Source organism: Lupinus angustifolius, chromosome LG14 (genome assembly GCF_001865875.1).
Source record: "Lupinus angustifolius cultivar Tanjil chromosome LG14, LupAngTanjil_v1.0, whole genome shotgun sequence".
NCBI lineage: Eukaryota > Viridiplantae > Streptophyta > Magnoliopsida > Fabales > Fabaceae > Lupinus > Lupinus angustifolius.
In genome coordinates, this window is record NC_032022.1 from 9,808,398 (window position 1) to 9,879,538 (window position 71,141).

Genomic DNA, 71,141 nt, shown 5'->3' on the forward strand with positions numbered 1-71,141 from the left:
GCTGCACTTTTTTCAGAACATTATGCAGTAATGACAGCTAACTCAGGGTCGGCAGCCTGTGCTTTTCTCAAAGCCTCTAGGAAGTGTGGTTCTGTAGTTGACCAAGCCATAAAAAATGATCTGGATAGTGCATCAGCAGGAATATTTTCCTTTCCTGGCTTGTATTCAATAGTGAAATCATATCCAAGGAGCTTGGGTAACCAAGATTGTTGTTCAGGAGTTTGCAATATTTGTTCACTGAGTGTCTTTAAGCTCTTTTGGTCAGTTCTAATGATGAACTTATGGCCAAGTAAATAATGCCTGAACTTTGAAATAGCCTCAGTGATAGCAAAAGATTCTCTGGAGTAAGCAGATTGTTTCTGCATTCTTGGTGACAATTTCTTAGAGAAGAAAGCAATGGGATGGCCTTCTTGACTTAGGACAGCTCCAATGCCATTTCCTGATGCATCAGTTTCCAAACTAAATGGTTTTGAAAAATTAGGCAGAGCTAACACAGGAGCCTTAGTAATTGCTTGTTTTAATGCTTCAAAAGCCAAAGTAGCAGATGATTCCCATTTAAAACTATCTTTTTTAAGCAGATTTGTCATTGCAGAGGCTATTGATGCATATCCCTTGATAAATCTCCTGTAATAGCCTGTAAGACCCAAGAAGCCTCTTAATTGTTTCAGATTATGAGGAACTGGCCAATCAATTACAGCTTGGACTTTGTCTTTATCCATTGCCACACCTTCACCAGAAACTGTATGGCCTAGATATTCCACTTGAGTTAAACCAAATGCACATTTGGACAACTTTGCAAATAATTGATTGTATTGTAGAACCTGTAAAACTGACTGAAGATGTTGAAGATGAGACTTCCAAGTAGGGCTGTAAACAAGTATGTCATCAAAGAATACAAGAACATATTTTCTTAACAACCCTTTGAACACGTCATTCATCAAGCTCTGGAAGGTTGCAGGAGCATTGGTGAGCCCTTTGGGCATCACAAGCCACTCATAATGACCTTGATGGGTCCTAAATGCAGTTTTGTATCTGTCCTCCTCATTCACTAGAATCTGGTGATAACCAGACCTAAGATCCAACTTGGAGAAAAATCTAGCTCCATACAAATCATCTATCAATTCATCTATAGTAGGTATAGGAAAACTGTCTTTGATGGTGATAGCATTTAAAACCCTATAATCAGTGCAAAACCTCCATGTCCCATCTTTCTTTTTCACCAAAAGAATACGAGAAGAAAAAGGGCTTGTGCTAGGAGAAATAATACCTTCATTGAGCATATCTTGAACCATTTTTTCAATCTTTTCCTTTTGACTATGGGGGTACCTGTATGGTTTTACTTTGACAGGATGTGACCCTTGCATCAAAGGAATATAGTGGTTTTGGGCTCTAGGAGGTGGTAACCCCACAGGAACAGCAAAGACCTCTTTATAAGTATGTAGCAAATTGACAAGTTCAGGTTCCATATTTGTTGGGAGATCTAGTAAGTGATCTTGAGGTTTAGAGTGTTTTGTAAAACACAGAGAGTATAGTTCTGCAATGGCATCTGTATGTTGTAATATCTTCAACTGATGGCATTGGGCTAAACTAGGCAACTGTATTTGATCTCCTTGTAATGTGATGAATTGATTGTTACTGAAGAATTTTAGAGTCAATTTACTATAATCTGATATGTGTGGACCCAATGTAGATAGCCATGAGGCACCCAAAACCACATCTGCCCCAGCTATTGGCAATAAGTAAGCAGGGAAAATCATTGAATGGTTCTGAATTTTTACCTCCAACTTGCTGATAAGTCCTTCCACAGTGAGAGCATGTCCATTTCCTACCAGAACCTTGAACTCAGGAATAGGTTCAATTGGTAATTTCAGGCAGTGAGCAATCCTGGGTTGCAAAAAATTGTCTGAACTTCCACTGTCAAGCAAAACCTGCACTTTCATGCCATTAATCAATCCTGTAAATCTCATTGTGCCCAATCCCGAAGATCCTTTTAAAGCATTGTAGGACAAGTGAGGTGCATTTTGTAATGACAACTCAAGAGTAGCCTCCTCCAATTTCTCTGTGAGATTCTCGGTATCAACTTCCTCATCTTCCACTTGCAATAAGAGATATTGCTTGTTAGGACATTTGTGAGCAGGAGTAAATTTGTCATTACAAGTGAAACAAAGTCCTTTCTCACGTCTGAGTTGCATTTCCGCAGCTGTCATTTTTTTTATGTGGCTAGAAGATGGGGGGTTAGTGAGTAAGGGTGGTAGACTTGAAGATTTCAATGATTGAGAAACTGTTTGGCTTGTGTATGGGTTTAGTATTTGGTTTGTGGTTGGGATAGCATATTGGCCATAGTTAGAATTGGTCTGATAGTTCTTGTATTTATAAGAGTATTTTTCTTCATATAATTTTGCTAATGACACACACCTTAACAAGGTAACAGGATTTTGAGCAATAACATCTCTTCTAATATCATTTTTTAGTCCACCCACAAAGCAATCCAGCAATGCTTCCATTGTCACACCTTGAACTCTATTAGCCAATGCTGTAAATTTTACATAATAATCCTGCACTGTGGTTTCCTGATGCAACTTGAATAAATCAGATCTAGCACATTCATAAGGTGAAGGACCATATTCTAACTCTAGTGCTCTAGTGAATGCAATCCAAGAAGGAAAAGCATTAGCACGAAATTACATTTGAAACCAAGGAACAACGTCCTTATCAAGGTGAATAGCCGCAATAATTAATCGTTGATCATCCGGAGTATGATAGTAACTAAAAAATTGCTCAGCTTTGAATATCCATTGTAAAACATCAGATCCATCAAAGCGAGGAAAATCTAGTTTTACGTTTCGAACTTGAAATGGATGATTTGGAGTTCCAGTGAGCTTTGCTGAATTGTTTCTCAACAAGGAAGTAACATGTGATTCAATTGTCTCAAATCTAGTGTTCTGATCCTTTTCCTGAATGGTGAAGTGTTCCAGTAATGTTTTTAATTCTCTATCACGTGATTCCATCATTTCTGCCAATTTCTTGAGGTCTGCCGGCAGATCCTTCAGGCGAGCTACCTCCGTCGTGAGTTCCTTCAGGCGTGTGTTCTCCGCCATGAAAAGATGAAAGCACCAATGTAATGTTACCAATGAAAAACAACAGCAACCCAATTAAGCAATGCAACAGGGAATGAAATATTTCTTTTATAAGGATAACTAAAGGAGAATTTTAAACTTCATAGAGTTGCAGAATTCTGTTACATAAAAGGAGACAAATGACAGTGAAATGATGGCAGCAGAGAATGAACCATAAGAGAGAGAAAGTTCTAATTCAATACATCCATAATGCAATGATTTTCATGCTTAGCTAATATACTAGTCTCACACCCAATATCCTGCCATACGTGTGTTTTTCATTTTTTTGCGGGCCCCCCTTCCCAATTCTGTAACTAATTCACCCTGGTCCACCTGCTGATTTTCCTCTTTAGCCCTTTTCTCTTTCTCCTTGCTATCAGTATTCATTACAAATTCTTAATCAAAAGTCCATCTTGATGCGATCACCTCTTATGACGATCATTTTTAGCTTATTGGTTATCCTTGACCATAGTGCCATTCTTTTCAACATTTTCATAGCTTATTGCTTCTTTTTTCACATAAGAAAGGATTAGTTTGATTAAAAATTACTTTCAGCATTTGCATATTTGTTTGGTCTGACTTTACAAAGAAGCAAATGATTCAAGAATGCTGAATTAGGGCTGTTTGTGAATGATTCAAAGAAAAACGATTCTCCATATTTGTGAGAACCTCAATTTCAATTTTTTCGCTCCAAATAAACAGATTTTAGCAAAGCCTAACCAAACAAGCTTACAAGTGACTTAAATTACAATAACCATTTTTTCAAGAAAAATTGCGAAACAAGGAAATTCTAGTTACATAACTCAGCTTCTACACACAAAAAACAATTATGTAAATTAAAAATTTTAAGCCTCAATAAACAAGCTCTTATTTATATAATTCAGCTTATGAAAAAAAATACTTTTTGCAAATCATTTATAAGAGCATCCTTCACCTTTTTAGGTAAGGAAGTAATAATCCATTTCGAGATTTGGTGATGTCCCTCTCAACAATATTGCTCTCAGGAATCAAATTTTGACCTTTTAATTATCTCATAGGTCTAATAGAGTTTTACATCACTAGATCAAATACATTATTGATGCTAAATCACTTATTTAAAATAACTTTTCAAGACTCAGCAAAAGGACCCTAAGGGTTAGTTTGGGAGTTGGTTTTTGGAGGGGAAGGAAGGGAAAGGAAAGGCTTGGGAGTCACATCACAAGTGTATTTCATGGCTCTCAAGTCTTCCCTTTTCCTTCTTTCCCCTCCAAAAGTCAACTCTCAAACTAACCCTAAAACTAAACATGGGTTAAACCTAACAACAAAACACAGATTGGAAAATTGGATTCTACTATCTATCTAAGAATGCATTGGGCTAACATTATTACAATATTAGACATCTTACTTCTTTGCCACTTGGATTTTTAGAGGACAAAATTGTCAAACAAAATTTTTTCACTTCAAAAAAATTCAAAAACTAGAAGTCATTCCATCTTTTTTGTCAAACAATAAATAAAGGCACTTTGAATCTACTATTTGTTGTTCTTTTTAAAAGTCCTTCTGCCTTTTCACTTCTCGACTATCATCATTAAGAAAAATTGTATCATTCTAATAAGCCATCATTATTTTATTAAATGTACTTTATCTTTTCTCTCTCCATTTGTATTTTATTAAATGTTCTTATGTGTTTCATATTTGTTTCTCTCCTATGTTACAAACATATCTATTTCTTCTTCTTCCTTAGACATCATATATCTCAAACCCAGCAGCTAAGGTAAATGTTAGATCCGAACTTCTTTTGTATTCTTTGTTTCATATTTGTTTCTCTCTTCTCCCGTTAGAAACATATTTTCCATATCCGAACTACTATTACACGGTTTATTTTTTCAAATCGGGTTTACTTTCACATTTATCCTCTTTGGCTTTTGTGGATGTCTCTTTCATATTTTGTGTTAAAAATTTCATCTTTATTATTTTTTGTGTTAAAAATTTCATCTTTATTATTTTTTGTGTTAAAAATTTCATCTTTATTATTTTTTGTGTTAAAAATTTCATCTTTATTATTTTTCCAAATCCGACTAACTTTGACATAGTCTACTTTTTTAGATCTGACTGTTACTTTTACATGCATTTGTGTTTTGAATGTGATTTTGAGTACATGTTTGTTACGTGCATTTATCATTTTTGGCTTTTTTATGTTTCTTTCATATTTTTTGTATTAAATTTTTTATCTTTATGATTTTTCCAGATCCAATCTACTTTGTCACGGTCTACTTTTTCAGATTCTGTTGTTACTTTTACATGAATTTGTGTTTTGAAGTTCTTGATGCATACTATAACTAATTACGTACTATATTCTTGAAGTTCTTTATACCATAACTACTTACATACTTATTAGTGATATTCTTGATATTCCAGTTTGATATTCTTGATGCATATTCTTGAAGTTGTTTCATATGTTTATACTATTATTCATGTTTATACTATAATATGTTGTTACAGAATATTAGTAATATATAATATAATATTTTATATATTAGTGATATTCTCGATTATTTGTTTAATGTTTATCCATGAGAATCATGTACATTTAAAATAATATTTTATTGAATTTGAGTATTTTTTTTCCAGATCTTATGGACTAAGAAATGTCCCTGGGGCAAAATCGTTCATGCAAATTTATCCTCTTTGCCAAATATATTTATTTGTGCAGACTTCTTCTAACATCAAGTTTGAAGAAAACTGTCATTTTGGTTATACCATAAGTCATACTTCTTCTATTCAAATTTTTTGCCTTAAAAATTTGAACTTTATTATTTTTTGTTCTTGAATATATATTTGTTAGATAGTAAATATTCTGTAACACACCTTTAAATCTCAATTTCATATTATTTTTGAAACTTCAACACGTTTCACAAATTTATAATTACATACTTATTAGAAATGTTTATACTATAATTAATGTTGTTTCCTATGTTTATATTCTTGAAGTTCTTTATACTATAACTAATTACATACTTATTAGTGATATTCTTGATATTCCAGTTTGATATTCTTGTTTGATATTCTTGAAGTTGTTTCCTCTTTTTATACTATTGTTGTTTAATTCTAAGGTAACAAATATGAAATATGTATAATTCATAACATGTTATGATTAACATATTATAATTCCCCTATTACATAAATGCATACCACACGTTATGATTAACATGTTATAATTTTTCTTAATCAATATACATAGTATATATTTGCAGAGTTCACGATTATAATGCAGCCATGATATTAAAAAAATTAAAGTGCAACCATTATATTATATAATATTAAAGTGCAGTCATTATATTATAATTATATTAATGTCATTATATTATAATTATATTAATTAAGAAAGGTAATGTTATGTGTAACATTATTTTCTATTTCTTACTTTTACACAATGTTCATTATAAATATAAATTTATAACTATTTATTGATTAATTCTAAAAAAAGGAATAAAAAATATGTATAACTCATAACAAATATGTTTTCTTTAACTTTAGATAATGCTCATTATGAATATATTTTGTTTAAAGTTTAGATTTGATTCTAAAATTGCAATGTTACTATTGCAGTATTAAAATAGTAACAATAAGAAATATAACATATTTTTTTAATAATAATTCTCTATTAATAATATTTGTTAGTAATTATTAAGAATAGTAACAATAGTAACTATTTTTGGATTTTATTTGTTTGCCATTATTTTAGAGTCAAATATTAATAATGTGTATTTTGAAATTAATCTTATTTTAGAATCAAATAGTAATGAGTTATAAATTTATTGATGATTTTTTAATTAATATTATAATGATGTGTTCCTCAATAATCAATACTTTATAAAGTTTCATGTCGTTCATCTTCAAATAGAACAATACAAAATATAATAGGGTCTTTTTCTATATCTATCCTACAAGTAAAACAATCACCAAAATTAGAATATTAACCTTAGAAAAATGGCTAATTATTAATACAATTTCGATCAATGTTATTTCTGATTCCTTAATATTAGACAATACTCATTATAGATATAAATTTATAACCATTTATTGTTTAATTTTAAAATAACTTATAATAAATATGTATAGCTCATAACAAGTATGTATTGTAAATAATAGAAATAAAACTTCAAAATTAATGATAACATTCTTCCAAATTATAGAAATTAAACTTCAATTTTTTTAACCTAATTTTTAGGTTGTAGTAAAGTCTCTAAAAAAGTCACAATGTAACATTGACCCTTATAAGAAAAAATATATTTTTAGATTAAGAAAAAAATTATATCTTTGATTTGATTTAATTGTGATAATGCAATTGCTTATTTTACATTTATTCTACTAAAATCAATCATAAGATATACAAAATTGTATGCATTGTAATACATATTTGATTTATATTTTGTTTGAATTATTTCTGATTCCTTAATTTAGACTATGTTCATTATGGATATATTTTTTAGAGTTTAGATTTGATTCTAATATTGCAAGAGTTTAAAATCTGTGCACTGACAGTATAAAGTTTTTTACACTGTCAGCACATCATCCACCATTGATTTGTATTACTTTTGTTTGAGAGTCAATGGTGGTTAATAAATCAATGGTGGATGATTGACTGACAGTGTAAAAAACATTTACACTGTCAGTGTATACATATTAACTCCATATTGCAATGTTATTATTGCAAAATAGTAACAATAGGAAACATATTTTGTTAGTAGTTGTTAAGAATAATAATCGTTTTCTAATTTTATTTGTTTTCAGTTATTTTAGAGTCAAATAATAATAACGTGAATTTTGAAATTAATCTTATTTTAGAATCAAATAATAATGAGTTATAATTTTATTATGATTTTATAATTAATATCATAATGATATATTCCTCAACACTTTATAAAGTCTTATGCCCTTCTTCATCAAATATAACGAGATCTTTTCCTATCCCTATCCTATAGGTAAAATCAATAACCAAAAATAGAATAGTAACTTTAGGAAAATGACAAATTCAAATATTAATACAATTTCAATCAAGGTTATCTTCGATTCCTTAATTTTAGGCAATATTAAAATAATATTAATAAATAGAATATTAATAATGATGTGTTATAAATTTATTGATGATTTTTTAAATAGAGCAATACAAAGTATAATGAGGTATTTTTCTATCTCTATCATACTGAAAAATATGTACAATTATTTTTTATAATATATAGTAAAATATCACATTTGTAGGTGGTTATAAAATTAATAGAAATATCACAATGTTAAATGGTGTATAAAAGAATGTATTTTTCAAATAATAGAAATGGAACTTCAATTTATGAATAATTTTCGAACAATGATTATTAGGCAAACACACAATCAAATAAAATAACATTTACTTATATTGTACATGAATTTAAAAATACATTCAAATATTTATACACAATAGGCAACAATCTAAAATAAAACATAATCATTAAAGAGATATGCTAAAAAAATCCCTATAACTTCATATGGTACTTATAAACGTAATCCCACACAAATATAGTGCATAAAGAAGTCATTATATTTATATAGAGAATATAATTGCGATATATTATCATATACAATTTGAATTTTATTTGTTACGAGTTATTTTAGAGAAGATTTGTGTTGTCTATTAATTGCAAATGGTCAATTAATAATAAACAAAACAATTCATGGAAAGATAGTAATTGCAAATATTAGATTTATGTTGATGTTTAGTTTAACACTCATGCGAGATTCAAGTTATTAATGAGTAAGATATTATCGATAAAGTTGGATTGTAGCTGTCAATGTATTAGGAGATGTAGGACTTGAATGTTTTTTATATCACAAAATAAATTAATTTTTGTTATTGGCTTTGGACACAATGTTGAAAATAACATACGAATAATGCATGAATGATTAATAAAGTAAATGAATGTGTACTTACTAACTAATTTAGAAAGTGTTGGAATAATAAGTTTTAACAGTGTGATATTAAAATTGATGTTAAACTTCATAAAAAGTCAATGTAATATTAATGATGGCAAGTATGTCTTCAAGTTATAAGTGCTTATATTTTAAACAAAATATGTTTGATAGGGATTTTAATGGATATTCTTGGGGTATAAGTGTATTATTTTAAAAATAAAACTTCAAAAATTATGCATTTTGTACAAGACATCACTACAATGACGAAAAAATTGTGCAATCTAGAGTCATACTTGCATCAACAAGTGACATTGTTGACAAATCAGTAAATATGTTTCGAGTAAAATTTGATGTGATTTTTTTAGATGTTTTAAAATTTTCATTATGTTTAACATAATATATTTATTAAGCTTATACTAATAAATATTATACCTATAACTATAGGTGAGGAAAAAGAATATATGAGTTCAGATATGTCTCGTGTTAATGAAAGTAAATCATTCAACAAACTAACTCTTGAGTACAACCTTTATTCTTTCCAATCATAAAACCAAGTTGAGGAATTTAGACTAGCATGAAGGATTATGTAATGGTACAAGATTGATTGTCATTAAAATAACAAATCATGTCCTTGAAGCAAAGATCACGCCAAGAAAAAATATTGAAAATACCATATATATTTCTGGGATGTCTTATTCTATAACTTATTCTACATTGTGTTTCAATTTTTTTTCATAATAATTATTTAACATAACATATAACACATTTTCATTTGTTAACAATTCTACTTCAACAATAAAATACATAAATCATCTTTTATGAGATAACCCCTTAACATTTTTATTAACAAATTATTCCGACACATTTTAATTAAATTTATACAAAATATATTACTACCCGTGCGAATGCACGGGTATCCTACTAGTTTATATGCAAAGAAATTAAAAACAATATTAATAAACTCGTGGGTTTATGCGAAAAATCCCAATAAATAACGAAGCTGATTACTTGAACGATATAAAATCAAATTATATAGCTAAAGAACAATGTGTGCTGCTTTAACAACGAATAAATAAATAGAAGCCGAAGTTAGAAGATAGTAAGAAAGAAATGAGAGTGAAAAAAGTTTGAAGATGGTTACATGTAGAGATTAGATTGAAGTTGAAGGAGAGAAGAGAGGGATTTGAAGCAATGACTATGAAGATTCCTCATGTGCTTAAGTCCTAACAGAATCACAGTTTCAAGCTACAGAAGAAGAAGAGCTTTAGGTTTTTGTTTTGAAGAGTGAAGTGAGACAACATTGCAAAGTTTGAAGCTTTTCACAGTGAAACACAATTTTGAGCACCTTTGTATAGATTAACTGAAGATTATAGAATGGGTAGACATGGGGTGTTGAAAAAAGTGATAAGTGACCTTTCATTTCTTGATTCATCACCTTTTGCCAAGCTCTTAGACTCTTGTGTTCGGTCAAGGTCTGTTCTTGAAGCGCGTCACAGTCATGCTCGAATCATTAAGACCCAGTTTAACTCTGAAATCTTCATTCAGAACAGGCTCATTGATGCTTATGGAAAATGTGGTTGTTTGGATGATGCACGCAAAGTGTTTGATCATATGCCCCATAAGAACACTTTTAGTTATAATGCGATTTTAAGCTCATTGGCAAAGGCTGGTGATATTGATGAGGCTTTGAATGTGTTCAATTCGATGCCAGAACCTGACCAGTGCTCATGGAATGCTATGGTTTCCGGTTTTGAACAACATGATTATTTTGAAGAAGCTTTGAGATTTTTTGCTGATATGCACCGTGAGGATTTTGTACTTAATGAGTACTCTTTTGGAAGTGGCCTTAGTGCTTGTTCAGGTTTGAATGATTTGAATATGGGTGTTCAAATTCATGGTTTGATTTCGAAGTCGCGTTATTCGATAGATGTTTACATGGGTTCTGCTCTTGTTGACATGTACTCTAAGTGTGGTCTGGTGGGATATGCTCAAAGATCCTTTGATGACATGTGTGTGAGGAATATAGTTTCTTGGAACAGTTTGATTACGTGCTACGAGCAAAATGGTCCCGCTGAGAAAGCTCTAGAGGTGTTTGTAAGGATGAAGAATAATGGGATTGAATCTGATGAGGTTACTTTAGCCAGTGTGGTCAGTGCTTGTGCAAGCTTGTCTGCAATTAGGGAAGGATTGCAAATTCATGCTCGTGTGATGAAATCGGATAAATTCCGGCATGACCTTGTGTTAGGCAATGCATTGGTTGATATGTATGCAAAGTGCAGTAGAGTAAACGAAGCTAGGTTGGTTTTTGATAGTATGCCACATAGAGATGTGGTGTCTGAAACCTCCATGGTTAGTGGATATGCAAGGGCAGCTAGTGTGAAAGCTGCGAGAGTGATGTTTACAAACATGATGGAGAGAAATGTGGTGTCTTGGAATGCACTCATTGCAGGTTATACACAAAATGGGGAGAATGAAGAGGCGGTTAGTCTTTTCCTCCTCCTCAAGAGGGAATCCATTTGGCCAACACATTACACCTTTGGGAATCTACTTAATGCATGTGCAAATCTTGCTGATCTGAAGCTTGGTAGACAGGCACATACTCACATTTTGAAGCATGGGTTAAGGTTTCAGTCTGGAGAAGAATCTGATATTTTTGTGGGGAATTCCCTCATTGACATGTACATGAAATGTGGACTGGTCCAAGATGGATGCCTTGTTTTTGAAAAGATGGTAGGGAGGGATAATGTCTCATGGAATGCCATGATAGTGGGATATGCACAAAATGGTTATGGTACAGAGGCCCTTGAAATTTTCAGGAAAATGATGCTATCTGGAGAAAAACCAGATCATGTTACTATGATAGGAGTTCTATCTGCATGTAGCCATGCAGGACTTGTTGAAGAAGGACGCCATTACTTCCAATCAATGTCTGAACATGATTTAGCACCATTGAAGGACCATTATTCATGCATGGTTGATTTACTCGGTCGGGCTGGTTGCCTTGATGAAGCAAAAAATTTGATAGAGACAATGCCGATGCAACCTGACGCTGTTGTTTGGGGATCTTTACTTGCTGCTTGTAAAGTTAATCGAAACATTACATTAGGGAAGTATGTTGCAGAAAAGCTCTTGGAGATTGATCCCTTCAACTCTGGACCTTATGTTCTTCTTTCAAATATGTATGCTGAGCTTGGTAGATGGAAAGATGTGACGAGAGTCAGGAAATTGATGAAGCATCGAGGAGTAATTAAGCAACCCGGTTGCAGTTGGATTGAAATAGAAAGTCGTGTGCATGTTTTCATGGTGAAAGATAAAAGGCACCCTCGTAAGAGGGATATCTATTCATTTTTGAAAATTCTCACACAACAGATGAAGCGAGCTGGCTATGTTCCAGAAGTTGAAGATGATGAGATTTATGAGGAGGAAAGTGACTCTGAACAAATCTTACATTATGAAATGGAAATGGCTGTAGACGCTGCCGTTGGATAAAATACTTCAACCTTTTCGCTAAGCATTACTTTTAGTGGTGAGATTTGTTGAAATTTGAAACTCTTGTTGCTAGATACTACGTTTGATGGTACAATGATGGTTGGTTTTACTTGGCTCACACATTAATCTGTGTAGTGTGTAGTGAATTTGCTATCTTACTAGATTCACCTTAATGAAGGTCTTCTGAGAGTGATAATCCTGTGTTCGTATCTATATTGTGCTCCGGGTGACTATGGTTATTAGGTTGTGTTGGTTGGAAGTTAGAACTTGGGCTCTGTTTAGTTGAGTAGGTAGGAAGTGGGAAGGTAAGAAATAAAATATACTCATTTTCACTTTGGGCTGTACACCTTTTGTAGTTTGTTTGAAAATAAATTTTCTGTCTCACTTTCCATATGGCAGAGCTTGGAGTTTTTGTAGAGGAGGCAAAAGGAACAATACTGTTTAGGGGGGCCATGATAAAAAACTTACATCTCACCCCCAAAAAAGTTGCATGTTAAAAACTTTACTTTTGAGGTAGCCATAGCCACTGTATGGCAACACAATCCTCCTCCCCGGCACTTTTCCACTAAGCCAACCAGACCCCTTGGCTTGATAATTGATCATGTATCAATCTGCATGAGACATTGTGTAGTGCTAGTCTTCGACAGTTTGACACTCTGGCTACATTAATTTCGTTGTTTGCCTTTTGTATTTATTGCTTCTATTGTATTTTTCTAAAAGATGGTGATTCAAATAAAAAACTTCTTCTGAATAGGTGATTCGTTTCTTGTTGCTGGTACGGATGGTGTGGGAACGAAAGTAATGCTGGCCTTTGAAACGGGAATTCATGATACTATCGGGATTGATCTGGTAAACTTTTGGCTACTGATTTTAACTACATTCATGTTTCTCTCATACCCTGGTTGGCTTTTGACTATTGCCTTTACTTCCTTAGGTCGCAATGAGTGTCAATGATGTTGTTACTTCAGGAGCAAAGCCTTTATTTTTCCTAGATTACTTTGCAACTGGTCACCTTGATGTTGACATTGCTGAAAAGGTAATAATATATACATTAACTGGTTTGGTTGTGTATAATATAACATGATTCATGTACGATAAACAAGTCAAGTAAAGTTTTTTTTTTGGGTTGGCATCTGGCAAAAGAAATATTCAAATTTCTCACATAATATCCTCTTCTTCAGGTTATAAAAGGCATTGTTGATGGCTGTCAGCAATCTGATTGTGTTCTTTTGGGAGGAGAGGTACTGTAATTCTTTATGGGTTTATTTTATTTTAAATCACTGTGTGTAGTGGATGCCTAATAATTTTCTGAAGTCATAATCTGATTGGTAAGACATCATGAAATAACTGGAGAATTTGTTGTTAATATATATATATATATATATATATATATATATATATATATATATATATATATATATATATATATATATATATATATATATATATATATATATATATATATATATATATATATATATATATATATATATATATATATATATATATATATATAGGCTTGCTGCAAGTTTTCAATATGTCTAGAGATCTAACAATTTTTTTCTCCAGGTCTAAATATAATATGGATTCTTGAATTTAGACTCATTGTTGTAGAAAAGTTTAAACCTATTTCTACAAATATATCATCTTCAAATTCTTTACTACGATAAATAAAAGCTCTTTCTTACTCAGACACTTGCACTTTTAACGTGGACAGAGAGATTGTCATTTTTATTTCGCATGTAGCATGTTTCTCCTCTTACACTTAGTTAATTTTATATACTTTTCAGACTGCAGAGATGTCTGGTCTTTATAAAGATGGTGAGTATGATCTTAGTGGTTGCGCAGTTGGCATTGTGAAGAAAGATTCTCTAATCAACGGGAAGAACATAGTTGCTGGTGATGTTCTTATTGCTCTTCCATCTAGTGGTGTTCACTCTAATGATTTCTCACTTGCAAGAAGGTTGGTTGAGTGCAAATCCCATCAGGTTTTGTAAATTGTAGTTACTGAGGATGTGTCATATATCTTTACAGAGTGCTTGCTCAAAGTGGTCTCTCATTGAGAGATGAAAGGAATGCTCTTTAGTTAATTCTATATGATAACTTCTCATATAGGGTGGGAATATCGAGGACGCAGAGATGAGGCAGACTTTTAATATGTGCATAGGGATGGTGCTGGTTGTGAGTCCAGAGACTTCAGATAGAATACTTGAGGATAAAGATAATACAGAGAAATTCTACGGTGTTGGTGAAGTTACAAGCAACAAAAGAATGCTCTGTAGTTAATTTTGGTATTGAGTTTAATCATTTTGTACCTTCCTAATAATACTTTCATGACAAGTTTGCTATGAGAGTTGGAATTTTGGGGTCCTATTTGGTTTCCTGACATAAATATTAGGAGTAAAATGCACTTTAGCACCATGATGTTTAGGTCATGTGTAGTTCTTAATGTTTAAAAATGTGTATATCAGTCCTTATACTTTTAAAGTGTGCACAACAACCCGCTGTTATGTGTCTAGACGCTGCAGATGGAAATGGCTGTAGACGTTACATATTTGTTCTAGGATTCCTGAATAAATGACTTAACCCTGAAGCATGTTTGTTCTTGAGGAAGATTTAGCCTTGACTTTGCACTAAGCATGATGATTTCTTCAACTGTAAGGCAAAAGGGTACCCTTTTTGTGTAACACCCTGAGATTTTTCTGAACTGAGCTTTATTGAAAGGTTTCTTGTTCATCAAGATTCCCCATGGCCTGACCTTGCAATTCACATCCTTGAGGACATGCTTAACTCTGCTGAATGATCTTTGTTCAGCTTTTGCTTCCTCTTCATTTTCTTAGTCATTAAGTTGTGGAAGTTTGGTGAAGATTTTAAAGGTTGCTTTGTTATCTGAATATCTTGTAGTTGATGCCCATTTACTCTTTCTGCATTGAATATGTTTTCGTCTCTTTTCTTCCTCTCTTTGTTTGGATGTGTCTCTTTTTCTCTTCTCTGCACACTTATTAAATGTGATGGAAAGTCTTAACATTAAGATAATGGGAGTCTTTACATAATCACATCTTCCTATGCATTTCCTCACAATACTTCATTGGAAATTTCTACAATATTAATTCGGATCACAATTTAAAACCTTGCAATTTCACACTATCAAATAAAAGTGCATTGCCTCTATTTGTTTCTTTGCAAACCATGGAAAAAATCCCATACATTTTTTGGCTAATACATAGCCGTTTCTTATTCCGGTCTATGATTGGACGGTCCGGTCCAATCCAAATAACATTGACTGATATGGTGTAAGTGCCACTGCCACACAAATAACCTTTGTTTCTTTCCCTTTTCTGGGTGAAGAATAATGTGTTTGGATGAACTTAGTGGCGGCTTAAAGTGACCTCCCAACTACTTCATGATAAGGGTACCCATCAACTTTATCTTTTTAATTAGTGAAGTGTTAATGATGGCTTATGGAGCAAACATTAAGCCATAAAGTTATCAAATATTATTTGTTTGTTGTTCACGTAATACAGCCAAAATTCCCACGTCGGCTGATTAATACTAAACTAACTTTATTCTATTTTATATTACTATTACTTCTTTTGTTGAATTGTTCACATAATTAATTTTGGATTGGGAAGAGCAGTTAGGTGATGGGGTTGGAGATTGTACCACATAATTAATTTTGTTTTGATGCATGATATGAAGTTTGTTGTAGCTTAAGGATAGGACTAAGGATCACAAAATTAGGATATAAGTGACTAGAAAAACTTATTTGGAGACGTAAACTACATAATGTCTGCTTTAACTTTTTTAGAATTATGATTATGATATGAAGCAGGAAAATAAAGAAAGATAGATGTAGATGAGCTACTTAACCATGCTGGTAGAGACTTAATTCATGTAATCAGTATAGAAAATGGTTTGCTTGCATATTGTACCCACTTTTGGTGATTTTTATATTAAAAATGTTGATGTAGCGAAAACGATCTTTACATAGAGTTGACTACAGACAATCAAATAAAGTGCATAAAATAAATAGAATATAAGAAAATAAAGGAATTTGTTAATGGAGTTCGGCAAATTATGTTTACGTTACTGAGAACACTAAGCAACTCTTTATTATAAGCTCTAGCACACTCATGGATCCAAGTGCCCATGAAGTGTTTCTATTTGGTGTGTTTCATTATAACAATGAATTTGAGTCCAATATATAAATAACATTAATTACTCTACTTCATTCTAACACTAGACAATGTTAGATTATACAATAATGTATTTCAAGCATTTTTTCAATAGAAAATAAATAGTCTTTGACTATTAATTAGAGAATATATTTTGGTGTAGAACAAAAGGGTTTTCAATTATGTTTTCATGATTGTCGTTACCAGATTTTTGGCTGCACGATTTTCTTAGACTCACCATTACATTTTTATCGTAAAAATGTAAAAAAAATCGTTTAGCCCCAAATTCAATGGGCTTTTGATTTTTGATATCGATGTTCGGGAGTCGGTTACAGAATATGGAATGTACTAGTACCCTATTCACCCGTTTTAAATGGTACCCCTCACTAAATTGTATAACTTATATTATACTTTAGAGATATTTGTTTATTTGATCAATTATATTATCTTTTTTGTCCCTACACTAGATAGGGAATCAATGCTACGTAGTTCTTAGAAAATTATTTGTGGGTTGAGTATTTTAATTGGGAGCATAAGCGGCATAACGTAATCATCCAAAGGATGGATTGAGGAAAAGAAGCCCTAAGGGGCGACCCTCCCTTCACCCTTAATGTGGTTAGCCATTTTTATTTCTGTGTAAAGTATAGATTTTGATAATTATTTATTAGTAAAAAGTGATTTATAATTACTATTATTGAAAATTATTAATCTAATTAAACGTGTTTTTATTGTTGATTTTAGGAATTAATCAAATGAATATAACCGTTCTAATGTGACCATTCGAAAATGATTTGAGAATGAGAAGTATTATCGCGACCTTCCTCCATCTTTGATTAGTCCTCAATATATATTATTATAATAAAAACTACCATGTAAAAATATATTTTTCAAAGTACTAATTTTTACTATTGACATTTTTAATGATATAAAGAAACTTTCATTATTTTTATTTTTATTGTTTATTATAAGAGCTTTTGGCGACAAATCAAAACTAAAGAAAGTATTAGTAGGAGAAACTAACCATATTTAGTGCAAATATTGAGACTATGGAATGTGATTTTGTCGGGCTGAAGATAGCCTATCAAACTGCAACTAGTCGCTGACAATCAAGGAAATTGGATAGTGTTGCACTAATTCATGGACAGCTCTGTGATAGAAGATTGCTAAACACATCATATGGAAAAGAGGGTTTTGCAAGTTATTTTGCTACTTTTTTTTGTGAACAATTTTAGTGTTGTTTGAGATTTGTTTTGTGTTTGTGATAATTTAAGGGTGTGGAAGAATTGTTACGTGTTTGCTTTTTTTGCTAGTTTTGAATTGAGAGGTACAACTACCAAAATAATTTTGCTATTTTTTAGAGAGTTGAGTGAGTATTTTTTCGATTTTTTTTGGAATGGTATTTTTGGAGAGATTTCTTTGCACACCTATCCTTCTTATTTAAAGTGATGGAATTTGCACATATAAAATAAATTTGAATCTCCCTATTAAATTATTGAAGACATTTTAACACAAGTTTTAAAATATAACAAAATGCAACTCAATATTTACATAATTCATATTCCAAAACATTAACCTAATATTCGAATTTGAAATAATCATATATTCAAATATTCAAATTGTGTAGTTTTAAGTTCCAGGACATCTAAAAATATATTTTTGCTCTAAAAGTAGTCCAATAAATTTTATAAAGTCAAAAAAATGTTATAATATCTAAAAGTAAGCTCCACATAATTATTTGACCTTTTAAAATAGTTGTAACCGGAAATATTTTTTTGGATAGAAAATTAAGTAGTGATTCTATGAAATCTCAAAATTATCATATTATCTATAAATAGGTAAAAATCAATCATTTGACTTTTATAAAATCACAAGAGAGGTGTTTTGAGTGCATTTTTATTTTACAATTAAATAGAAAACAAAATTACAATAATTTTGTGATATCATTTATTTTAGAAATTGACATCCTTCTGACTATTAAATCACATAAAATATTTTTAAAATAAAAACCGAAAATGAGATAATATTTGACCATTATAAAACTATTAATTATTCATTAAACTATTTTAGCATATTTTTTATTTTTTATTTCAAAAATTTATTTGCTTATTATTTTTCGAGAAATCAATTATTTTTAACAAAATGTTTCTGAATTTTTTATGGGTCGTACAAAAAAATGGGTATTACAATCATCAAACGTTTTTAATTGATCCCTTAAAAAGCAAGTTTTATTAGGAGTGCATGTTATAAGTTCAATTTGGAATCCGATCCACATATCATTGGCTTGGTCACAAAATTGGCTTGACCATTACCCAATAATATCAAGGACGGGTCAAGGCAATTCAATATGTATGTTGATATGCATAATATAAAAAATTGAACATAGTGCATATAATATAATAGAATTAGAGAAGGAAAATTTTAAGCTAAAGTATAAGTTGGATTATAATAAACAAATTCAATATAAATATATTATCTAAAGTTTTGATTTAAATCAATAAGTTTTAGCACCTAGTTAAAAGAAAATTATTTATTGTAAAATAATTTGTGACAAATGGGTGAGTGGAGATAACTTAAAATATAATTAATCATAAAGAGAAATATTAAATCTAGTTTATAAAATGTCACACTCCTCCAAATTAGTTTCACATTTAGATGATTTAATAGGATGAGGCGAGTTTTATCTATATTTTGTATAAAAAATAAGTATAAAAGTAAATTACACCGACACTCCCTGAGTTTTAGTGAAATTATACAAACTACCCCTCACTTTTCTACACATACATAGACCCCCTAATTTTTATACTTTTATTACACTGAACACCCCTACATGAGACATAAGTGTAATTTTTTAAACAAAAAATGTGATAAATGCAATTAAGTTAAACAAAACATGGTATATTGTGGAGACAAGTCCAAACAATATATGAGTCGATACATCTTTATTATTTTTGGTTCGTTACGATATAGTATAAGAAAAATTTAAACAATATATCTTTAGAATTGTTGATACATTTTATAACCAAAAATAATAATGATACATTGATTTGTATATTATTTGGATTTTTCCTCACAGTATACCATGTTTTGTTTAACTTAATTGTACTTATCACATTTTTTTTTAAATATTACACTTATTTATCATGCGGGATGCTCAGTGTAATGAAAGTATACAAACTAGGGGAGATTTGTGTAGGTGTAGAAAAGTGAGAGGTGGTTTGTGTAATTTCACTAAAACTCAGGGGGTGTTAGTGTAATTAACTCTAAGTATAATTATTTTCACCTAGTTGTGTTTTGTATGAATTTTTATTAGAATGACAACGGGGTGAATTGAAGTCGGGTTTATGCTTATCCAACCTGAACTTGAAATCCAAAACTCGAATTAAATGGGATTAAAAATAGTGCTTTCATCCCGAACCCGATGGAAACCAACTCAAAACATATTATATATAGGGGTTTGCTAATGTAGGTATACCTCATTTCATTCTGACCCACAACCATCCAAACCCAAGTCATTCTGAAAATTTGACCTTTTTTTTAGGTATACATTGCTAACGTGGTCCTTCATGAAATGAGGTGTACTCATGTTAGCAAACCTCTTATATATATAGGTTATATATATATAGGTTTTATATATGTATTTATGATTAATTTTGTAATTTTACATATATTAATTGAGTTCCGAGCGGGTTTGGGATAAGATATTAGCTATACCAAACCCGAACCCAAAAATTGAACTTGAATCCGAACCTGAATTTAATCACATTAAATTTTCCCGGATAAATTTGGTTTTGGTTCGGACGAATACTTACAGGTTCGGTTTTCATTCCCTAATTTTTATTTAGAATTCTATACATCTATACTAATATATAAATGGAAAACATAAAATAACTATTGATCGAGTAATTTTGTGTTTCCTTAATTGACCTTTCATATTTCTAATTTCATATCTGTACTATTAATTTATATCTATATTATTAATAAAACCAAAATACTTACTTTTAATAAAGCTAAAACAAGTAATAACTACCATCATAACATAATTTTTATATTCTAAACTTATCCTTATGTAATTTCTCTCCTTAATAACTATTATAAACTTCCACATATTCATTCTATTGCTTTCATTTTTTATATTAATATATCATTAATCTTCCACATATTATCTTATTTTTATCTTCTTCATTTCCCAACCCAAGAAGAACACACAATAAACAAAAAACATTCAACAACTCTCTAATTAGAGGCAAATGAGAATTTACATAAATTTTATGTATATCACAAGTTATCTTCTTAAATTTTTACTTTCTACTTTTTATATATTACTTTCTTATATTTAAATTATTTTTTCTTAATTAATATAACATGAAAATATTATGTTCTATATTAAAAAATAAGAAAGTGCACGTTAATATGATATAAGCACACAATAAAAAAAATCAAAATCATATCTTTTTAATACGTGTACTTTGATGTCTTAAACACTAAGCAAGCTATTAACTATTTAAGAATGAATGAATCTGACTGGTTTCTTATACTTGAGAGGCCAATGATGAAGATTGTGACACTTATCCAAAATTAAATTAATCGTTATTTTAAAATTGAATTTGATTTAATATTTAACTAAATAAAATACAGAATAATGAAATATTTTTTGTTTTTTATCATGGATTTAAATTAATTTTTCTCCCTCCCAGCTTCAGAATTTCTGTCTTTTCTTTATTTTTCTGAAGTTAAATATTAAATTAAATTCAATACTAAAATTTGAACAATTATTTTAATATTTGACACTTTTCATCATTTTGTACTAGCATATCTACTAACCGAAAGATTTGTGTAAAAACTTATTTATCCAGAATAATAAACTTTAGACATCATATTAAAAATTTAATTATAATTAAAATTTAGTTATAAACAATAATATAAGAAAATATACAACTATTGTATCCACCTCACACAAGTTTTTTAGGTTCTACTAGAGCTTCACTAGGCAGCGTGTTAAACACTCAAGATTGGCATTTAGAGCCATTAATTGTTTGCCATACGTGTGCGTGGTGTCCGGAAGTGGAAGAAGCGTGCATGGGAACAAATGGCGACGATGAACATGGACGCTTCTCACGCGTCTTCTTCAAATGAAACTGTGCCATACACTTATATTTTGACCAAATCTGACTTTAGATGTCATCAACAATGATGGATAAAGGTAAGTTTCAAGTTATCCAATTCCTAACTATAAAAATTGGCAATTGACTATAATATTTATTTATACATAATCAACATATTATTCATTATTAATTAGTATTAAATTTTCAAGAATCAATTATAATTGAAAATCAATGATAAATAATGTATTATCAGTATATAAAATAAATAATGAATTAACAGTATATAAAACTCTTACATTATAATTACTAGTGTGTACAGATACTTCGTGCCTGCCGGCGAATATTGTGTTACTACATAATCAATTTTTATATATTTCACTTTTTGAAATAAAATGTATTTGTTGTGTTTGGTGTAGTTTATATTATATTTTTTTTGTGTTTATGATAATGTTTAATTTAATGTAAGATATGTGGTTAATTAATGTATTGGTGGTGGTTGCTTAGGATTATATAGTTTTTTGTAAAAATTAAATAATATGAAGGGTAATATAGGAAATTAAAATTACACCATGAGGGAAGTTATTTCAACTTTTAACTTTATATATAGTATAGATGAATCAATATATATTTTTTCTGATAATAATTTAGGGTTAAGTTATGATAATGCTAACTTCTTTTCTTAGTTTTCATTAGCCGTCTTTTTCATTCTTCCACCTACTTTCTTATCATGCATTTCCACGTAACGCCGCCTTTCCTACAACACCTAAATTACTTTTCATTTTCTTAATAAAATAATAATATAAGCCACAATTTCACATTCACTTACCATATATATATATATAGTGATAAATTTAATCTTATAGCCAAAGTGTACTAACAAAGTGAATAATGCAAAGAGAGATTATGGGAAATGGAAGCTTCAACCTTCCTCCTGGGTTTGTATTCTCTCCAACAGATGAAGAACTTGTTCTTCACTTTCTTTATTCTAAGGCCACTCTTCTACCATGTCATCCCAACATCATACCCGACCTTGATCTTTCTCTGCTTGATCCTTGGGATTTAAATGGTATCATCAATTCAATTTCGTTACTTAATTATTAGTGCATGCTTATTATTTTGAAATTATACATAATGATATATATATACCAAGAACTATATATGAATTGCTAAACCAGTTATAAATTTCTTATATTAATCTAAGTTAGTATTTTGTTGTTATGGGTGAACTATAGTGGGACTAATGATCAATTATTAATTATCAGTCTCATTTACTATACAGTATATGTTAAATGAAATCTTTCATATTTCTATTTTTGGTTGATTCACTCTTTCTTTTGTACATGGATTTGAGTATCTTTTATACTCGGTTAGTTTGGGAGTTGAATTTTGGAGGAAGGGAAAGGGAAGGCTTTCGAACCATAAAATACACTTTGAGATGACTTCTAAACCTTCCATTTCCGTTCATTCCCCTCCAAAATTCAGCTCTCAAACTAACCCTAATATTTATTATTTTCTAAAAGCAAAAACATGTTATTATTCATAGATAAAAAAAATTGAGAACAACTCTTAGGGATAAAAAAATACAATTCAACATACCACCAGTAAGATTAGATTGAACATATAACAGGATAAGTACAAGAATCTTTCAACCATACATTCTGATATTACCTCATTTTGCATATTAAAAAAGTTCGCCCAAGTAAAAACTGTGCTAGAAATTTGGTGTTTGCATATCAATATTTGTTAGAATTCTGAACATGAGTAATATAAGGGTGAAAGATATCTCACTTTGATGAACTGATGATCTTAAGTTGGAATACTTAAGTATAATATCTTAAGGTTCTAAAAAGTGTTATTATGTTTATTTATGTGATTGTTCACTTAATCACATTAGTTAAATCTTCCATTATTATTGGTCTCCATTCCTAAGCATATTGACACAACAATATGTTGAATGCATAGAAGAAACATTATATATAAAAAAGTCATATTTATATTTAATATATACAGGTAAAGCTTTGTCAAGTGGAAATGAGTACTATTTCTTCACAAAAGTGAAGGAAAAGTGGGCCACAGAAAATGGGTATTGGAGGGAAATAGGTGTTACCAATCACATATTCTCAGCACTTGACGAGAAAGTAGGGATGAAGAAGTACCATGTATTTCACGTTGGAGAGGATCCACAAGTTACTGAAACAAACTGGGTAATGCATGAATATCATATTTGCACTTCTGGGTTTGACACTTCATACCAAAGTGCTAGGAGAAAAAGAATACAAGTAAGTACTCTCTTCTATACAATGTCACTAAATCATTCAATATACTCTTCAAAAATAATACAAATGAATGACGGATGAATGATATACTAACTGTGTAGAAATCTTTAAACTTAATTTTTTGTATAACTAAAGGTATCCATTCAACTTAAGAGTAAGAGACTAATCTCTTTCGGGACATGACTGTCTCTCATAACAAATATCGCTCATACAAAACAAATCTTTTATCTTTGGCCTAATTTAATACTTGCGAATCTAATAAGAGCACCCACAATGGTAATAAAAAAATCGTTCGTAGCGAAATAAACACGTTCTTAGTCCAAGTTCACCATTAGAGAGGAACCGTTCTTGTTCTTATTTCGCAACTATAAACTAAATAAGTATCATTCTTAAAGTTGTGAGTCAACATTAAAAAATGAAAAAATTGTTACAAGAGAGTGAAATATAAATATGAGATAAGTTTGTGGGATTCATTTAAGAACGGAAATAGAGTTATACCGTTGGAGGTAATTTTGGCTTGAATTACTTAAGTTGTTAGAAAGTGTAAATATATATATATATAACAATCGGTAGGATCCATTTAAAAACGAAAAAAGAAGTTACACCATGATGGATACTCTAAGTCCTTACACCATTAAATAAACTATGGTAACTATAATTTATCTATTCCGACTTTAGTCTTTATATATTAAAAAATTATGGTTTTAGTCCCTAGCTACACAATAAAGCGAATAACACCCACATGTCATACTAGTTGATGATATGATCAACGCATCATTAAGAAAGTCTAAAACCAAAACAATAATTAAAACATGGACTAAAAACTAAAATAAAATTGAGAGACTAAAACCAAAATTAACTATATTTGCAATTACTGAAAACACATTTCAGCTTTTAGTTTTATAACCCAATTGAATAGACATGGCAAATAGATGAACCTTCTATTAATCAATTTTAAATTTGATCCCATAAATGGCAGGATAAAAAATGGAGCAAGTGGGTTTTATGCAGAGTTTATGAAAAGAACAAATCTCAAAACTGCTATAGACATGAGGATGATAGTGGATCTGAGCTTTCATTGTTAGATGAAGTTTATCTTTCATTGGATGATGATTTGGAAGAAATAAGCATGCCTAGCTACATTAATCAAATTTAAATGTATACTTATACAAGGAGGGCTTGAACGTTACACAATCTCTTAGTTGTAAAGTGCATTTTATTGGCAAATTAGGGTCTCGTGTTTAGTACTATTTCCATAAGGATATTGTTGTTTTCTTGGCATTTGAATTTGACTACCCATTCTTTTAAGTAAATAAAATAATACAATATCTAAAGTTAAAATAAATATATGATGTAGAATTGTGAAAAAGGTTTTATCCAAGTAGCATATTATTCATATCACAAATGACTGCTAATAAAACTGAAATATACTCTACCTGAAGGGAGAGAGACCTTCTAAAAGAAGAAAGTAAAGAAAAATGTATTAGTAAAAGTGCGCAAATGCAACACATGTTACCAACCCAACATTTAAAATTGGGGACCTTGTCATGTCACAAGAATATCAAGTTATAATGATCACCTGTCTCCAACAGTATCTTATTTCTTGTCTCAAACCAATTATATATTAACACATGAATAAAATAAAAAAATTGAGAACAAAAATAATAAAATGAAGCACTCTGATTGGTTTGGGACATGTAGTGGGACAGCATATGAGAGATGTGATCTCCATCTATAGTGGATAACATTTAATTCACATCAAATTTGTAAATAATTATTAATAAAAACACCACAATAGTCAGAGAATCTGAGACACAACTTTAAGGAAATTACAATTTAAAATATTAATCCTAATTAATAACAAGTTTCTCATTCATAACAAACATTATATGGATAGCTTTAGTTTGAGAAACCATTCCATTGGGGTTCAGGTTTTTTGCTGTATCAACTTGGCCACTTAATAGTGGGCCTGGGTTTGTCACATTCCACCTTCCTTGCAAAAATACCTTGCCCTTCGGGGGGAAATGAGGCTTATCTTCCATAACCTAAACATGAGCAAAGCGGACTTGCTAACCACCCTAAATAAAATTATAAAATATATATATAAATATATAAATATTATTCATACAAAATAAATAATATATAATTTACATATAAATATACAAATGTATTTATGTAATAAATAGTCGTATAAATGAAATAATACATATAAAATATAAATGCATAGATATAATATAGAATCTACATAGTACATACAAAATAAATAATATATAATTTACATATAAATATACAAATGTATTTATGTAATAAATAGTCGTATAAATGAAATAATACATATAAAATATAAATGCATAGATATAATATAGAATCTACATAGTACATACAAAATAAATAATATATAATTTACATATAAATATACAAATGTATTTATGTAATAAATAGTCGTATAAATGAAATAATACATATAAAATATAAATGCATAGATATAATATAGAATCTACATAGTACATAATTTGCATACAAATATATAACAAATAGTCATACAAATTGAATAATACATACAAAATACAAATGTATAGATATAATATAGAATCTACATAGTACATAATTTGCATACAAAATATAGAAAGAACGATGCATATAGATATATATAATATACAAAATACAAATGTATATATATATATATATATATGATAAGATAGTGATAATATTTTCTCCCGTTTGATATACAAAATCATATAACAAATAGAAAACATTTTCTCATGTTTGACAAAATACATATACATTTGTACATTTTATGTTTAATACTTTCTCCAGTAATGTCTATGAGTTACCCTTTTATCAATTTGTAGTGCATGTGGGCAACTAGGACAAATTGGACGAACATTTTATGGTAGATGAATACATTTATTGGGCGAGCAAGTGCTATATGTATTGTCCAATTACCAATGATAGTTCTATGTGGTATCACACATGTCTTATTTCAAAGTATCTTTCTTCCAAACATATTTATACCTAATATATCTCTTTAATCACTTGATCACCCTAATATACGAGAACACATATTCTATCACATAATATGTGTCATGCTATGTCCTGTTATTGACTAGAAAAATATTTAATAATTATATTTTAACTTAAATGCAGTTTCTTCAACCAATCATAGTTCATGACACATAAAGTGGTATTTAATAACTATTTTTTAACTTAATTGTAATTTTTTCAATCACTCATAATTCATGACATATATAACATATCACATTTAGAGATAAATGTATTCGTGCTCTTTGATTTTATCATTGAGGATTAAATTTTTACTGTATTTACAATATTTTATTGGTTGTCTTCATATACTTCATATAAATTCTTTTTCTCTCTTTGATACACCAACATGGTAAAGGATGTTACATTTATTACTTAAAAAACTGATTTTTTGTTTGTTTCCCAATGGAAGTAATTCTATCCGAGCCGGGAACATTCACAGGTACGTGAGGCTAACTCTCCCAGCAGACATTTTTTCCATCCACAAGACTCAAACCCGAGAAGTTGCTTAAGGTAAATAAGTATGTACTACTTGAACCAACATCTGTTGGTCTCAAAAATCTGATTTAGAAGCTAGTTGTGTGCAATATGTTGCGAAAAACAGAGCAATTAAATATTTCACCGGAAAAAGTACTACATGCCAGCCTCGAATTTACCTTCTATAAATGAAAATTGCAATTAAATATTTCACCAAACTTCTTTTTGCTATATTTTAAGCTAGAACACCAACAAGACATTGATTTAGTGATATAAAGTATCATCGGATCCCTAAGGTTGATGATTATATTCCTGAGAACGACACTTGTTGGGAGGAGTAACCATGAACCCTGAAATGAAAGATAGTTCCTTACCCAAAAAAATGAGGGATATCAATAATAATACCGATCATTGTATCATTCATATTTAACTATTGACTCTTCAAAAATTTAATTTAAATGAATGATAGATAATATGTTGAATGTGCATAAATTTTTACAATATAAAAATGAAGCAGTAGTAGATGCTACTGCTCCCACTTACTCTCTAGTAGATCGGCTGCCAAGAACACTGGATTTTAGATACAGCCTGACTCAATTACTCAAAACTTAGCCTCATCATTCCAAGCAAATGAATATTTCTTAAGCGAGTCTGTTAAATAAGCAATTATAGACACATAATTGTGAACAAACATGTTAAAACGTTATAATGTATAAAATATGGAAAAATAATATATCAATATCATCCTCCCATTTTGGAGGATAAGAACAAATAGGTGTTCCAACTGAAAAAACAATGTTGAAGTGTTGGTGTGACGTAGGTGATGACATGTGATGAGAAATTAAGTAACTTTTATAACATAATATTTAATTCATACGACCTAACATGTCATCATTATCTTCATCTTCTAATAGTCTAATGCATTCACCAATCTATCTAAGTTTAGTAGCGTTGTTGAGATATGAGGAAATCAACGACGATCCTCAACTATTTAAAATCCAGGAGGAGCTCCACCATATCTCTGTGCTCCAATCAACTGCTGAATCGAAATGACGGAGTCTTAACTCTTCTCTCTTCAGTTCGCTTTGCTTCCACTACGCTGCAACATCCTTCTACTTCCAATCTCATTCATCATTCCAATCACAATCACAATCAGGTATTTCTTTTGCTCTCTATTTTTTACTTTATTTATTAATACAACCGTACAAGAACAAAAATGTATACAGCGATACTGTAAGAGCTTTTACACGATCATTGTATGTCATTCACCTTTCATATCGTCAATTATCGTCAACTCTCATTCACCTTTCATATCGTTAATTATCGTCAACTCTCTTCAACTGAATATTGATTGATTGTACTGACTTTATATAAAGAGAATAAACTATCTCTTCGTATTCCTTGTATAATGATATAAATTATTTAATTCCATGATTAAATCTATCTTTAATATTTAATCATTTTTTACATATTTCTAAAACAAAACAAAATATACATATCATATTTTTGCTGGTCGGAGATGATAACTTATCTCCGAGGAAATACTTTATTCTATGGTAAATCTTTATGCACTATATTTATATTGAAGTTCACTTTTAAGGATAATCTTTTAAATCAATGTTTGAATAAAATTTGAATTTAAAAAAACTGATTGAGTCTATTCAGGAATAGAGAGATCACTATACTCTATGAGGCACAAAGGAAAGGTAGAATGTGCAAGGGTTTGATTTCAAGTGCGGAAGATGCAAGGGTTTGATATGGTGTTGAACAAAACCTTCTAAGAATGTTTAAATAAATTTGATATAATTTGCCATTCTTTAACATAAGAAGAGAAAGGAATATTGTAAAGAAGATACGAACAATTCTCTGTTCTCTACTTATGTTAAACAAAGGCAAATTATATCGAAAGAAGATACCAACATTCATGAAGAGATAAGACTGCAGAAGGAGAAATGTTTCTGACATTGATCATTATTTTTAAAGCTAATTGACTAACTTTGAACAAGAGTTACTATTTTTGCTAAAATTTAATAGGCTATACAAACACTTGAAGTTGATGAACTGCGAAAATTTAACAGTGTGATTGAAAATGTATATATAAGGCTGGTTAATGATTCCGAGTATACTATTGACAAGCTGTGATAGGAATTCTCCTTTCATCATTTAAATTTTGGATAGATGCAGCAGCAATATGAGCTATATATTCATATTTCGTATTTCTATTCAGATGGTATGTTTCAACCTTTTGGGTGAACGAGCTTTCATGATCTTTATGTAAAATTGAAATTAAGAAAAATGAAAGTAAGAACTATTTCAATTTGGGTGTGAGACGGTGAGACTAGTTTGTTCAAACAAATGATCTTGGACAACAAAAAACTACAAGCGATAAAGATGTTTATATATTTATATTTATGGATCTATATGAAGTGCCAGTACTTGCTTAAGGTGATTTTTGTGTTTCAGCATTACCTCTCTAATCAGAATGCAGTGTTTTCTTGAATTGAATGGAACATCATGTCGAATTCCTCTTTATGCATACTAACTGGACATAGCAGGTTGTAGATTTTCCCGGAGGAACAGTAAAATTTATCCCTGAAATGAGGTTTATAACTGAATCATTTCTAGAGAGAACACCCTGCTACCATGTCCTTGATGACAACGGACAGACGATTCCGGGCAGTAATTTTGCGCAGGTTTCACATCCTTGACCTATGATTTCATTATATTTTTTTATGTCCTCGGAAAAGGTTCATCGAAATGCAACTTACGAATAACAATAATATTAGGTCAGCGAGGAAGTTGCTGTTAAGATGTATCATGACATGGTTACACTCCAAACTATGGATACTATACTCTATGAGGCACAAAGGCAAGGTAGAATATCTTTTTATGTAACAACAAATGGAGAAGAGGCTATCAACATTGCTTCAGCTGCAGCTCTTGCCATGGATGACATTATTTTCCCTCAGGTTATACAAGCAAATACACAAAGAATAGAATATTTTACCACTTCTTATCTTTTTTCATTATAAAAAGAAATGTATAAATCTGCATAAGAATTTCTCTTAGACTGCATACTATACTCTTATCAGGGACATATCCTCTTAGTCCACCACAACTTTGTTAATTAGTTGGCTTGACTAAGGTTGGAAATGATCTAACAGTAAATCTGATTGTGTGCAGTATAGGGAACCGGGAGTTCTGTTATGGCGTGGTTTTACTCTGCAAGAATTTGCAAATCAGTGTTTTTCCAATAAATATGATAATGGGAAAGGAAGGCAGATGCCAGCCCATTATGGGTCTAACAAGCACAATTACGTTACTGTAGCATCAACTGTTGCGTAAGTATAGAAAGCTTCAATATACAAAAACTAATGTGTATAAATTTATAAGTTCTGCCTCTTTGTGCTATAATATGAACATTATAAAATGCAAAGTTTACCGCTGTATATAGTACGCAAATACCCCATGCTGTTGGAGCTGCATATTCCTTAAAGATGGACAAAAAGGATGCATGTGCTGTCACTTATTTTGGTGATGGTGGCTCGAGTACGGTAATTATACAACTTCCATAATAGCAGATCTATTTCTTCATTTATCTCCAAGGGAACTTTCATGAGATTTAAACAAAGCATGGATCTAGATCTTAAACTTTGTGGTTGACTTCTTTTTTTATGGAATTCAGAAAATATAGTTTCCCTTAATGCTAAAACTTTTTAAATGTCTATCATTTTCTGGTTCTGGATTGCTGCCTATTTTTTTTAAATTTTGTTTGCAATTGTTTCATCCCAGAAAATGTTGTCTTTCATCAACAATCATTATGAAGGATCCTCAATGAGACAAGAGAGTTACTTTTCCTTTTTTACTTTCTAATACATCTATGCAAATGACAGGGAGATTTCCATGCCGCTTTAAATTTTGCAGCGGTTCTGGAGGCCCCAGTTATATTTATATGCCGGAACAATGGATGGGCTATCAGCACCCCCACTTCAGATCAGTTTCGGAGTAATTTCTTTTTCCTATGTTTCAATATATTCTCTTTAGTCAGGTCTTTAGCATTTTGCTTTGTCTAAAGGGACATTGTTCGGTGTTCACTGTTCTTGTATAGGTGATGGTATTGTTGTGAAGGGACAGGCATATGGAGTCCGTAGCATCCGTGTAGACGGCAATGATGCCCTTGCCATTTATAGTGCAGTTCAAGCTGCTCGTCAAATGGCAATTACTGAAGAGAGACCAATTCTAATAGAAGTAAAGTGATAACTACTCAAGCCATATATTTTGGGCATGTTTAATAGAACAAGTGGCCTTATGTAATCTCATATCAAGGCATGTTATTGGCTGACCAATGTTATATCTGGATTTTCCTTTTACAGACACTTACTTATAGAGTAGGGCATCACTCCACATCAGATGACTCAACCAAGTATCGTCCAGCCAATGAGATCGAAAGGTGGAGATTGGCACGAGATCCTGTGGCTAGATTTAGAAAGTGGATAGAAAGGAATGGCTGGTGGAATACTAATGCTGAGTCAGAGTTAAGGAGCAGTCTGAGACAGCAGGTAAAACATCCATTTCTGAGAATCTCTTGCTTGATACTGGGTAGCATACTACTATATCAAGAGGCTTGACAAATTCGTATACCGAACTTGAGAAAATTCCTATACTGAGAAAATGTGGGAAAGGAAGTAAAATCCTCAAAGAAAGTGCATGGAAACAGAACTATATTGTTAAGATGTAATTATTCTGCTATCCAAAATTACTAATGCAAGAATGACACAACTATATTGTTCACTGGAATAATGAGTTGTATGGTACTGTAGACATGGCTTGTTACAAGTCTAGTTTCCTTAACTGTTACGCATATACATGTGTGGGGGATATAATAACTTTGTTGGAACTTCAAGATAAAATGTAGTGTCTTGTTGTTTCATGACCATAATCATGAAAACTGAAAATGTATTCTTCTTTGAATTTGATATAGATGGACTCTTAAACACATTATACGTGCCAAAACTCGGGGTATCTGATAACTTGGTTGTAACTAATAAAAATGTATCAAGGGTCTAGCAGTTTTATGATCATAATCATGAACATTGGTAGCACTATCTTTTTTTAACTGATTTAGATGGACTTACTCAATTTTCCTGATACAGATTCTGCATGCAATTCAAGTCGCAGAGAATGAAGAAAAACCTCCCATTAAAGACATGTTTAGTGATGTTTATGATGTCCCTCCATCCAATCTCAAAGAACAGGAGCAATGGCTAAGAGAGAGCATAAGAAAACATCCACAAGAGTACCCACCAAATATTTCTATGTAGTTTTAACTTTTATATGCTGACATATTGGTGAGATTGTCTCTTTCAGCAAAAGCTTCTACACTCTGAGCATACACATTACTGTCCTGATTGTGCAATAGAAGGTAGAATATGTAGCTTTGGGTGGAGATATGTTGTCCCCAACCATGTACTAATCCAATAAAATTGTGACACCTAAAAAATTGAGTAATGGGAAACATACATGTTAGTTTTTACTAGGTATCAAAATTTTATTGGAATGAGACAGAGTTAAGACATGCTGAGACATTTTATGTGGTGGACTTGGATTAATATTTTAGTGATTTTAAAATTAGTTGCCAAGTTTTTCTTTAATATTTGTATTGGGTGGAATCTACTTTGTGCTCAAATGTATCCACAACTTTCTAGGACTAAAAAATCAGTCATACAACCTCATATCATGGACTTTCTTAAAATAGAAACCATTCTATGTTTCCCACAAATATAGGCCATAGAATTTAAAGCTACTATTACCAATTAGAGTGGACAACCACCAAAACAAAATGAACCTTACTTCTTTTCCCTTTCCCCCTTTCATTTCTAATTTTGCATCAAAGAAAACAAAACATAATTATCCTTCTTGATACATTTTCTTTCCCTCTTTCTCATCCATCATCATACCCATTTCCCATTTCCATTTTATCTTCCAATAACAATACCAAAATCACTTTTTTTTCTTTTCATTTTTTGCATGGAAAACTCATTACTCAATGATGTTATTATGGAACATATTGCATGTTACTACTAGTGATGCACATTTAACACATTAGATTAAAAAGCCTCTATTAGTTGAAAGTTTTATAGCAATAGAGGAAGTGTTGATTGATATAATAATATAGAAAAAATGGGTCATTATAATGCAAGTGCAACGGAAGAATATATAGTGTGTTATGCTCCAACAATGATAACAACAAATGGTATATGGCAAGGAGATAACCCTTTGAATTATTCTCTCCCTCTCTTCATTTTGCAATTATCTTTGGTTGTTTCTGCCACACGCATATTTGTCTTCATTCTCAAACCATTTCGTCAACCACGTGTCATTTCTGAAGTCTTGGTTAGTAACAATAATTTCTTTGCCATTACATATTTTGGGATCTCATTGCATTGAGAGTTGAAAGATTATAAAACATTGCATAGTTTTTGTTGATAATATATTTTATAATTAGGAAACATTTCTTAACACTCAAATCATTATTTGAAATGTACCAACACATTTCATAGGGTTATTCTGTCTGAATGCGAAGAATATAAGCCGGGTGAAGGAGTAAGAACTATTAGGTTTTATTTGCAAGTTATGTTTTGGATGGGGAAGATGTGAATACAAGGCTTCAAAGTTATTCCATAAGTGTATTTCATGACTCTAAAAAAAGCTAGAAACAACTGGTACCAATACAAGTATAGATACAATTGGATACCTATTTTTCCATATCATGCAATATATTTTTCTATCTACAATTTCACTTAGTAATATTATGTTTCTACTTAACTGATTGTAGGTAGTGTTTCTCTTTCTTCTGCTTAACTTATTTTTAAAATACTTATGTATAGTAGTTTGGATGTTTAGAAAGGGGTCAATAAGAGCATCAACCAAAAAATATCGGATTATAATTTATTTATTTTGTAAAATTAACTTTGATAATCCATAGATATACGTTGATGAAGTATATCAGATACGAACACGTGAAGAATGATAAAGTATAGGTATTTCAATGTTAAGAAGTATAGATAAGGTGAAGTTTGAAGATTTTCATTGAGAAGACAAAAAAACTACTTATTACTTATAGGGGCTAACTTAAAGAATTTATACATTTTTTATTTAAAAATAGTACCTATATCAATCAACTATGCACCACTCTATGAGAACCATGATAAAGTTACACCAACCTTTTAAAAAACTACTTTTACACATCAAATAATGATTTAAGTAGTAGTAGCCTAAATAAGAAGTTCTTCTATATCAATAATGCTAGATCTTATTTTTGTGACTTTGTTACATTCAATGGTGCAGGGTGGATTAGTGCTAGGTCCTTCAGTGCTTGGACAAAGTTCAGCATTTGCTGAAGCAGTGTTTCCTCTAAGAAGTGTAATGGTGATTGAAACAATGGCAAATGTTGGTCTTCTTTATTTTCTCTTCTTAGTAGGTGTGGAAATGGACATAACAATATTAAAAAGTGTTGGTAAAAAAGCAGTTTCTGCAGCAATTGCTGGTATGATTCTACCTTTCATGATTGGAGCTGCATTCTCCTTCATACTTCATAGAAGATATGATAATCATATGAGCCAAGGCACTTACATTCTATTCCTTGGTGTTGCTCTCTCTGTCACTGCATTTCCGGTTCTTGCTAGGATCCTTGCAGAGCTCAAACTAATCAACACTGAGTTGGGAAGGCTTGCTCTATCGGCTGCGCTCATTAATGATGTGTGTGCTTGGATTCTCTTAGCCTTCGCGATCACCTTAGCGGAAAATAGAACAACTTCCTTGGCTTCCATTTGGGTTCTGTTGTCTAGCGCCGCATTCGTGGCCTTTTGTGCTTATGCTGTTAGACCAGCAGCATCATGGATAGTTAAGAAAACCCCTGAAGGAGAATCCTTCAGTGAGTTCTATATATCCATCATATTAGCTGGGGTTATGTTCTCAGGTGTCATCACAGATGCAATTGGAACTCATTCTGTTTTCGGAGCTTTCGTGTTTGGTTTGGCAATCCCAAATGGACCACTTGGTGTTACTCTTGTGGAAAAGCTTGAGGACTTTGTTTCAGGACTTTTGCTCCCTCTCTTTTTTGCCATTAGTGGCCTAAAAACTAATATAGGACTTGTTAGAGGATATTGCACTTGGACAATTCTAGTTATCATCATTTTTTTGGCTTGCATTGGCAAAATCGCTGGAACTGTAATCGTTGCGTTCTTTTGTCAAATGCCAATTAGAGAAGGAGTTACCTTTGGCTTACTCATGAACGCAAAAGGCCTTGTTGAAATGATTGTGCTTAATGTTGGAAAGGACCAGAAGGTACCAATACTATGTTAGTAATGCTGCATAGCTAGAATTATTCGCAAGGCACTCTTTATCACATGAGTCTACTTTTTACTTCGTAGATCTCACACGAAATCCACTATAACAAAGTGTGTTTAAAAGAGTATGAAAAAAGGCAACCTAAGGCATGAGGCCCCCACTTAGTGGGGTATGATGAGTATAGATGTGTGTAGCCTTACCCTCACAAGCGAATAGATTGTTTTCAGGATTTGAACTTGTGACCTCTCGTATCGAGACTCATCCTCTTGTATTTAAAAGAGTGTATTGCTAACATTTCTGTCGCCAGAAATTACTAAGCATTACAAACAATGACAAATCATTTTACAAAAAAGTTCAGGCTGTTCAGTATTTTAATATTTTCCAATAATAAATAGTGTTGTTATTGATGCCTCTCTTAATTCTTCTGATTACAACATCTTGCAGGTTTTTGATGATGAATCATTTGCAATCATGGTTATTATAACCATACTAATGACCGCGATTATTGTACCTTCCATAACGATCATTTACAAACCATCAAGGGGATCCACATATTACAAAAGAAGAACAGTTCAGATGCCAAAACCAGATGGTGAGTTTAGAATCTTAGTATGTATCCATAGCCCTCGGAATGTGCCTACAATGATCAACTTCCTTGAAGCCTCTAATCCGACAAAGAAGTCTCCAATATGCGTCTATGTGGTCCATCTAGTCGAACTTAGTGGCCGTACATCTGCCATGTTGATTGTTCACAATAGTAGAAAACCAGATTACCCTGCAATTAATAGGACTGAAGCACAATCTGATCACATAATCAATGCCTTCGAAATCTATGAGCAGCATGCTTCTTTTGTATCAGTACAGCCTCTAACAGCAATTTCACCTTACTCCACAATGCATGAAGATATATGCTATTTGGCCGAGGATAAGCGTGTTTCGTTAATCATTGTTCCTTTTCATAAACAACAAACAGTTGATGGTGGCATGGAAGCTGCCAACATGGGATTTAGAGGCATAAACCAAAATGTACTAGAAAATGCACCATGCTCAGTAGGAATACTAGTTGATCGAAACTTAAGTGGCTCGAACCGTTTCTCTTCGAATCAAGTGTCTCATCATGTAGCAATATTGTTTTTCGGAGGACCTGATGATAGAGAGGCCTTATGCTATGGATGGAGAATGTTGGAGCGTCCACGGATAAGCCTAACCGTGATGCGATTCGTGCCAGGGAAACTAGTAGCATCGGGTCACACGAAGAAGCATTCTAGCATTGATATGGATGAACCAAGAGTACTAACTGTTGAAACAGATAAGGATATGCAGAAGCAGCTCGATGACAAGCTTATACGTGATTTTAGGACGAGTAATGGGAACGATGATTCAGTCAGTTATGTCGAGAAAGTAGTAAACAATGGAGAGGATACGGTCGCGGCGATAAGAACAATAGTTGGCATTCATGACCTATTCATTGTAGGAAGAGGTCAAGGGATGATGTCACCACTCACAGCCGGAATCACTGATTGGAGTGAGTGCCCGGAGATCGGGGCAATTGGTGATTTGTTAGCATCCTCAGATTTTGCAGCAACTGCTTCAGTGTTGGTAGTGCAACAATATGTTGAGGTAGAGTCAAATAGGGAAGGGATGGAAATAACAGAGAATACAATGCAGACAAATGAAGAGTTTATCAGAGTTAAGACAACATTCAGCACCAACATCAAAGGGACATAAGGTTTTCAATACAGAACACTTGTAAGTGTAGTAGCTTATTTTGGTGTCTGATTGAAGCTCATTTAAGACAGTTTCAAATTTTCTCTACACTATTGATATTTGTGTTATGACTTCTTGTGTAGCTACTTTTGTTGTTTGTACTTACAATTCTTATAGAAATGTACACACAGTTTCATGTATTTGAATGTATATACAGTTTCATGTATTTATATAAGCACAATTTGTTTTGTTGATAACCTTTGTTCTTTATGTTGGGAACAACCAATCCAAATAAAGAACTAAAATAAATAACAAATAATAATATAAGAGGTTTTTGTTAACATTCACCAATCGTGCTTACTAATGTTAAGCGGCTACCAATATATTATTAAAAAGTATAGAATTAGGTTTTATAATGCATATAAAGCTAACCCGAAGACCATTGTACTTCACTTCTTCACCAACGACAACCCATTTAATCTAAAGGTTATAATATAAATTTGTATAATCAAATAATATTAGAAGGTTTTGACATCCTATTGAAAATTTCTCTTCCCCTACTATTAAACTCTTCTTAAAATGAGTCAAAAATCATAGAATACTATAAAAATTTGCTATCAATTGATTCCATTTTTTTGTTTTTTAAGATAATTTAACATATTTAAATATGTAAGATACCCTATCCAATCCATCTTATTAATGGACTCATCACAACATTACAATTGTTCCACTCCTACTTCACATGATCCAATCCCAGATCAAAACTTAAAGTTTAGACTTTGCATTACAATTCTTATCACATTGGGCACCATATTTTCCCGCAATTATGATAAACCTAAGAAATAGTAACCGTAACCATAATTTAAAATAATGATGTAAATAAACCTTTTAAGATTATCCTCTCTTTTCTCATTCTTCTCACTCATCTTTTGCTATTTTTTTCCCCTTTAAATTTTCATTTCCAAAATCACTCTTTCTACAAAGTCATTCTCCTACTCCTTATTCATCTTTACTCCCTTCTTCCCCCAACCTTTAACACAGAAGCCCCACACTCCATTTTCCCGTATGCCTCCGCCATCCACCATCATTTTCGGGCAGTCAACACCGTCCACCACCTCCAATCATCGCTATCAGAGGTTCTGGATTCATAATATCTTTCTATTCTTAGGAATGTCCATGTGTGGAATCCACAAAAAAATGAATTAATATAGTCATTAGATAGATCATCAACTTCTCACATTTGTTAATATCCATTAGCGAATTGAATAAATTTTAACAAGTGATCATCCAGAATTCATGCACTATAGAAGATTTCGAACTGTTATTTATTTTTCCCGTTTCTATAGTTCCTTATCATTTGGGAAGTGTCTTAACATTCGCTTGATATAAAAGAATTTATTCTCTATTTTGTATCATTAATCACCCCCGGTACAATAGTATAAGAAAACATAAAGAATTTGAATGGGGTATTTTTGGAAATGAAATTTAACAAATGTGTAAGGTGTGGTTAGGGATGGCAGTGCGAGTGTGCCTTGGTAATAATTTCCCATGCCCATACCGGCACCTATTTGCGGATACTAGTACATTAGTGGATATTATATATTTCATAATAATTAATAATAAATAGAGAGGATCCACTTACTCAACGAGAAGTTAAAAAAACCAACATCTTAATCATATATTTAATAAAAATTTAATGGTTTAGATATACTGACTAATTCAAATCACGTGAACTATTCATACAATGAATGATTAAAATGTAAAGTAAGTTTTTTTTTAACTCACTTCTGAAGTAGGTGGATCCCTATTTAACATAAATATATAATTGTGTTGAAAAATTCAGTGGTTAACATTAACAATCATCAACAATTCTTTTTCATTAAAAGCTTGTCATAAAAAGTTTTAGCAACACCATTGTCTAGACTTTATAGCTTATTAGAATAACTTTCGGTAGCAAACCCCAATAAATAGTTTATTTTTTGTATAAGCTACACTACCAAACACATTTTTAGACTTAACATAAAAAGTTATAGCAACACCATTGTCTAGACGTTATATACAACATGAATAAATGAACTAGCTTCCTTCATCTGATACCCATGATCCTTGCACGTCTACATGAAATTAAATGTACTCAACAAAGTATAAAGAAAAAGCAGACAAAAATCATCGTTATAACATATAATATTCAAGACAAAACAGGAACCTGGAATTGTTTTTCAAAGGCTTCAGTAGGTGCTAAATAACCATTGTTGTGTTAGAAATCTGATTCTGTCAATGGATTCGACACCATTCACTTGGAGATCTTAAAACACAGTCTTGAGTGAGGTAACCTCTTAACATCAGCAACAACTACTTGTGGCAGCAGACTGGGGTGGCTTGTCCTTAAATATGTTCTTTTTCACTCCCTTGTTGCCCTCGGCTAAAAGACTAGGTGTATCGAGAATCTGGGTGCACACACACAAGAAAAAGGGTAATATTATCAATATCTTCTGCGATATAGACATGTGTATCGCAATCCAAATATTATGAAAACGGTAAGAGAAGCAAATCATAGCCATTGAATTTTGTATTTGATAGGAACTTAGGATACCAAAATAATACGATGTGACTTCATGATTTGCTCCTGATACTCTCATAATGAGCTAATGCCTCCCTTAAAATTGGAAGTAGTATTGTTACAGGAATGAGAAGCTATGCAATACACAAATTAACATACCTTCAAAACAAGCTCTTCAAAGCATTGTTGCACATTAACACGAGTTTTAGCACTGCATTCAATAAACAGACAACCGCATTCCCTGGCAAAGTCTATTCCCTCTTTCTTGGTCACAACTCTATCACCCTCCTGACAAGCAAACATTATCCACCTGCTCATCAAATACTCTAATGGAACGCATGAAAAAAATATAGTAATAGGCTCTAATACAATGCATAAGTCAGAACGAAACATGTGTGACATGAAACAGATTACTGAGGGGTCAAAATGGAAATAATTATGCATGTGCCAATTGCGTCCTATGGAAGAGGAATCGGCCTAATTGAGGATTTATATTTACTTAAATAGCATTTAAAATCATATAAACAAGCCTGCTTCCAAATCTTTTCCCAAAAAATAACAAAAGGAAGGTCAGCAATCCTAGTAGAAGAGAAAATGACAAATAAAAGATAAGAATCTAGGCCAAGGAATAAAAAGAGAGGATAAGCAATCCTACTAGAAGAACTACAAAAGTAAACACAAACCAAAACAGATCAGAGACAAGTACATTTGCCCAAAAGAGCTTCTCAATTCATTTGTACATCTATAACAGAAAGTCCTCTAGAATAAGGGTGAACATCTTCTATCCCGAAAAGTGTATCACTCCATGTGCACCTGTTTACGATTGGTCATTAAAATACTTAACTACTAAATTTTTAACTTTAATATATTTTTCAACCAATCACAAATAGTGACACATATAACTCCTCAAAAGGGAAAATTCTCCCTCATTCCTTCCACAATCTTTAAATTGAATAGATGGAAATTAAACTAAAGATATTCACTAGTATTTTCTCTGAACCAAATTTTCCCAAGAGTTGTTTCAGAAGGAAGAAAATTTAAAGTATGAGGTAACATTGATTTCGAATAAGTCAAGCATGGACATCAAACACAAATAGCCATAAAGATACATATATAGGTGGGTAATCAAATACATCATGACATGATTAAAAAAATACACCAGCAAGATTAACAGAAACCATATGATTGTAAACTTCCTAAAACAAGATACCTTATCCACTTTGTTTCCAACAAGCATCCTAATGCAGTCTTGATTTGTTGAATAAAGGTCTATTTCCCTTGCCCATATTTCAGAGAGATTTGTAAATGTTTCTCGCCGAGTTACATCATAAACTGCACCGCTCAGAGGAACGAAATACAGATATAAACAGCCAATCCAAAATTAAAACTTCAACAGTATATCTACCGGGGATAGGGAATATTTTCTAATTTCTGAGGACCATTCAACATAATGTATCTGGTACAGATATGATACCTGTTTCCTGGTGAATCCAATCAACTTGGAACCAAAATTTCATTTTGGTCATTGAATTACCACGGATTACTTAGAGAAAAGAGCAATTCACTTAATAATCCAAAGTATGATATATGTAGGGAAGTATGTTTTTCGAGATGTCTGTATCAATATTCAATATGTAGTTAAGTTCTCTCCAGCAACATGAATGATTTCAACTCTCACAATCATATCGAAGTGATATTCCATCGTACATTTTAGGTCAAAGAAATTGACTTAAAAAATTTATGAACTGTGAATTGTATTAATTTGTAAATACTAAATAGAGTAAATTATACAAACAACCGGAAGTTTAGCTTAATTACACTCATCACCCCTAGGAATGGCAACGGGGCGGGTCGGGGTCGGGTTTGCACATACCCAAACCCGAAATTCAAAACCCGAACCCAAACTCAACGGGGTTGAAAATAAAAATACCATCCCCGAACCCGTCGGGTTTCGGATAACCCGAACCCGAAAAAAAAAAACCCGAAAATGATAAAGTGTTAAGGAAGATATGATATTATTTTCGTGTAATTTTACTCTAACATTTCTATTTTCTCTTGTATTATTTCATTTCTTTTATGTTTGAAGATCCAATAGTATATAAAGTAACATTAGAAATTAAAAACAATTGGCAAAGGATAGAAATTTCAATTTTAAATTGAATTACCTTACTTCGGGGCGGGTTCGGGTTAGGGTCTTTGCTATACCAAACCCGAACCCGAAATTTAAACCCGGGTAAAACCCGAACCCAATCACATCGGGTTTTCCTTGTTAAATTCGGATTCGGTTCGGGCGAGTACCCACGGGTTCGGTTTTTATTGCCATCCCTAATCACCCCTCCAATGTAAAACATTGCATTCACCTCCCATAAGGGGTACTCATATATGTATATAAATTAGGGTTAGTTTGTGTAGATGTAAAAAATGGAAGATGGTTTGTATAGTTTCACTAAATATCCGGGAGTTTAGTGTAATTTACTCTAAACAAAATAGTTGACATGCTCCATACTTGCTTCATACCATCATTACAAAGTGAATCAAAGACTTTAGCATATTGCCTAATTAGTAAAATCTTCTAGTCTAGATTCTCTTGAAAAACTAAAACATTTATTTCACCCAATTAATAAAATAAATGTCTGGGAGGGAGATCAATCAAGAAATGGGGAGTTGAAACTCACTCATAATGATCCCTTGCGCCCCTCGGTAGTAAGAGCTTGTCAATGTTCTGAATCTCTCCTGGCCAGCTGCATAATTAAATAAGTAGAATCAACCAATTATGCTATCAATGCTATGGCCACAATAAAGATGGTCTCCTGGTCATCATATCTACAGTTATGCACTACCACTAGGCAAGTGATTGAAGAAAAATCATAAAATCGAAACATCAATAAATAAACAAAAGTGAAGGAAAACCTGTATCCCAAATGGCAAGCTTCAGCTTTTTACCATCCATCGTCACATATTTAACCTTAAAATCAACACCTACATCAAAAAATGTGTATGAAACTCTAGATCACATTGTATTCACAAATAAAACAAAATCAATAAGGTATCCACTAAGGCTGCACCAAGGCGGTGTGGTGTGCGGTTAAAACAAGATGAAGCATGATATTCTTATTCTATTTTGTTCTCTTTAGTTTCACTTCTTCATAATCATCTCACAAGTGTATTTCATGGCTTTAAAGTCTTTATTTCCCTTTTTCCCTTCCAAAACCCAACTCCCAGGCGGACCCTTGGTGGAACCAAAATATTTCACTTTTTTAGTATTATGTTTTGTTAGGATGAGCCTCACCAACTCACCCGTATGTAAGGTTGTTTGCCTTATCACCTAAAGTCACGAGTTCAAATCCTAAAAACATGGTCTCCCCTTCCCCACCTAGTTGGATTAAGGTTTGGTTATCGGATAAATTTTATAATACACCAAATGACATGTTCTGATATGCATAATAAACATTAATTCACCAACAATGCAGTTAGTTTTTGAATAGCGAAAAGAAACGAACCAATAGTGGGAGAGAGATCTTCGAAGCTATCGGAGGTGAAACAAAGGAGGAGACTACTCTTGCCAACGCCAGAGTCTCCAATCATCAGTAACTTGAACAAATAATCGAATTCCTGGGTTGAACTTGACTCCATCGCATTCAATCTAAAACAATAATAACAACAAAATCAATCATCAAATTCATTGCATACTGAAAGAAGAAGAAAGGAAATGTTGATTACGTAAGAATAAGAAATTGAAGAGGAAAATGGAGATATTGGCAATGAAAAAGTGAACCGTGTGTGCGAATGACAAGATTGTCGTTTCACCTTTCTAGATTCAAAATTGTTACAAAATGATTCGGGTTAGAATTATAACAAACAGATTTACGAGTCAAGATCCTCTTCAAACAAACATTGTTGTTTTACTTAAACACTTCTGATTATAATTTTAATTAAAGCGACTACTTTTCCTTATTTATTTAAATATAATAGGATTATAAGTCAGCTCTTCATTAATTAATAATTAACTATCCTATTTTGTATAATCAAGGGTTATCATGAATAATAAATTAATTATTTTTGGGGAAAAGTGTATGTACCACTAAACTTTGTGTTTTTTTGCTTATTAACTATTTTTTTCTTGATCAATACCTAAATTATGATGATTAGGGAAATTAATAGAAGTGTCACTTTAACTGCAACTACTTATCATATGAAATTACTGGATGTGGTCAACTTGCAAAGGTCTTGACTCTTGATTTTCTCTTTAGTATCACTTTATCATAAAACAAGGATAGCAAGTTTTGTCTTATATAACATTGACCTTGGTTCCCTTGCACTAGATTTTTTATTTTTAATTACTATGAGCAAACAACTATAATTATGTATAGCACAACTCCAATAAAAAATATTGCATGAATCAGAAAAATTGTCTTCAACTCAAGATATTATGTAATGGTAATAAAAATTGCACGCTTGTTTTGTAAACAACAATACTGTTTATTAATGCTTTATCATAACCCATGTTATAAATCTTATCGCTCATACGCAACTTGTGTCCCCTCACCGCAGAATCAGTATGTGAGACCTTTTTCACTCCTTCGCGATTGATATTGCTCTACCTCGCGATTGATATTGCTCTACATCACGACCCATGTGCTTCACCTACTGTGAATGGCCAACCGTGCCTTGAGATGTTTTTAGGAATAACTATAAATGGCCTATAAGGGTGTGAAATAGATTCATCTCTCTTAGGAAGAAGTAAAAGGATTCGCTAAACAGAGAATATAATGGAATGAAGAAGAGATGAAAAATCTTGTGTATTTTTGTTATTATTGAATGAATAATATACATCAATGTTTATATGTAATACTGGTTTGATTGAATAACAAGAAAGCTTATTAACAAACTATAACTGAATTAACTAACAAATGAGCACATGTTGAAAAAGAATAAACATGTGCTAAATGTGACAAAATAGTAAGTGAGTGATCTGCATTTCAACCATTCTGCATAAGCAAGTTGAGGCACATGACTTGTTTGATGTGCTAAGACAATGTGCCATGATGTGTAAAAGCTTGATTAATATGTTGATGTGCTTCTTGTGCTCCTTGGACAATATGATGCAAGGCTTGGTCGTGACAAGTTCTTGTTTGGTGCAGTTATGCAATATCCTTGTGCATGAGGCAAGGTCCAAGATGCAGTGAATCAAGCTTCCTACAAAAATAGTTAGGAATAGAGAATATATATAGGTTTATTACCCCCTCAAGCTGGAGAGTATATATTCAATACTCCCAACTTGGGTAATAAGTGGTTGAAAATGAATGGTTCTAAGGCTTTTGTGAGAATGTCAGCCACTTGTTAAGTAGTGTTAATAGAGAGTAAGTGGTAAAGCTTATTTTTGCAAACGTTCACGTGCAACGTGACAATCAATTTCAATGTGTTTCGTACGTTAGTGAAATACTGAGTTGGCTGCAATATAACAGGCTGAGTTGCTATCACAATATAAAGGTGCAGGTTGTGTAAAATTGACTTGGAAATTAAGTAACAGATAGGTTAGCCATTGTACCTCACACGAAGCCAAAGCCAAAGCACGATACTCGGCCTTAGAGGATGAACGAGAAACCGTAGTTTGTTTCTTAGATTTCCAGGAAATCAAGGAGTCCCCTAAGAACATGCAATAGCTGGAAACAAATTTGATTGTATCTGGGCATGTAGCCCAATCTGAATCAGTGAAGCCATTGAATTGAATTGTGGAACTTCTTGGATAGAATAGCCCTTGACCAAGACTACCCTTTAAGTAACGCAGAACCCTTGTGATTTCCTTGTAGTGATTGATTGTAGGATTAGCCATAAATTGGCTCAATTGTTGTGTGGAAAAGCTAATGTCAGGGCGTGTGTTAGTTAAATTGAGTAGCCTCCCCACAAGTTGTCTGTACAACATTGAATCATGGTAGGGTGCACCTTCTTTCTGAAGTAGAGGGGTGGTTTTGACCATTAGAGTGGGAAACATGCTTAGAGGTTAAGAAACTAGTATCATGAAGGAGGTCTAAAGAGTACTTTTTCGTGACAGAGATTGATTCCAAGTTTGGACCTTGAAACCTCTAGGCCAAGGAAGTACTTAAGTGTACCCAAGTCCTTAATTTTAAATTTGTCATCAAGATAGTGCTTAACAAGATCTATTTTATGTACGTTGTTGCATGCTAAAATGAGGTCATCCACATATATAAGGAGAGCAGTGTAACTAGAGCCATGTTTCATGGTGAAGAGGGAATAATCATGGTGGGATTGGATGTAGCCTAATGATAGCAAGATAGTGGATAATTTAGCAAACCACTGCTTACTTGCTTGTTTCAACCCATATAGGGATTTGTTCAACTTGCAAACAAGGTTAGGTACGATGGATGTGATCTATTTAGGAAGAGTCGTGTAGACTTCCTCATTAAGGTCACCATGTAAAAACGTATTATCGACATCCAATTATTGCAATGTCCAATTCTGTGTGGCAGCAATGGCTAAGAGAAGCCTAACAATGGGTAGTTTAACCATTGGTGCAAATGTTTCATTGTAATCAAGACCCTCGGTTTGGTTGAAGCCTTTGGCTACAAGACTGGCTTTATGCCTCTCTATTGATCCATTTGAGTTAAATTTTAATTTGTAGACCCACTTAGAGCCAATGACTTTCTTACCAGGGGGAGTGGGACAAAGGACCAAGTGTTATTAAGGTCCAAGGCATGAATCTTAGCATTCATGGCTTTAATCCATGTTGGAGATTGGATAGATTTTTTGTATGTTTTGGGTTCATAGTTGGTAGTAAGGGAACAATGAGGGAGGTGAGTATGGGATATTGTGTGGTAGGAAATGACAAAATGAAGGGGATGTTGGATGAGGGAGGTGAGTATGGTGCGAATCCAGAGAGGAATATTTCTCTTGTGTTTAAATCATAGAGAATGAACCCTTTTGTGCCAGTTTTGAAGCCAAGGAAGATGCATTTTTGGCTCTAGGATCAAACTTGTTTCTATGGTTATCAAGAGTGGTTGCAAAGCATAAACTACCAAAGACCTTTAAATTATTAAGGTCTGGAGTAGTGCCGAAGAAAAGCTCATGAGGAGATATAGTATACAAGACAAAAGTGGGTAATAAGTTCATGATATGAACAATATGTGTGCTAGCATACCTCAAAAGGGCTTAGGCAAGTTGGATTAGGATAGATCTAGTAACGTTCAAAATGTGTCTATGCTTCCTCTCAACAGTAAAATTTTGTTGGGGTGTTTCAACACATGAAGTTTAGTGAACAATGCCTAATAGGTTGTAAAGGGCAGACATATTAAATTCAGAATCATTGTCACTACAAATGATTTTATTCTTGCTATCATATTGTACTAAGGCCATTTGGATGAAACTGTGAATTAGAGTTCTAGTTTCAGTTTTAGCATTCATAAGAAAACCCCAAATATATCTAGTGAAATCATCAATAATGGTAAAAAAATATTTGTGACCATGCAATGCAAAGTTGAAGTGCTAAAAGGCCCCAAAATGTCCATATGGACTAGATCAAAAGGTTGAGTAGTGCAAATAGTGCTAGAAAGAAAAGGTAACTTGGACTGCTTAGCAAGATTGCAAAAATTACAAACTATATTTTGGTCAAACTTAACATATGGGCATTGTTTATGAATATTATTGAGGACAGTATATGATGGGTGTCCTAGTCTAAAGTGTCATAGATCAAAGCTATTACATTTATTGTTGTCGATTTGACTAATCTAGTGTGAGGCATTGGCAAATGACTTCCCATTTTTGGTGAGGATGTAAAAATTGTTAGTGGCTTCAGCATAACCAATCATCCTCGAGGTAGTCATACGATGGATTATACAAGAGCAATTGTCAAACACAAGCTTGCATTGAAGTGAAGTGACAAGCTTATGAATGGAGACAATATTGTATTTGAATACAGGGATGTATAAGGTGTTAAACAAGCTAAGTGACTCAGATAGTCTAACTGTGCCAGAATGCCTAACAGTGATAGTCATGTTGTTAGGTAGCTTAACACATATGGGTTTAATATGATTATAACATGTGAAGTTTGATATATCATTAGTTACATGATTTGTTGCACCATTATTAAGGATCCAAGACTGTTGGTTTAGAAATGTACCTGAAATTGGATGACCATTACTTGGTTCTTGGCTGAGATGATTGATATTATGTTCATGATCAATTGTTAATTGTCCAACTGGTCTGTCATCATCTTGCCTTGTTTCTTGCATCTGGTTACTCATTCTATCTGCTGGAGTAGAGGTTATGGTGTTGATGGAACCACTAGTGGGATTCTTGGACTTGAACTTGAAGTTGGATGGAAATCCATGTTTGAAGTAGCATGTCTCAGTGGTATGTCCCTCCTTTCCACAGAAAACACAAATCTTACTGTTGTTGGTTTGATAAGCCTTTCCATAACTTCATGTGATTGCTCCTCTGCTGAATCTTCTTGTGCCTTTGTTAGGTGTTTCAATGGTATTCTTGCTTGAATTTTTGTTGAATGTTGGTTTCCAAGGTTGGCTTGTGTTGACAAAGTTTATAGCCCTCTTCGTCTTTTTGTTGTCTTTCTTGTTGGAGAACAATGGAAAAGATTTTGTTGATTGATGGCAAAGGTTCCATGAGTAGAATTTGTGTCTTCACTGTGTTGTATGAATCATTGAGCCCCTTGAGGAAACACATAACAAACTCAGATTCTCTATATTATTTCATCATTTTCAAGAGAGAACAATTGGAGCTATTGCTGCCGGACAAACTTGGAATAGGTTTCAGGGTGTCAAGATCATCCCACAAGATCTTCATGTCAGTGTGAAAAATAGAAACGGTTTTATCCCCTTGTCTCAAAGAATGGATTTCCCGCAATAGGTCCGAAGTTCTAAAGTGGTCACATTTTGAAAATCTCTCTTTAAGGTCTTCCCATAGATCTTGTGCATTATCTATGTATATGATGATGCTTTGGGCAATTTGTTGGGTCAGGGATCTTGTTATCCATGATACAATCATGGTATTGCACCTTTCCCAATAGTCAAAAATTGGGTCAGTTTGTTGTGGTACTCTTATTGTTCCATTCACAAACTTATTTTTGTTTTTGGACAATAAGGCACTCTTCATTGATCTTCTCCATGAAGAGTAATTCTTGTCATCCAAGGGAGGTGATAACAAGATAAATCTTGGATTATCACCTGGATGAATGTATTAAGGATTTGTAGGGTTTAGAAAAGGATCAATAAATTGTGGTGTGTTGTGTGTTACTTTCGAGCTTGCTTCTATGACTAATAGCTTCTTGGCAGAATGGTTTCATAGCAGAGCACTCAAAAGATGAATGTTCTGATACCATTAAAGGATTCTCTAAATAGAGAATAGAATGGAATGAAGAAGAGATGAAAAATCTTGTGTGTTTTTGTTATTATTGAGTGAATAATATACATCAGTATTTATATGCAATATTGATTTGCTTTAATAACAAGAAAACTTATTAACAAACTATAACCGAATTAACTAACAAATGAGCACATGTTGAAAAAGAATAAACATGTGCTAAATGTGACAAAATAGTAAGTGAGTGATATGCATTTCAACCATTCTACATAAGCAAGTTGAGGCACATGACTTGTTTGATGTGCTTAGACAATATGCCACTGATGTGTAAAAGCCTGGTTAATATGTTGATGTGCTCCTTGTGTTCCCTAGACAATTTGATGCAAGGCTTGGTCGTGACAAATTCCTGCTTGGTGCAGTTAGACATTATCCTTGTGCATGGGGCAAAGTCTAAGATGAAGTGAATCATGCTTCCTACAAAAAGAGTTAGAAACAGAGAATATACATAGGTTTATTAAAAAGAGTAGTATGAATAGAAAATGGATATTTCGCTACAAAAGATAGATAATTAACGGTTGTGATTTAAAGAAAATGAATAATTGGATCTTTTCCCAGTTAGTAATTTGACATAGAGTAAACAGAAGAATTAATTTCACTAATTACTATTGTCTAAGTATTAACTAGGAATAAAAAAAAGTTGATGGTGCTAATTTGCAAAACGCATGAAATTGAGGGAATATATATATGCACTTTTCCCTCATTTTTGGGCTGTGTCGTTCCAAATAGTGTTGATCTCAAGAACTAATTCTTAATTTTTTAGTCTATTTGGAGATTCAATGAGACATTACATCACTAGACTATCATTTTCTTGGTAATTAATAGTCTTATTAAGAACAACAGAAACAGTAGAGGTTAACAAAAAAGCATGAGGCATAGAAAATATAAAGTATGTAATAAAAAAGGTTATAAAATTCTTTTAAATATTCTATCATAATAAGGAATAAGAAACAAATGTACTCAAAATTAAAATTATAATTTACTGTAACTATTTGAGCAGTAATATATTTAAATATAATTAAGTTATTGTGAAATATGTATTATTATAGGAGAGCTTATGACATATATACTTAGATTTACTAAGTTATTCACGTTCGAATATGTATTTTAAAAGTGCTTATATAATTAAATAGTTCTTAAAATTGATTAAAAATAACTATGAATTGGAAATTAAAATTTTCGGAAATCATTATTTTCGTCCTTATTTTAATTATTTTTTCTTCAACTTTCATAAGGGTTTTTTTGTCAACGTTCCTGAAATTAAAAATTGGCGACATCATTAACTTCTCTATATGGAATTTGTTTTTAAATTATGTTTATCAATAATATAATTTGTGACACGGTTTGTGGGACATATGCTGTCCAAAGTTTTTGGTTCAATTGGAGTGATGACATTATTTTCACATGACAAAGTTTGTATAAAATTGCAAGTGTTTCATGTTATATATATAGTTGGTTAATGCTAGGTTGATGTGGAGAAGCAATGCATAATATCGTGTAAGGTACAAAATAGCAAGGGTCGCTTCATCTATGCACGGATGTAATGTAAACGGGTTCTTGTATTTGCTTCAACGAGTGCTGGCCAAAAAAACTAGTTCATCCGCCTAGGATTCAAATTAGAACTTAGAAATAAACAATTGCATGTAAATCAATAGAAATAGTAGACAAATTATTAGGAGGGTGAACAATTTTATCTACTTAAAATAAACTAAGTGAGTTGGGGAAAAGGGCAAGGGAACTAAATGCTTCAAAAGATAGATTTTATAAGATTGGACATTTCATGTGTCACTCCTTGTAATTAGTTATAAAAATATTTAATTATTAAAATTTTAATTTAAATATATTTTTCAACCAAATATAACCAGTGACACACTTTTGTGAGACATGAGATGCGATTCCCATAAAATTTTCCTATTGTTATAGGACTACATCAAAAAGAAACATTAAGCTCTTATATGTTTACAGAGCATATCCAAAAATTGGTGTCACAATGCATTCTTTTTGCAAGTGATATTGTCTCACTTGGAGACTTGAGATAGATATTAATTGGGAAATAGAGAGGTGGAAACAAAATTTAGAAGCACATGACTTTTGCTTCTAAAGTAAGATGAAGTAAATAAAGTATAAGTTTAGTAAGAGGTTAAATCCTTTCGTAGAGGTACAAATTGGAGATCATATATCACTAGTCAACAAGTCACTAATTTGAAGTGTCTCAGATCATCATATAACACAAGGGGGAGCTTGACAGAGATGTAAACCATATGATTCAAGCGATATAGATGAGATGTGATTCAAGCGATATAGATATCACTCAAACTTAAGAGGAAGTTTAGCCGAAGAACTATTAGACTCGCATGTTATATGAGAATGAATGTTGGGTAATAAAATATTAATAAGCATATAAACTTTATGTAGTTGAAGTAAGAATGTTACGATTGATCATTGAACACAAGATAGAATTAGAAATATATGTAGCGGAGAGAAAGTTTGTCTTGAACACTTTTGTCCTACAACAATAAGTATTTCCCATTTAATTCAAAACTTCAAGATTCATATAGTATATCCTTTGCTAACTTCCTAATCCCTTTGGTTATTTTCTCGCACAAATTGTTAGGACTTTGTTGTGACTCCCAACACTCTTCCTTCAAAACACTTCATTGTAGCCCCGATGTTCTTTTCCCTTCATTTTTCATCATTTGATTCTTGGAAGCCTATCTTGGTTTTTTCTCTTAACTCTTCTCTTGATTCTTACATTCATAACAAAAAACTCTTTGGATAGTAAAATTCTCTCCATGTATAACTTTGCCTATAAGCAAAGAAAGTGAACAAGTGGTAGGAACTTAATGCAACAATATTGAAAGAAAAGTGAGAATTATTAATTATTAATAATTAATCCAGAAATTAAAGTAAACGTGTATGAGAATTATGAATAGCATAGGTACTGAGAAGGACCTAAACCTTCCCACTCAAAAATTTCCTTGCAAAACCAAATGCCCATACCCTTTCTCATCCTACCATATTGAAGACCTACTAACGACCTGTTACGTGGACAGGTGTTCACAATTACAATCCTCGTGCATATTCAAATCCTTATTGAAATGGAGTTTATACCTTATTGACATTTTACTAATATGCTCTTATTAAAGTTTTTTAATGAGGGTGAGTTTAACACAATGATAAAGTTGTCGTTTAGTGATTATGAAGTCACGAGTTCAAATTCTGGAACCAACCTGTCTCTGCTTGTGTAACAAGGTTGTGTAATCTACCATCCCCAAATCTCACTAAGTGTTAATCTCGTGCACAAGGTGAACCTTCTTTTATTAAAGTTCTGTAATGGTGAATACCTATAAGAAGGATTTGGAAGTAATCTTATAATGACCGTAGAAACTAATTACATGCTGTGCATAATAACATACACAAACAAAAGAAAAAGAAAGAGGTGCAGAGACCATGAACCATTTCCTTCTAAAACACTGCTTTTATCTACCAACTGTGAAAACCCAAAGCATGATACTAATTCATTGGCAGGGTACATAGTCAAATGTATTAGTAATAAACATCAATTCACGAGCAATGAAAGAAGATAAATGGTAATTACAGAATCAAAATATTTTGTGTATCATTGAAAAAGATCAGAGGTGTCATACAACTAGCTCCAGGTTGTTAAGCCTAACCTATCAGCAAGATTGTACATAACCAATTGATCCCAAACAGGCCCAAAGAGGCGTTGGCCTCCGAGTGAAAATGTTAGCGCCCAGGAACAGAGAAGAGTTGTGAACACCGTAAACCCAATTGCTGATCTGACAACATCTGCACACAAAGATGTCCAATAAGTTACATCAGATGGAAAATGGAATGTGGCTATAAACATACTGAAGAAATTCATTGTATTTTAACAACTAAATTCACTAAAAAGTCGCAATAGATTCAACAGTCCAATCATAAAAGCCAAGACTCAGAACACCCACTAGACATGACATGAAGCTATGGCTGCTATGCAGCTTTCTCAATCGGGTGTAATTGTAACCAAATATTAGAACCAAGGCATCAAGCTACTAACTTACCATTTATCGATCTCAGAAAATTTGCCATTTTCCAATGTCCACTGCACACAAGAAATTCTGCCATGCATATCAAATAAGCACGACACAGTGCAAAATTAATTTTTTTTATGTGATCAATATGATAATCGGCCTAGTGCACAAGGATCCCATCTACTAGGATCTGGAGAAGGTAGATATACACAACTTTATCCTCATGAGTGAAGAGGTTGTTTCTAGGATTTGAACTCATGACTTCCAGGTCACAAGGCAAACAACCTTACCGTTGTGTCAAGCTCACTTGAAGATTAGAAATTAGTAAGGGAAAAAGTCAATATATGCTGCACACTTCAAGATTACAACTTTTCTGCAGATACTTAGTTTACCATATTGCAAAAAGATAAAAGAAAAAACTTCTCTGCAAAGAATGATGACAAAAGGGGGTGTGGTATTCTATGATTCTACAAAAAAAAACTGAGGGTATCTGTTCGACAAAAAACTTGTCATTTGCAACTAACTCAATAATGTACATTGTTAACCAACAGGAAAGATATCCCAAAAAAATTAAAAGGTACCTTAGAGTTCACCAGTAAAAGATACATTATTCTATACAGTCAAATTGGTGTATCTATTGCAACCCACATACACCATATGATTTGTCTTAGCATCTAGCACTAATTTCAAGAAAAGAGAAGGTTTTCTCTTCTTCTTTATCACTTTTGTTACTTATTTTTAAAAAAACCTAACATATTTGATAACAGGTCACTAACATTGTCATCAAGGCTGAAAAATATCACAGTTTTTCACACTAACCAACGTGAAAGGCACTCCAACTAAGTTGTTTTTTAGGACTATCCCAATAACTTGGATTGCAAGCAACTTTGCCTTGCCCGAACAAATTAGAGGTAAAACCAACTGAGATTATTATTGAATGATGAAAAGTGTACATACAAATCCAATCAACCGCGTGGCTTGTATAGAACAACAGAAGTAATTAACAAAAAATCTTTGATTATTTTGAAAATATTCACATTTTTACTATATCACCCCAATATACAAACTACTTCTGCACTTCATTTTTATGCAGTTTACTAATAAAAAATTATTATTTTCAAATATCTCGACAACAGGTTATAGCTTAGTGACCATAAGATCACGTATTCAAATCCTGGAAACAATATTACATCTATCCTCCCAGACTAGCCTCGTACACCGGACTGTCCTTTTTTTTTTTTATCTCAAACAAAACAAATGATCTTAAAATAGCATTTTCAGCAAACATATCCAAACAAAAGAAAAACTAATTCTATTGTATAGTCGATTATAACAATAATAAGTGTTCATAATAACAATGAATTTACGAACAGAATCATTTCCATAAGCAATTACCAAAATCAACAGAAATTACTATAGGAATAGAGAAATACATGGGCGAATGCGCGAGAAAGAGTGTGGGTGGCGAAGAACGGGCCAAAAGTAGAAGCAATTGACGGCCCAAAGAAGAGGGAGAAGTGCGAATCCGAAGTTGTAGAAATTGCGAGCATAGCTCACTGAATCTTCCTCCGTCAGCCCTAGTGGCCCGTCGATCGATGGCCAAACGGGCACCGATGATGAAAGTGGATTCCGAAGAGGATTAGGGTTAGGGTTTAGATTGTCAATGTTGTGTTCCATAGCTACGATTAAGTCCTTCAATTTTGGAAAGTTTTGCAATGAGTGTGTTAGGAAGTAGCAGGTTGCTACTCCGGGATTGCCAATGATTCAAAGCTTAAAGCCAAAACTACCAACTTCTTTGCTCTATCTTAATATTATTATTATTATTTTATTTTTAATTTGGTCGTATAATATTTTGTTGATTTCTTTTTACTTTAATGAGAAGTGATCACATTCTGATATAAAAATTATTCAACCAACTAACTTATCTAGTTGTGTGAGGTCTCACTCAATTTTAAGGTAAAAAACTCTAATGTTTAATTCTTAATACTTGTTGGAAAGGAAGGTTGCACAATAAAAATATATTAATTTCTTACAGCTTGAAATATTGTTGATTATAAAAATGATTGATCCAAAGAAATGAAACTTTGTCTAAACCATAATTTGTTGAATTGTTTTAGGTTGAGTTTCCAACTAAAACATAAATAATTTACATAGTAAAATCACATTTTTTTTTACTTAAATGTATGTTTTTATTGTATAACATTGGTTATCCTTTTGTTTTTCTTTCATCAATAGAGCAATTCATCTTACTATATTTTTTGCTATATAAAAAATGTAATATCCCAACAACTACCATTTATTTTAAAACCAAATGAAACCAAACCACAAATAAATATACATATCAAATTGAATTTTGTACTTTAATTCATCCAAATCAAACTACAACGATTTTTATCTTTGGATCGAATGACTTTTGTGTCTAAACCAATCCAAAGTGAAATGTGAATACCCCTACCACCAATAAGATTTTTTCTCTCATAATTTTAGTAGGATTATGATGATGGTGAAATAAATGCTAGCAAAGTTCTTCAGCGAGATCATATAGGGCTAATGCCTACTGAGTGTCAAAAGGTTAAGGAGGTTGGTGATATAATGACAGAAGAGCCATCGAACGAAGCCCGATAACAATTAATTAAGACAATGATACTTTTCTAATATAACATAGCATTGCAAAGTTTTTGTTGTTTGATAAATGCACAACATTACAGACTATTATCTACATTTGATATCAACAATTGTTCCAGCAATAATCACTATATAGTCTGAGTTATAAGATATAACTCAGGTGGAATGCATCATTAAGCAATCAGCTCAAGAAACCATGGATCATAACTTGCCTGCTTCAAATTCCTGCATGGACTAGAAGTAATAATGAACCAAATTCCTAGTAGCTCCACAATATTGCGTATTTGAAGGGTAAGTTAACATGGATTGAACTTCACCAAGAAAATCAAATTCAATAGAGGAAAGGTTCCTTCTAGTGCATATTTAATTTCCATGTAGAAACATTATAGGCATTTACTGCTCTTCATGATTGAGGTTTCTCCCGGATTTTGGCTCTCGCAAAAAAAACTCCGGCCAGAAGACCTACAAATTGCACCTCTATCTTCAGTAGTGAAACAAAATGTAATACAGACTTGTGCTAGTGCATCCTATAAAAATGATTATTGATAATGATACCACTTTCAGACCAGTTAATGTAAAAAACTAACCAAAGAAAATGCTAGCTGAGTTCTCCAAACTAGTTGGAACTTTGAAGAGAAAGATGCCAGCAACTGAAAGTGGGATCTTATTCAGCGAACCTACAAGGCTGCAGATAGCAAACTAGTGATTAGATATGTCTAAGAATAAAGGGTGTACCAGTGCATGGGGCTCCCACAAAGTGGGGTATGGGGAGGGTGGATGTACGCAGCCTTAGCTCGCAAGCGAAGGAGGTTGTTTCCAGGATTTGAACTCATGACCTCCAGGTTACGAAGCAAGCGAAAACTGTGACACTTTTCTGATACAGCATGCCATTACAGAGCAAAATCAAGATTTGATAGTAACAATTATTCTATCAATGGTTCCTAACTAGTTTGAGCTATAAGTTATAACTAAGATGAATGCATCATTAAGCAGTCACTCAAAAAAATCAGGGATCAAAGCCTTGTCCTGCCAGCACTAAGCTGTAGAACTCTACACATGTACAGATGCTAATCTGAGACAAACATACAGACGCAGATATGGCAACGTCACGTACTTTTAACCTAGTTCATTTAGGCAAATTTAAAAATATACTGATTCTGAAATTGCTATTATAGTTGAATTTACTGCTTTTTAGGTATCTGAAATCGAGAGAGAAATTAGATTCTTTTGGCAACAATTGGTGTTTCTTATGACACCTGTAAGTTGTAGCCCCTGTTTGATGAAGAAACCACATGGACGTGAAGCTGATCGCTAGACCCAAAAATCCACTGAAAGTTATCACCATCCAGAAGCTCGGCAATCTCAGAAGCGGCCTGTCAATTGGAATACATGATTATATTGTATTTAATAACAATTGCAGAACGGAAACAGAGTGAAATTTTCTTTACTTCTCTTATCAACATAGCATAAACAATTTAAGACATAAAAATCCTTTCTGGAGATTCCAGATATGTGCATTTGTATAAAGAAATACAAACAAAGAGCAAAAAGGTGATGTTATGAAGTCCTGCAGAGCATACATTTTAACCTATGAGATAACATAGTCTTTTCGGTCGGCAACTTCATACAAAGCTAATAGTATTGACTTCATTCACAAAATGTGGGAGGAAACTCACGTTTGTAAGAGATAGTCCACCTCATTGAAAACAATAACCAGGAAAATTCCCAAAGGCAAAGAAAGAGCATTGTTCAACAAGACCATTGAAAACTCATTTAAGTTTCCAGATTTAGTAACTTGCTTTGCCGTATCCATGACCCTTCGCAGAGTCAGCTGCAGTCGTAAAATAAAAACAACTAATTAATCAGCAAACTCAACTAAAAGCTAACAACCAGCACTATTTACATATATAAATAAGAGTATGATATATTTTCATTTTAAATCGAAATCAAACTAAACCTCCCCTTCCACTGTCTAGAATGAAAGAGTGCAAAAGTATTCTATGAATCTAGAAACCCCTCCAAAGGAAGTGAAATATCAAACCAGAATGCATTGAATCTATTCTCACCAGAAATAGGTGAATAATAGTTTGTTTATCTAAAATATAATAATTGAATAAACCGGCATTTACTTACCCAACAGGTAGTTAGTATCATAAATCGCATCATAAATCATAAGATACATGAACAATATATGTGATGTACAATTAAACTAACCAAATTATCAACACGATTGCCTCAAAACTCACGTCACCGATTAAAAGATATACATGCAAAACAGCACAATAAACAAACTTAAAAGGTAGTTTTTTTTAAATAGTTAAGTCTTGCAGCATTGTGTTGAAATTTCATTTGATAAATGTCTGGAGAGTGGTAGAAAGGCAAGGACACTGAAATTAGAAGAGAATGAAACTTATTATATTACTGAAGCAAAAAATCACAAAACAATGATACTCACAGAATATGATGCAGTTAAGAAACAGTTTAGTGTCTGCCAAGCATAGCCAGTTGCATTAAAAGCGAGATCAGTAATCCCTCCAGTTATTGCTGAAATGATCTGCATGAGAAAAGGGAAACTCTTTCAGGATATCTTGTTTAAAAACTGATTATGGTCCATAAAGCAAGGATCCAACTGATGCACAGCTTCAAGATCACAACAGTAAACAGTGACAACGGACAATATATTGACAACAGTAACGGTCGTAGGATGCAAGCGACAAACCGGAACTTGGAAAGGTATAATACTAATATGTAAAATTACTCTACATAAAAATCAGAACTGTTAATAGCCGATACAGGATAACCCACTAATCACAAGATTCATATGTTAAGCTGTTCAACATACCATTAGAAACAGAGCAGTCCATACTTTGCTGTCATGGTGCTTCTTGAACAAGTACATTTCACCAAGGGCGGTTATGACATTAGTAACATTCTTCAGTACTGTCACCATAGCTACATTAATGTATTTCAAACTGCATGCAATACAAATCGTTATAAGCAAAACAATGCAAGCGACAGGGGAAAGAGAAAGAGAGAGTAGAAAACTACACTTTTGTTATTTCAGTCCATAAACTGACATGTTTGATAATTAAAACTTGCACTTTTAGGATTATGAAACTTCTCAAATAAGAATAGTTTTTCTCGGAATATCTGCATAGTGTTTTCATCTCAGGATTACATCAGATAATTTTATAAACATAATCTCTCTGAGTGCATTTCTAAAAAATAATTAGTTATTTTATGTATTTAATTTGACACAGTTCCATGTCTAAGATTAGAAACCAATAAAAAACGACACACAAGACAAGATATTAGCATTTATAGAGATGGAAGATATCCAGCCATGAAGTATTCGAAAAAGATTGATATATTGTAATGAAGGAGAGAAGAAAAGCATTGTAATAGCCACAAAGTTGAAAACTGCATACCTAAACATGCTTGTAATGAGCATTCCAACAAATATAACATTCACAGGCAACCAGACTTTAATCAATATCCATGTCAGTGGTTCAGTTGAAATTAAACCCGAAAGGCTCAATATAGAAACAATAGACACCGAAATCAAATTCTGCAATTCCACACAAATGTCAGAAGCCAGCATGAGCAGCATTTACATCATTACACTCACTAGAAGGTAGCATTTGGCACACTGACAGAAAAGGATAGAACAAAAATTCTGCTCTATTTGGTTAATGTGTTTTAAATTGCAGTTGGGTTTACTTCGTGTTTACCATAATCGTAGACAAATACAGGAAAAAGTGGTTGATGCAGTCGCAATGCATTTTGCCGAAACTTCCAAAACCTCAAAGTAGCCGCAATTGTACTTGTGGACCTCAATTTAAAATCACTTCCACCCTTTTTTGATGGAACCAAAATAATCTATTTTTAACGGCGTACCCTCTTCTACTCAAGTGCATAAAACAAAAAGTACTCATGTTCTGTTATGCACGGAAGGTTCTACAGGCAGATAAAAAAACACATGAATGGGTGAAACAGATTTTAAGGAAACTATACATGTTTTGTTCTATCTTGTTCAGACAATTTTGTCAAATGCTACCAAGTTCTATAGGTAAGGAATAAAACACTTTAAAGAGTTAAACATATTTAAGGAAACAATAACCTGATACAACATCAAGGATATGCCAGCATTAAAATCATAGCTTGAAAGTACAAACTTGTTAACCAATATCATGCTACAAGATGAAAGGCAATATGCAAGTCCAGATAATAAGGCTTGGTTTTGAACTTTAACTACCCTGATACTGCTATTACTTGGAATTTTCTCTCTATTCTTATCCAACTTTCCATTTCCCATGTCAAGTTGTTCATCATTGCTCGAAGGTTTCATTTTTTTCTACGTGAATTCCGGTCTAGCTGTAACAAGAGTGAACTGAATTCACATAGAGTTAAGAAGAATAAAAAAAAGGAGCTTGAAGAGTTTGCACAGTAAGAACAGCTTTTTCAAACTATGAAGATGGGTTAGTAGAATGAAACTAGAGAGAAATGAGAAAAGGTGAAAACTTTTCTCGAACCCATGTGTTTTATTGATCAAAGAGAAGAATCCACCAAGGGGTTGACATAATAGTCATAAAAACCGAGAATCAGATGAAAAAAGATGAGAAATTTCAGAGGATGAATAAGAATGAACCCAGAAAGCCATGAAGAAGAAGTTTAAAACTTGTGTGGATTTATTGTTTGTCCTTGTCCAATTCTCGTTAACTTTGTGTGGATTTATTATATTAAAACACATGGATTATTTAAGTGTAATAAAATATTTCTTTCGTGTACACGTAAGTTATCTCCTATCACAGTGATATTAATTTAGTGGTGTAAAGTTTCAATAGATCTCTAACATGATTCAAATCCAAACATATCTGAAAGCGATACTTATTGAGAGAGCAGCAATATATCTGAAAGATTAGTTTCTTACGCAAAAAGATAAGATACCCTTGAACAAAAAAATAAATTATCTCATCCAAACTACCTCTATTTTTTTAGTTTTCAAAAACAACTACCTATATCATCATTTTCATTACTAAATTAGATAACTTTTTGATGATATATTTTATTTATTACTTTATTTGGTTCCCAATTTCCATGAGTGACGTTACTATAAACTAGACAATCTATCATATATAAACTACAATAAAAACTATTATTTATTAGGTATAATTATATGGATGCTTTGAAGTGATGATATCTATTTGAAAAATAATATTAATTATTATATTATCTATCATTCATCTTTAAGTAGTATTGATTGTTCAATAATAATATAAATTAATAATTTATTAATGGTGTAGAAACGTAGATAGTGACAGAACATTTATATTACACTAAGATTCGTGTCATGCTCAACATGGAAAAACTAAAATACTGATGCGTCTATACATATGACCATTTTCAGTAGACAAATGTAGAATTAAATAAAGTAAGAAATGTATTTTTAATTTATAATTAGAGAATCAGACAGCTTGTTAGGCAATAATTGTTGACTTATTGTACCAATAATTTTCAGATGTAATAATAATAAAAAAATGATGTTCAACTTTTATTTGATGATATTGCCAATGTCCAACGTAGTGAAGAAAAGAAGGGGATACCAGGGTACTTCAGAAAAAAATATTAATTTACTTATTAAATATTAAAAGTTTAATTGTTTATTTCTGATTAAAGAATAAGGTTAGTTGCCACTTGAGAATTGTATGATGTTTGACCCAAAATTTATTTTTTCATGAACCAAGAAAGAATACATCCATTGAAAAATATCAGAAATATAAGTGAAGGATCCAATAACTAGTGGTGCATTTAAATATAACCCAAAATTTCAAATTATTTATAGGATTTAATATGTATTTCCTAACTATTTGACGGCAATAGAATGACAATGTTAATATGTATCTCCTAAATGTTTTGACGGCAATTGAATTCAAATTATTTATAGGATTTAATATGTATCTCATTATTATTATTATTATTATTAACTCAATGATTCAACCAAAACTTCATTGGAGTTATATTCTTATGATGTTGTTGTATATACCTAGTTTGGTATAAGGACAATGTGAGTAGAAGGCTATCTGGTTAGGTAAGAAGTTCAAAGTTTGAGATATGCTTAATGTTTTGTATCAATGAATACTAAGATAGGTGTATAAAACTATACATTGTCGAGTCATCAATGGCAGGCGAGCCTGTTACATCTGATTCTCAGGAAGAGTTCCCGACTAGGATTTCTTCGCCTTCCCATTCTATGGAGAGGAGAAGGCGTTTGAAACATTAGGACACTATTGTGACTTTGTGAGTCTCTTAGGGTATGTTTGCGAGTTAAGTTTTGGAGGGAAATGAAAAGAAATGAAAGGCTTGATAGCCATAAAATACATGCTGAAATGGCTCTAAAGTCTTTTTTCCCCCTTCATTTCCCTCCAAAACTCAATTCACAAACATACTCTGCTGATAGGGTAAAGGGAGACTTCATCTCATAGAGTGTTATGGCAGAGCTATTACTAGAGCTTGAGTCTTGAGGGGACAATGGAGGAGATGGTTAAGGATGTTGCTGCTTTAGATGACCGCATGGAGTTGGTCATGGTCAAGGATAATGAGTTATTGCTAAATATGTATTCCCTAAATTTTACTAATGGAAGACCTTTACGATTTAAGAACCATTTATCATTTTATTTGAAGTTACTATTTTTGGGTTGTGATTGGGGAAGTTACAAATAATTTCAAATTTATCACTTTTTTCCTTTCCTGAGATGATCAAATTTGTCAACTTAAAAGACACTATTCCTCAATTATATTACCTCAATAAAAGTAAATAGTGCATGAATAATAACTTGTATTGAAGTCTCAACCTTTTCAATATTAATATGGAATCTCTACTTGTTTCATTATTTTATTCAGAGAATAAAGTCAATAAACCTTTCCATTTGATAAGTTTCAAGGGATATCCATGAGCTAACAATATACAGATCACCTCCATTATCGGAGAATTCAGTACTGGGTAGTGTAGACCGTTACATGTGGCACATAAAATAATGTTACAAAATTGTCAAACTTCATTCTCCCTCATATTCCAGTACTGAAGGTCCGAGTATCATAAGGTTTCCAACCCCAAATATAAAATTTGAGTAACTCTTCTCCATCATATACAATAGTTAATTACCCTTTCATTTTCAGGGTGCTGCAGTCATTGACAAAACCCCAACCACTCTTCCAATGTTTCAACAATCTAGGTTGCAATGCCTGAGGAGGAATAATTTCAGAAACAAAAGACTTTTGTTTAAGAATTAATTTGTTTAATATAGATGGATTGTTTATCTTCAATGAAACTCCTTATGCTTGCTGCATCTCCATGCATGACAACTTTCCCATCCTCCATGTAGATGGCACCATCTGCATATTCTAGTTCTTCTAAACGATGGGTAACCCATAATGCTGTAACTTCTGTAGAGGTATCCAAAGAGTTCCTAACAGCTTTAAGAACCGCAACCTGAAAACAACAGTACTAACCATCTATAAGAAAATGTTGGTCTTCCACCAAAACTGTCTTACTAGCCAAATAATATGAATAGGGTAAATCATGAATTTGGTCCCTGAAATTAGCATCATCAGTCAATTTAGTCACTGAAATTTACAACAACAAAATATAGTCACTTACTTTAACAACAGTCAGAAAATTTAGTCTGACATTATTGTCTCACTTGGCACGTTACAGAAAATTTAGTCTGACATTATTGTCTCACTTGGCACCTTAAGTGTCGGTGTTAAGAACTTAAACAACAAAACTCACACAAGTAAGACATCAGCAGCAGTATATTTAAGAAGGTAAACTGAGAATAGTGCATTATTTAATGAAAAGATGATGAAAATGTTTACAATAGAAGGTTCTATTGCCACAGAGCAATGCTCCAATAGAGAGCAGTACTCTCTATTCCATTCTTAACAGAATGATCTATTCCCAAAAAAGATACCCCTCCTTCTCCCTTTGCTCTGGCCACCTCAGCATTTTCACATGTCCCCTTATTTGCCCGTCTAGTATAGACTTTCCAAATCTTGGGTCCATTTTCCTCATGTGTCAATCTGCTCTGGATCTGTGAATTGTGAATTCGTCTTCCCATGTTACATCTTCAGGAGTTTTTCCAACCCAATGGATTAACCACTGGGTCACCTTTTCTCCCTTTTGAATCACTTTTCGTGTAGCAAGGACTGTTGTCGGTTCTAGTAAATCTGCACAATCTCCTTCCAACCCTTTAGGCAGTTCCTCTTGAACCTTGTAGCTGCCGACAACTTTCTTAAGAAGTGATACATGAAACATCGGATGTATTTTAGACTCATGAGGCAGATTCAACTTATACTGCCCCAGTCCGTTCTATTATTTCAAAAGGGCCATAAAATCAAGCAGAGAGTTTGGGGTTGATTCTGGTCGTGACTGAATGTTGTCTATGGGTCGTAACTTCAGAAAAACCCACTCCCCAACCACAAAACTCGTCTCGGTTCTTTTTTTATCTGAATACTCCTTCATTTGATTTTGAGTTCAACTAAGGTGATACTTTAGCTGCCTCAAAGCTTCATCCCTATCCATTAATTCTCTTTGAATAGTCTCAACTTTCACATCCCCATGTTGCACCTTAATCAAAGAAGGTGGTTTACGCCCATACACTACTTCAAAAGGAGTGCATCCAATTGACCCGTGATATGTGGTGTTGTACCAGAATTCTGCCCAGTATAAACACAACACCCACCCCTTTGGTTGATCTGCTATAAAGCAACGTAAGAAAGTTTCTAAACATCTGTTGATGACCTCCGTTTGCCCATCAGTTTGTGGATGATAAGTAGCGCTCATCTTCAGTTGAGTGCCCTGCATTCTGAAAAGTTCTTTCCACAAATTACTCACGAAAATTGGGTCTCTATCACTTAATATGGATGCTGGAAATCCGTGTAACCGCACAATTTCCTTGATGAATGTGTCTGCAACAACTCTAGTTGTATACGGGTGCTTCAATGGAATAAAATGGTTGTACTTGGACAGCCTATCAACCACCACAAAAATAGCTTCGTATCCTTTAGACTTAGGCAACCCAGTGATGAAGTCCATGGACACCTCGTCCCATATTTTCTCAGGGATGGGGAGTGGCTACAGTAGCCCCCAGGAGTTGTAGTCACATATTTCTGCCTTTGACAAACATCACATTTTCTGACAAACCGCTGAACATCCCCTTTCATGCCTATCCAATATAGATTTGCTGCCAACCTTCGGTAGGTACGATAGAATCCCGAATGGCCTCCCTATGGGGCTGTGTGGTATTCTTTTAGCAAGGTTGGGATCCACGTTTAATGTCTTGACACTACCAATCTGCCTCCATACAATAATACTCCATTTCCCCACGAATATCTCGGTTTGGTAAGGTTTCCCTCCTACAAATCTGCCACAATTTTCTGCAGAACCTCATCACTGTTGGTTTCCTCGAGAATAGCCTTGCTATCCACCCAAATGGGATAAGAGACCATAGATTGTAACGTGATCTACTCATCTCTCCGAGAAAGTGCATTTGCCCCTCTATTCTCTTGGCCTGGTTTGTAAAGGATGTTGAAGCTATATCCCAAAAGTTTGGCTGCCCAATTTTGTTGATTTACGGTGTTGATTTTCTGCATCAAAAGCTCTCTGAAACTCTTTTGATCTGTACATACCGTGAATTTTCTGCCTAACAAGTAGGGTCTCCAGTGTTGTATGGCCAAAGCCACTGCCATCAATTCCTTTTCATATGCAGATTTTGTCAAGTTCCTTTCACCCAATGCTTTACTGAAATAAGCAACGGGTCTGCCCTGTTGAGTTAGAATAGCCCCAATGCCATGTCCGGAAGCATCACATTCTATGGTGAACTCTCTGACCAAATTCGGTAATGCTAGAACCGATGATGTGGTCATCCTCTGTTTGAGTTCCTCAAAAGCTGCGTGAGCTTTAGCATTCCAAACAAAACCTTCCTTCTTGGTGAGATCTGTTAGAGGCCTTGCAACTTTCCCATAATCCTTCATAAATTTTCGATAGTATCCCGTGAAGCCCAGAAAACCTCTTATGCCTGTTACATTCTTAGGAATAGGTCACTGCAATACACCTGAAACCTTCTTCAGGTCCATAGCCACTCCTTCATGTGAAACAATGTGACCGAGGTATGTTATTGACCTTTGGGCAAATTGGCACTTCTTCCTGTTGGCGACTAGTTTCTGTCGCTGCAAGCCTGCAATACCTGTAACACCTCGGATAAATGATGTAGATGTGAATCCCAATCATGGTTGTAAACCAAAATGTCGTCAAAGAACACCAACACCCATTTCCGTAGCATTGGCCGAAAAACTTCATTCATCAATGATTGGAATGTAGCAGGAGCATTCATGAGTCCAAAAGGCATTAGCTTGTATTTGTAATGTCCATCATGAGTTCTAAATGCAGTTTTTTCCACATCTTCCACCTTCACACGAACCTGATGATAACCAGATTTCAGATTCAGTTTTGAAAAGAACCGAGCTTCATGAACTTCATCCAATAGTTCGTCGATTACCGGAATGGGGAATTTATCGGGGATGGTGATTTTGTTTAATGCACAATAGTCCACACACAAACGCCATGAACTGTCTTTCTTCTTCACTAAAATCACAGGGCTGGAATAAGCATTCTGGCTGTTCCTGATAATTCCCGAAGTCAACATCTCATTAATCTATCTTTCTATTTCATCTTTATGATGATGAGGGTAACGATAGGGTCGAACATTTATCGGTCCTTCTCTAGGTAGAAGGTTGATGGAATGTTCCCTTGTTCTCGTCGGTGACATTCCGTTAGGTTCTTGAAAAACCTTGTGAGACTTTTCCAACAATTCCTTTAATGCGAATTGCTGTTCCGGCGTAATCCCTTCATCCTTGTCATTGTTGCCCTCCCTGGATCCCACCTCCGTGGACATGTTTAAACTTGCCAACCATTTATTTGACTGCACTAACAGGTTCTGCAAGGCTCCATTTCCCCCCAAATCGTAATCCTTCCCAGCAAGGTTGATTTGTGCCCCGTGCCAAGTAAATCCCATTTTTTGTTGCTTCCAATCCACCACCATTTCGCCTAAACTGGACAGCCATGAAATTCCCAGGACCATGTCAATTTCTTCTAAATCAAACAAATAAGTATCTATAAGAAACTTCACATCATTCAATCCAACCTTCATCCCTCTACACACCCCCGCTGTTTCCACCTTATGGCCATCACCCAACCAGATTTTTATACTTCGTGTCTTCTCACTACTCCACCCCATCGACTCTACCAACGTCTTAGATAGGAAATTATGAGTAGTGCCACTGTCTACTAGAATCAACAATGGCACACCCTGGATCATCCCCTTCAATTTCAGGGTGCCTGGGGATTTTCCTTATTACTCCCCAAACCCCCTACTCTCAAGATAGTAGCATTCCCCACCAACCTCTTCATCCTCCAATTGTTCTTCGCCCACTTCCTCCTCCTCTTCTATTAATTTGTCCAACACCATGATGCGAAGTTGCTTATCGGGACATTTATGAAGAGGATGGTAAGATCCTCCACATTTGTAGCAGAGATCCTTTTGTTTTCTTTCCATAAGAGTTTGGTAACTCAAATGCTTAGTGCCCATCTTTAGGGCCAAAAAAATTTCTTTCATTTACCCACTGCCACTGTTTACATTTTTTCATGGACCATGGGTCTGTATCCGACTCGCCTTTGCTCCGTTCACCATCACCCATTCCGTGTTCATTTTGTTCTGATGTGAATTTGGACTTGGGCCTGAGAATTGACCCGTTTGAAAACCCAATCCAAAACGAGTATCACCCCTACAGTTTGGATTAAAGCCCGAATTTCTTCCTTGTACCTCCTTTTCTACTGCCCTGGTTACGTTCATGAGACGTGCCCGAGAAATGGGTCCCAATGCCTTCAAGCTTCTGATTTTTGCACAAATTTCATCCTTCAACCCATGCAAAAATAACCAAAAAATTGGTCATCTGATAATTTTCTCACCTGTGACGTTAGTCGCTCAAAATCCTGGATATATTCCTCCACACTACTATGTTGTCGGAGTGCCGTGAGCTGTTCATACACACTCCCTTCTCCGAATCCTCCATATCTATCTATGAGCTCCATTTTCAACTGTTCCCAGGTGAGTTCATCCTCCCCATTCAACAAAGAATTGAAAAAATGTATAGTTGATCCCTCCATACAAAGTTGAGCAAAACTAACTCGAACCTCTTCGTGAGTATCTTGTACCCTGAAATAAACTTCAGCTCGTGAGATCCACCCCGCTGGGTATTCTCCGTTGAACATTGACAGCTCCACCTTCTTGACAGATTGTCGGAAATCATTGAGAGCATCGCCTTGTAAATGTCTCATTCCCGTGCTGGACCCGTTTCTTCCGGTTGGTGATTTCAAGTTTCTCTCCTTCTCAGGTGTCGATTTCACTACGTTAGGGAGTACTTCTTCCTTCTCTGGTTCTTTCACATTTTGGCTCAGGTATTGCTCCTTCTCCAGATTCCTCATCAACAGAACCACCAGGTTGTTTTGATTTTCCTCTGTCCTTTCTTTCATTTCCATCGTAATTTTGATGCTGATCAATTCGTTTTCCATCAGAGCGACCTTTGCTTCCATTTCTCCAGGTTGGGTCGTCTTCTTCTTCGGTGGCATTCAACGTCTGTAGATCCTTTTGTCGTCGGTCCTTACGTCAGCAGATCCGGCAGGTCGGACCAGTTTGTTAAGAACTTTAACCGCAAAACTCACAAAAGTAAGACAACAACAGTATGTTTAAGAAGGTAAACTGGGAATAGTGTATTATTTAATGGAAAGATGATGAAAACGCTTACAATAGAAGGTTCTATTGCCACAGAGCAAAACTCCTAATAGAGAGTAGTACTCTCTATTCTATTCTTAACAGAATGATCTATTCCCAAAAAATATACCCCTCCTTCTCTCTCTTGCCTATAAGTAATAGAAAAGTGTGCACTCAATTACCCCCTCATATTTTGTCCCTTTGCTCTTGCCACCTCAGCATTTTCACATGTCCCCTTCTTTGCCCGTCTAGTATAGACTTTCCAAATCTTGGGCCCATTTTCCTCATATGCCAATCTGTTCTGGATGTTAGCTGAGCCCCCCTCTGTATTTGCAGTTCTAACAGTCGGCTTCGCACCTTCCTAACAAACTAGGGTTGAAACAATCATTTAACCATTGAAAATTAATAATTCAAAGCTAAATGTTGCAGCTTTGTAATTATCAAATTAAACCATTGGACCAAATTCCAGGGATCAAATTGACAGAACACACCAAATTTCAATTTTTGGGACTAAATTAACCGATGGTTTCAGAGTCAGGGGTAATTTGATTTTTTGTAATGTCAAAGATCACCGTGATGCCAATTTTAAAGGAACAAGTTAATCGTTTACTCAATATGAATAGACTGAATAGTAGGCACTAAAAGTAAGCCCACATTTTAATTGAACAGCAAGTTTAGAATATGAAGGGGCAGATATTTAGATGAAGTTGTAACAAAGCTAAAAAAAGACACTGCCTCACTGGCATTATTCTCTGTCATGTGCATAAGATAAAAGGCCTATTACAAGAAAATTATATAAATAAAGAATGACTGCCAATAGTATCTTGTAAATGGTAGGTATAGGGTCCTTTCCTACCATTTCAAGATTTCAATGTTTATTATTTTTCAGCAAACATGATACCATAAAGCATACATCATCAAATTCATATATCACCTGATCAGTTTCATCTAAGAATGTTGTCAGCTCATCCAACAATAGAACTTTACATGCTTCTGCTAGAGCACCAGCAATGGCTACCCTCTGTTTCTGACCACCACTCAAAGTTTGGACAGATCTCTGAATATTGCAACAAAGGGTAAAATCATTATTGTATGATTTATACAATTGTTTTAAAGGTTGTGGACTTATAATAATACCTTCATGTAGTCAGAAAGGCCTACAGCATTCAAAGCGTTTGACACCCGAGATATGACTTCATCATTAGTCAGATTGAACTTACCAAGACCAAATGCAACATCGGAATCTACTGTAGGCATCACCACCTGCAACATGTGTAATGTTTCACACTTGACAGACTTCTTATACACATTCATGTTGTGAAATTTAAGTGAATCTATTTACATATTTTGTGAACAGAATTCTTTTTACTGCAACAATTGCAGCTTAACTGCAAACATTAAGATCATATTGAAATGGAGAATATTTTTAAGTATGTTTCAGTAAGCATATGAAACCAAATGATCCAAACTTTTAGAGTTTAAAGAATAAATAAATCAAACAAATTCACCATGCTTTGTCATAAAGGAAATTTTAGAAAAAATATGGAGATATGCACCTATGAAGCACATATACTTCAATATTCTTCACGTATCTAATATTGATACTCTCCGAGTTGATGATACTTCATCGATAAGTATCTATATAGTATCGAAATTAAATTTTTTAGAAAGTAAATAATTATAAGTCCAATACTTTCCGGATACTCTCCTGTACTCTTAAAATGTGTTTCGATGCCTCTCCAGACACCCAAACTTGAAGTTCCTTACTCATAAGTTTGTAACACGGATCTCAATTTAATGAGATTCCCCCATCTCTAAATTATAAAATTTGTACAAACTCAAAAATAAACTTTTGCTTATATTTTCATTCTCATGGAAGACAGTAAAATGATTTTCCTCTTCAAATTCAGAACTTAACATTTTTTTTCTTAACTCAAACACCGCCAAACTCACAATTAGAAGAAAAAAAATTAGCAATGAACTAACTATCAAGAAGTTTGAGATAAAGAAAGAAAAAAACCTGATGATCTGGATTTTGGAAAACAAA

At 33.1% G+C, this 71,141-nt stretch overlaps 9 protein-coding genes across 11 annotated transcripts in view; 5 read left to right on the top strand and 4 right to left on the bottom strand.

Annotated features, from left to right (window-relative positions):
- Positions 10,136 to 13,325, top strand: LOC109326085 (pentatricopeptide repeat-containing protein At2g13600). The gene is made up of 2 exons (XM_019558742.1): positions 10,136 to 12,570; positions 13,288 to 13,325. Exon 1 carries the CDS (start codon positions 10,419 to 10,421, stop codon positions 12,531 to 12,533), a length of 2,115 nt encoding a protein of 704 aa, XP_019414287.1. The 5' UTR covers positions 10,136 to 10,418; the 3' UTR covers positions 12,534 to 12,570; positions 13,288 to 13,325.
- LOC109326370 (phosphoribosylformylglycinamidine cyclo-ligase, chloroplastic/mitochondrial-like) lies at positions 13,149 to 14,938 on the top strand. The gene is made up of 6 exons (XM_019559059.1): positions 13,149 to 13,179; positions 13,288 to 13,382; positions 13,468 to 13,569; positions 13,715 to 13,774; positions 14,324 to 14,496; positions 14,568 to 14,938. Exons 1-6 carry the CDS (start codon positions 13,149 to 13,151, stop codon positions 14,617 to 14,619), a joined length of 513 nt encoding a protein of 170 aa, XP_019414604.1. The 3' UTR covers positions 14,620 to 14,938.
- On the top strand, positions 22,659 to 25,395 carry LOC109327094 (NAC domain-containing protein 104-like). Its single transcript, XM_019560106.1, has 3 exons — positions 22,659 to 22,876; positions 23,821 to 24,089; positions 25,066 to 25,395. Exons 1-3 carry the CDS (start codon positions 22,699 to 22,701, stop codon positions 25,240 to 25,242), a joined length of 624 nt encoding a protein of 207 aa, XP_019415651.1. The 5' UTR covers positions 22,659 to 22,698; the 3' UTR covers positions 25,243 to 25,395.
- On the top strand, positions 28,491 to 32,995 carry LOC109327092 (2-oxoisovalerate dehydrogenase subunit alpha 2, mitochondrial). The gene is made up of 9 exons (XM_019560105.1): positions 28,491 to 28,761; positions 30,161 to 30,298; positions 30,392 to 30,574; positions 30,789 to 30,946; positions 31,060 to 31,159; positions 31,499 to 31,610; positions 31,714 to 31,853; positions 31,979 to 32,164; positions 32,759 to 32,995. Exons 1-9 carry the CDS (start codon positions 28,567 to 28,569, stop codon positions 32,924 to 32,926), a joined length of 1,380 nt encoding a protein of 459 aa, XP_019415650.1. The 5' UTR covers positions 28,491 to 28,566; the 3' UTR covers positions 32,927 to 32,995.
- Positions 33,090 to 37,914, top strand: LOC109327091 (cation/H(+) antiporter 15-like). The gene is made up of 3 exons (XM_019560104.1): positions 33,090 to 33,998; positions 34,953 to 35,951; positions 36,399 to 37,914. The coding sequence occupies exons 1-3, from the start codon at positions 33,786 to 33,788 to the stop codon at positions 37,680 to 37,682; spliced, it is 2,496 nt and encodes an 831-aa protein (XP_019415649.1). The 5' UTR covers positions 33,090 to 33,785; the 3' UTR covers positions 37,683 to 37,914.
- On the bottom strand, positions 39,714 to 44,111 carry LOC109326046 (ras-related protein RABC1-like). 3 transcript variants are annotated; one of them, XM_019558684.1, is made up of 8 exons: positions 44,081 to 44,111; positions 43,956 to 43,989; positions 43,722 to 43,869; positions 43,132 to 43,200; positions 42,897 to 42,962; positions 41,432 to 41,553; positions 40,381 to 40,509; positions 39,714 to 40,108 (listed from the first exon to the last, which is right to left on the bottom strand). In XM_019558684.1, exons 3-8 carry the CDS (start codon positions 43,852 to 43,854, stop codon positions 40,004 to 40,006), a joined length of 624 nt encoding a protein of 207 aa, XP_019414229.1. In that variant the 5' UTR covers positions 43,855 to 43,869; positions 43,956 to 43,989; positions 44,081 to 44,111; the 3' UTR covers positions 39,714 to 40,003. The 3 variants fall into 3 exon arrangements, with proteins under 3 accessions (XP_019414229.1, XP_019414230.1, XP_019414231.1); XM_019558685.1 differs by lacking the exon at positions 43,956 to 43,989 and having other exon boundaries at positions 43,722 to 43,866; positions 44,024 to 44,081; XM_019558686.1 differs by lacking the exon at positions 44,081 to 44,111 and having other exon boundaries at positions 43,722 to 43,864; positions 43,942 to 43,983.
- LOC109327217 (probable gamma-secretase subunit PEN-2) lies at positions 53,126 to 55,410 on the bottom strand. Its single transcript, XM_019560289.1, has 2 exons — positions 55,076 to 55,410; positions 53,126 to 53,418 (listed from the first exon to the last, which is right to left on the bottom strand). Exons 1-2 carry the CDS (start codon positions 55,317 to 55,319, stop codon positions 53,258 to 53,260), a joined length of 405 nt encoding a protein of 134 aa, XP_019415834.1. The 5' UTR covers positions 55,320 to 55,410; the 3' UTR covers positions 53,126 to 53,257.
- LOC109327216 (GDP-mannose transporter GONST1) lies at positions 56,291 to 60,965 on the bottom strand. Its single transcript, XM_019560288.1, has 8 exons — positions 60,388 to 60,965; positions 59,696 to 59,835; positions 59,110 to 59,239; positions 58,723 to 58,821; positions 57,944 to 58,098; positions 57,524 to 57,640; positions 56,855 to 56,952; positions 56,291 to 56,729 (listed from the first exon to the last, which is right to left on the bottom strand). Exons 1-8 carry the CDS (start codon positions 60,613 to 60,615, stop codon positions 56,671 to 56,673), a joined length of 1,026 nt encoding a protein of 341 aa, XP_019415833.1. The 5' UTR covers positions 60,616 to 60,965; the 3' UTR covers positions 56,291 to 56,670.
- LOC109326086 (ABC transporter I family member 10, chloroplastic) overlaps positions 63,442 to 71,141 on the bottom strand; it is an 8,328-nt gene continuing 628 nt past the window's right edge. Inside the window, exons 3-6 of the mRNA XM_019558743.1 lie at positions 71,115 to 71,141; positions 70,232 to 70,357; positions 70,029 to 70,151; positions 63,442 to 63,756 (exon numbers count right to left, since the gene is read on the bottom strand). The exon at positions 71,115 to 71,141 is cut by the window's right edge and continues 60 nt beyond it. Coding sequence (XP_019414288.1) covers positions 63,547 to 63,756; positions 70,029 to 70,151; positions 70,232 to 70,357; positions 71,115 to 71,141 — 486 coding nt within the window. The 3' untranslated portion in view covers positions 63,442 to 63,546. The remainder of the gene's footprint in view (positions 63,757 to 70,028; positions 70,152 to 70,231; positions 70,358 to 71,114) is intronic.

Excerpts from the sequence above, each read along its gene's own strand:
- LOC109326085 (XM_019558742.1), top strand. The coding sequence starts at position 10,419 with ATGGGTAGACATGGGGTGTTGAAAAAAGTGATAAGTGACCTTTCATTT.
- LOC109326370 (XM_019559059.1), top strand. The coding sequence starts at position 13,149 with ATGAGACATTGTGTAGTGCTAGTCTTCGACA. Across the intron at positions 13,383-13,467 it reads ATACTATCGGGATTGATCTG|GTCGCAATGAGTGTCAATGA; the intron begins GTAAACTTTTGG and ends TTACTTCCTTAG. Across the intron at positions 14,497-14,567 it reads GATTTCTCACTTGCAAGAAG|AGTGCTTGCTCAAAGTGGTC; the intron begins GTTGGTTGAGTG and ends ATATCTTTACAG.
- LOC109327094 (XM_019560106.1), top strand. The coding sequence starts at position 22,699 with ATGCAAAGAGAGATTATGGGAAATGGAAGCTTCAACCTTCCTCCTGGG. Across the intron at positions 22,877-23,820 it reads TGATCCTTGGGATTTAAATG|GTAAAGCTTTGTCAAGTGGA; the intron begins GTATCATCAATT and ends TAATATATACAG. Across the intron at positions 24,090-25,065 it reads CTAGGAGAAAAAGAATACAA|GATAAAAAATGGAGCAAGTG; the intron begins GTAAGTACTCTC and ends CATAAATGGCAG.
- LOC109327092 (XM_019560105.1), top strand. The coding sequence starts at position 28,567 with ATGAGGAAATCAACGACGATCCTCAACTATTTAAAATCCAGGAGGAGC. Across the intron at positions 28,762-30,160 it reads CCAATCACAATCACAATCAG|GTTGTAGATTTTCCCGGAGG; the intron begins GTATTTCTTTTG and ends TGGACATAGCAG. Across the intron at positions 30,947-31,059 it reads ACTGTAGCATCAACTGTTGC|TACGCAAATACCCCATGCTG; the intron begins GTAAGTATAGAA and ends CGCTGTATATAG.
- LOC109327091 (XM_019560104.1), top strand. The coding sequence starts at position 33,786 with ATGGGTCATTATAATGCAAGTGCAACGGAAGAATATATAGTGTGTTAT. Across the intron at positions 33,999-34,952 it reads GTGTCATTTCTGAAGTCTTG|GGTGGATTAGTGCTAGGTCC; the intron begins GTTAGTAACAAT and ends TCAATGGTGCAG. Across the intron at positions 35,952-36,398 it reads ATGTTGGAAAGGACCAGAAG|GTTTTTGATGATGAATCATT; the intron begins GTACCAATACTA and ends AACATCTTGCAG.
- LOC109326046 (XM_019558684.1), bottom strand. The coding sequence starts at position 43,854 with ATGGAGTCAAGTTCAACCCAGGAATTCGATTATTTGTTCAAGTTACTG. Across the intron at positions 42,963-43,131 it reads GCTTGCCATTTGGGATACAG|CTGGCCAGGAGAGATTCAGA; the intron begins GTTTTCCTTCAC and ends TTAATTATGCAG. Across the intron at positions 40,109-40,380 it reads TTGAAGAGCTTGTTTTGAAG|ATTCTCGATACACCTAGTCT; the intron begins GTATGTTAATTT and ends GTGTGCACCCAG.
- LOC109327217 (XM_019560289.1), bottom strand. The coding sequence starts at position 55,319 with ATGGAACACAACATTGACAATCTAAACCCTAACCCTAATCCTCTTCGG. Across the intron at positions 53,419-55,075 it reads TTTCTCGCGCATTCGCCCAT|ATGTTGTCAGATCAGCAATT; the intron begins GTATTTCTCTAT and ends CTTTGTGTGCAG.
- LOC109327216 (XM_019560288.1), bottom strand. The coding sequence starts at position 60,615 with ATGAAACCTTCGAGCAATGATGAACAACTTGACATGGGAAATGGAAAG. Across the intron at positions 58,822-59,109 it reads GGACTGCTCTGTTTCTAATG|ATCATTTCAGCAATAACTGG; the intron begins GTATGTTGAACA and ends TTTCTCATGCAG. Across the intron at positions 56,730-56,854 it reads CTCAGCTAGCATTTTCTTTG|GTCTTCTGGCCGGAGTTTTT; the intron begins GTTAGTTTTTTA and ends TGCAATTTGTAG.